The 60,948-nt window shown below is 35.1% G+C and overlaps 3 protein-coding genes and 2 pseudogenes across 3 annotated transcripts; 3 read left to right on the top strand and 2 right to left on the bottom strand.

Moving 5' to 3' along the window:
- Positions 1 to 15,328: 15,328 nt before the first annotated feature.
- LOC145564846 (uncharacterized) lies at positions 15,329 to 15,676 on the bottom strand. Its single transcript, XM_081625023.1, has one exon. It carries the CDS (start codon positions 15,674 to 15,676, stop codon positions 15,329 to 15,331), a length of 348 nt encoding a protein of 115 aa, XP_081481149.1.
- A 23,287-nt stretch (positions 15,677 to 38,963) lies between these two features.
- On the top strand, positions 38,964 to 39,514 carry LOC145564847 (UDP-glycosyltransferase 86A2 pseudogene; annotated as a pseudogene).
- A 3,267-nt stretch (positions 39,515 to 42,781) lies between these two features.
- Positions 42,782 to 44,220, top strand: LOC145563604 (peroxidase 57-like). The gene is made up of 3 exons (XM_081624051.1): positions 42,782 to 43,234; positions 43,360 to 43,539; positions 43,654 to 44,220. Exons 1-3 carry the CDS (start codon positions 42,782 to 42,784, stop codon positions 44,218 to 44,220), a joined length of 1,200 nt encoding a protein of 399 aa, XP_081480177.1.
- Positions 44,221 to 46,255: 2,035 nt separating this feature from the next.
- LOC145564848 (peroxidase 28-like) lies at positions 46,256 to 57,943 on the top strand (annotated as a pseudogene).
- LOC145563605 (uncharacterized) lies at positions 47,815 to 50,376 on the bottom strand. The gene is made up of 2 exons (XM_081624052.1): positions 49,954 to 50,376; positions 47,815 to 49,074 (listed from the first exon to the last, which is right to left on the bottom strand). The coding sequence occupies exons 1-2, from the start codon at positions 50,295 to 50,297 to the stop codon at positions 48,891 to 48,893; spliced, it is 528 nt and encodes a 175-aa protein (XP_081480178.1). The 5' UTR covers positions 50,298 to 50,376; the 3' UTR covers positions 47,815 to 48,890.
- Positions 57,944 to 60,948: the final 3,005 nt, after the last annotated feature.

The raw sequence follows: 60,948 nt of genomic DNA on the forward strand, positions 1-60,948 counted from the left end.
ATTTTTATAAGAAATGAACACCCCTTTTTTTTTAAAAAAAAAAAGGAAAATTTTTTCAAAAATGACTTGGACCCTACTTACGCAGATTCCTCGTGTGTTGAACACACCATTGGTTCTCGGCTTATAAAAACCTAAAACTTGAATAAGGATTATTCACCCAAACTTCTTCTCTCTCTAAAATCTCAAGTGTTTTCTTTTGAGATTTTTCTCACTTTTCTCAAATTTGAGTTATGGATCCTAATGCCTCACGCGTTAGAGATTTAATTTACTACTTCTCTGACACTTCGCGCTCTTCCCTCCAAGAATTACGAGAGAGAGAACGCAACGAGATTTCTTAGTTCAATACGAGCAGAAGATCATCCATCTCAATTTTCTAGGGAGAACCTTTTTCTCCCTTATGATCAAAATTCTACAGCTATCCCACCTTCAATTCCTCTAGTGAAACTTGCACTAGTGACTAGTCCACCCCAGGTATTCGAGATAAATAGCTCTCCAGAGTCAATCTTCTTATTTGTGGTAGATATAATGGTGCTAGCCTTGTCTCTGTTCCTACGTTTCTCTAGAGACTCGGTTTACCCTATCATAGCTACTATAAGTCAACAAAACCTCCCTTTTGCTAGCCAACTCGTAGAGTCCGAACCTACAATAACATTTCCCTTTTAATCTTCCTCTGTACTCGTCTCTCAAGTTATTGTTTTGGGATGCTCGTGGGTATTGTACGAGTCAAATATTAAATAATATCTCCATATTACATAAAACCTATCTCCCTACTTGTTTGGTTCTACTCATCTCTAATTTGTCAATTGGGAAGGAGGTCTCTAAAAATATAGACATAACAAAGTCTTGTATTCTTTCAGGGCATAATTCCCTCCCATCAACTCTATTCCTATGGAGTGACACATGTTTATTTTCACTCACTCAATTTTCTGAAGGATCAATAGCTATATCGGCTTATAATACCCCTTGCATTATTTATTCTGGGACTTCCTCACGCCAAGGGAGAGGCTTGCCTCAAAGCTCAGTCAATCATCCTTGGTTGGGTATATCAGATTTCTTAACCTATAATCATTTAACAATGATGATGGGTGGTTCTTCAAACTATCGAGAATCTAAGGAGAATTTTCTTCAGAAACTACCTTTGCATCATAGGCGTTACATATCTCTTCTCCCTGAGACTTTATGGTCAATAGGTCAAAGGAGTCTCTTCATAATAATAGATAGATTAACTAGGGCATTATCAACTACTTCTTGGTCACAGGGAGATCCCCTTACTCTGTCTCTAGCCGCTTTATCAGATGGCTCAGATGGATGTAGAGGTGGGTGTACATTGCGAGAGCCTGGGCATGTTTGGAAGTTTGGTTTTGGTTTAAGACTCAGAGGGCCCAGTTTTTCCTTTTTCTCGCTTTGCTTACTCCAAAATGGATTGCAAAAGGCTCGCTCTCTAGAGGTGAAATAATTAGAAGTAATGATGGATGTTAACCGCTTCATCTCATCTCATCTCTGACTAGGCTTAATGTCTACCCAGCAAATGCTGAGCAAAAGTTGTGTGACATACTACTCCTAATGTGCTCTCGTGGTTGGGAAGTTAGTATTCGACATTCCCCTCAAGAAATTCTTTGAGGAGTCTGCCTTATGGTTGATCATTGCCAAGGGTTTACTTGGGGTCAAACAGAGGTATTTGAAGCTCCACCATCTCTTGAGATTCAGTTAGGGCCTTTTTGATCTTTGTATTATGTTTTTTCTTTTAACTCACTATTATGCTTGTATCATTATATAAATATGAATTAATGTTCTTTTCCGTCTATTTTCCACCTCATGGTGAAGGAAAGTATAAAATAATAAATAAATAAGTGAAACCTGCAACAATAACAAACTATTAGTGGCCGGGCCCGAAGGCTGCCTACGTATTCCTGAGTGCGGAAATGTGTTGAGTGTAATGTGATTCAGGAAATCAGGCCTATCGTAGTTCGATATAAAAAGGAAACCAAATTTTTTATTTTTGCGACTACACTCAAAGCGAGTTGCCTACGTACCCTATTACAAGATTTTTTATTTTTTTCATTTTTTCATTTTTTTTAGGGATCAAGTCGCTCTTACTTCACATAAAAAAAAACTTTTACAAAGAAAAATTTAATGAAAATGTAACTAAGGTCACTACTATGCATCTATTTCCCCGGTCAAAAGTCACTTCTCCCAAGCAGCTTTCCGTTTGGCAACATAGAAAGGGTTATCTTCTTTGTTCAAGATCCATGATGCCCATGCTTTACATATTACCATGCACGACTCCATTGTAAAAAGGTCGATGTTGTTAAGGAAGATGTAAGGTTCCATGATTTCTTGAAAAGATGCCCCACTTTATTTGCAGATGTTTCAACCCCCTCACACGGAACTGCTATATCTTTGTCGTAAAGCCAATTAAACCTCCTTCGGATATCATCAGTCTTTGCCTTATTGGGCATCCAATTTGGCTTGTCTCGTTCATCCTCCGGAATAGGAAAATATATTGTTCTTTTTGCAAATGGTGGGTGCCTAATTTCAACAACTTCATCATTTTCTATGTAATGACCCATTGTGCTTATGGTGTTTATCCAACCGCCATATTGCGATAAGCTTTCACCTTCATAGGCTCCCCTACTATAGTCACCACATATAGTGATGATGCCCCATGATGCTCTCATTCTTAGCTTTTGATGTAAGCTAGATGAGACTACTTTACACCTGTGCAGCTAAGGTCTCCCTAGTAAAAAGTTGCATGAGAGTCGAAAATCCACTACCATAAACTCTATGTTGAACAGAACATTCTCATGTACCAAAGGTAAGACTATAGACCCCGTCACTTCCCTTGGCAATTGGTCAAAACCTCTGAGAAGAATGGAGCGGTAAGTGATATGTAAATCATTGTACCCTAGCTCGTACAAGTATTCTTAGGAATAGAGATTAACATCAGATCCGATGTCAACCAATATGTGATTAGTATAACTTGAACCGTGTCGAAGAGTGATATGCAGTGGTTCATTATGATAGTGATTAGGGGGTAAATCGCTATCTATAAAGGTGAGCCCTGGATCGAACATCGTGATGTTCGATGTTTTTCCCTTTTCATGAGGAAAAGTGAAAAGCGTCTAAGGTTTTAAATACATTGATTCATGGATAGGTACATCATACAGTAATTCGGGGCTAGTTTGACGAGAATGTGGGATAGTGTTTTCTTGGCGAGAGACCTTGGATCGTTCTATAGTGGAAACCTTTGGATGCGAGCTTTTATCATTTTGAGATTTAGGCCGTAAGGTTAAAATCTTAGAGCCATCATGGAAGGTTAAAGATTCACGATGCTGTGCCGGCGTCTTTTGGGATTGAACTAACATGAGGGGATGAAATTGGTAAATCTAAGGCTGACCAAGTTTGATATCATAGGGAACTGGTATATCACAAATTATGAAACTTGTGGTGAAACTTACACCTTTGTATTTAACAATAGCATCAATTTTACCACATACATTTTCATATACATAGTTGTTACAAAAATCATCTATTGTTACAGGTCTAAGTTCTTCCTCCTCGAATTCCCAATCAATAAATGTATGGTACGGGGACATATTAATGGAAGACTCTTCATCAATGTGAACATGAAGATACTTGATGTTATGACATATCATTGCATGATCTAGTGAGTCATTTAAAAAACCCTTTCTAATCAAATCGTCTTTGACCTAGTGAGGATCAAGTTTGAAGATTTCACTCAAATCTCTAAAAGGGGTTGAGGCATTTATGATTTGAGATAATCACTAAAAGCCTCACGATACATTGAGGAATTTGATAGTAAGTCCCATAATGATCTTTCATAATTCTCCTTCTTCGGTCTCGAAGTTGAACCTTCCCCTAAACTCACCATATTTCACACCGTGGTTGCCATGTTCGGTAAGATTGCATCCCCATGAATGGTTATCACACCGCCCGGGGTTGAAAATCTGACTTTCTGATGAAGTGCAGAGGCAATTGCCCCTATGTGTTGTAACCATGATTTTCCCAAGGTAAAGATGAGGCTTTCCGGGTCATCGATTACTTGGAACTCTACATTACAAACCCAATCATGATATCCTAATGATAGGGTGATTTCTCCAATTGCCCGCATAAGAGTGCGATCGCTTGTTCTAACCACCTTTTTTGAGGGTCTTAAAGGAGCTTCTTCACACCCTAATTTCTTGAGAATGGTTTTGCTGCAGATGTTGAATGCAGACTCACTGTTTACCGAAATTCCTGAGACTTTGTGACAATTCGATACCAAGGTAATGGATAAGGGCCGGTCATTACTGTAGTCATTCGACAAATTTGCATCGGTAAATCTTAGTGTAGGTGGAGTCCACGATCTTGGAATTGGAATTTTCCCATCATCAATCAGTTGTTGGACTGCATGTCTTAGATCACTACAAACATTTGTATAGTGCCCGTAGTCATGACAATAGTTACAATACTTTCCCATGTCAGCCCCAGGAGATGGCATAGTGTAGTTATTGTCTTTTAACTTGAGGAAACTCTGTAACTTCAGCCGATGATATATAGCACTTAGTGATTCACACCTCCTAGAGTAAATCTGGAGGATAGAACCCCAACGGCCTCCTCCGCTACACATTTATGCTCCTGTATCCATATCTCGATCTCTAAACAACGAGTGAACTGCAATTTTTAAGAACATGGTTAAGCAAACTTTCAAGGTGTGGAGGGGTGTAAGACTTTTTTTTTTAAAAAATAAAAGAACATTAACTCATATATTAATTCGTCAATAGTGATTAAACCATTCTTTAAGTTAAAAAGGTTTCTTAAAGTGCCCCACATATGGTGTTTGTTAGTCTTAGAAAGTTAAACTCTCTTGAGGTCACATGAGGGAAGGTCTAAGGATAACTCTCAGTTTGTTATCGGGTCCATAAATAAGCTTTCTAAAAAAAACAGTTTTATCTTTTTTTTTTAAAAGAAACGAGTGTCAAATAGTGTTTTGAATAGTCTCAAATAGTGTTTGAATAGTGTCATGCAATATGTGATGCGTATGAAATCCAGCTGTCCCAATTAGCATCAGATAAATATTGATACAATTGATCCAAATTGAAATTTATTAGATACAATATTAACCGTGGGGGAAAAAAAGGTAACATTATTTTACTATTGACAATTTTTTATCAAAATTGACGAAAGAATACACAAACTAGACTAATATGAGCAAGACATAAAAAATAATAAAAAAAAAAGAAAAAACAAAAAAAATATACAATGAATATCACTAACTTTGATCCGTCTAGTTAGTTCTGAATGATAAAAGAAAGAAAAAGACAAATGAATACAAGTTCCTTAACATGTCTCCACTCAACAGTATGATGTCGTGGGGTTAATGCCATCGATTGGTATTCAAGATCCGAAATGTACGCTACCGCATACAGTATAACATAACCAAAAGCGAAATAATTGCTCCACTACATTTACTGAAATACAAATTGTATTATTTCATTGTACGCGTAACATTCTTACCATCAAGTTCCCACTGTCCTGCAATCGCTCACATCCATATAACTATTATGCTAGATAAATATTGATACAATTGGCCCGAATTGAAATTAATCGGATCCAATATAAATTGAGGGAAAAAAAAGAAAAAAAAAGTATTATCTTAGTTCACGGCTTATAATGGTAAAATGTGTTCATTCAAGGAGGTCCCTTTAGTGCTATGACGTGTAGTACCTTTTTAGGTGTAGTAATCTTTATTGCAAGAAAGGGAATGTTTGTCATTTCCTTACCTTGGTCAGGCGTGGGTCTTTGGAGTAGTGGACTTTATAGGTAAATTGGCCATATAATGGAGTGTTGCACAAATCCCAAAAATCACTAGATAAAGTATTCTAACACTCTAAGTGAACATACCAATATACTTACTATATTCTAAAGGGTTAAACAATGCTTGACATATTCCCCTGGCGAGACAAAAAATATTGTACTTTATACTATACAATTATTATACATATACGTATAAAAATACGATATAAAATACCCACTTTTACTATATAAAAAGAAAATTACCCTTATCCAAAATCTCCACTCACCACTTATTTCTTATCTTCTTCCATCTCCCTCCTTACCTAAAAAAACCAAACAAAAACCACCATTAATTTCGGCCTCCATGTTTCAAGATAACCAGGAAAATCAGCCTGTCTTCACCTTTGAGGAAGATATGAGAATGATACGAGTGTAATTCATGTACATTGTGGGGCTAGTGGTCCTCCTAATGACTGCATTAATTTACTTGCTAATCCACAAGTAAAGCCCAAAAATTACTTCGGTGGAGCAGGGTAATAATGCATGAGTTGTTAGCTGTACTTCAATATTTTGTAATTTAGTAGTTTAGAAGTACAAATTGTAACATGTATTTTGGAAATTATGAATGAAAATCATTTTTAATACTCATTTTCTTCGTTTTAAATAATAAAAAAAATGTCATTAAGTTTATAAAAATATTTAGCAAAATAATAGTAATTATTTGCAAAAACAATAACTATAATAATAATAGATAATAATAGTGATAATTACAAAAGTAGGATCAAAATTTGGTGTCTACAGTCGTTGCAGTAGAACTATTCTATTGCCAAGACATTAGATAGACCGTTGCATTAGCCTATTTTATGTCGTTGCATTTGATAAAAAATGTAGTAGTGTTAACCTCATCATTTTTTTCAAACAAATACTCATCTAAATCAGACTCACCCTACAAATCATCTTCTAACACAAAATATCCATCTTTAGCATCATCTTCATCAATTTCTACACCGTACAATAACTCATCTATGGGAATGGGACTATTAGGTCTGTCTTCCTCCCAATCATAGTCCACTGGCACTTTAGATCTAATGAATTCAGAATCAGGTTCAAAAGTGTTTGCTGTTTGAATTGGGGTTGCTTTTGTTTGACTAGGGTTTTCTGGAAAAGAAAGGGGTTTTCTGGGATGGAAGTACTAGATCTAGGAGGTGGTTAAAGTTGTTTGTTTGTTGTTGGAGTGGGGACTAGTGCAGCTACTGCTTTGCCTTTAGACTTGTCCAACAAAGGCATCTTCTCTGGTACTGCACTAGATTCCTGGCTCAATTTGCCAGCTCTCCTGGGTGTCAATTTTTTGGGCCTAGTAGGCTCCTGTATTGTGCCAACAATGGATAAAGTGGGCTGGGTTGTGGTATTGGATCAAGTTTGGGATTGTTTAACAAGGGCAACAATCCCAGACTCAGCATCATCATCAACTATATATAAGTCTACTGTCCTGTTCTCCACCATTACTCTACCCAATTCTCTTAATTCATCATCACTATATGCACTCTTTAACCCTTCCCCAAAGTCAAGTCTAGGAACCAAGTAATAAAGTTTGAAACTTTAAGAAAAATTACCACATTTAGCAACTAATTCCAACATATAAAACCAACACAACTCATCAACATCAACATCAAAAGTTCTATACTTCCCTCCCAAATAAACCCAGTAACCATTTTTGTCCTTTTTAAACTACCCACCATGATATATTTTCAAGCATACATGACCCATATTAACATGAAAAATCTAACAATAACTACTCAAATTACTGTTAATTATGTGAATCCAACCTTACTTTGTTTAATTGCTTAAATTTGCAAAATTAATAAAGTTATGGTTTGTCAGTTTACCTCTAACTAGCCCACTTCGAATTGCTCTGTCAAGGAAATCAATTATCTTCAAACATCAAAAATTTGCAACCTTCAACAATTCGTAAAAGATGGGATTTTTTTTGGAGGGGGAATTGTTGGTTTGTTTCATAAAAATGGCGAGGTCGAGTTTTTTGGGAAAATCCATTGGAGAAGAAACACTTTAGGGAGGGAAAGAGAATTGGTTAACCGGTGTAAAGAGTAACCTGTAAAATGGATCGTTTATGGAAGATAGGGGAAAAAGGTGGGATTGTTTCTGGAATCTCAAAGGTGGATTGTTTGTGGAAGACCGACTAAAGGTGGGATTATTAGTTTACAATTTTCCTTTAACAAATGAGCAAAAACATAGTTGCTCATTTGTCAAATGAGCAAACATTTCTTTAATCATTCATTAAATTAAAAAGCATTTCTTTGCTCATTTGTGAAATGAGCAATCAAGTATTTCATCACTTCACAAATGAGCAAATATTTCTTTACTCATTTGTCAAATGATCAAATAGCTCGTTGCTCATTTGTAAAATGAACAAATACTTCAAATAAATGCTAGGTATAAAAGTCACCATAATATAACCACCACAAAAGTCACCATAATATAACCACCACAATAGTCACCATAATCAAAAGTCACCACAAAAGATCCAGTTTTCGATTCAAATATAACCACCATTTTTACATCATTCAAAGACTAACAAAGATCTAGCCACCATTTATAAAATGAGCAAATAATTCTTTGCTCATTTATCAAATGAGCCATAACTCTTTCATTCTTTGTTCATTTATCGAATGAGCAAACAAAAATTCTTTGTTCATTCTTTGTGCTTGAAATTATATGAGCAAAACATTAGGTTGAAATAATTAATAATAACTATATAAACTTTGTTACAACTATACAAATGCTTGTCTCTACATTACACAAATAAACCTACGTGGGATTTGAACCCACATTTTTTGTGCATTTACACAATGCTCTACCAGTTGAGCTATATTTCGAACGTAGTTTTTCAATGATTATGACCTGTAAACAATCAGAAGTGTAAGGAGAAAGAAAATAAAAGAAGCAATAAATTGAAACTATAGAATCACATAAATCATTTTGACAAATGAGCAAATAATTATGTGCTCATTTGAAAAATGAGCAAATAAATATTTGTTCATTTGACAAATGAGAAAATAAATATATTTGCAACTATCAAAGCATGGAGGGTTCAATTCCCTAAAAAAATCTATAACGTAACGTTAATGAAAAGGAAATTTATGTTAGTCAGATAGATGAGAGGAACATGGCCTCTATGTTGACAAATGAGCAAATAATTATTTACTCATTTGACAAATTAGCAAGAATTATTGGCTCGTTTGACAAATGAGCAAAAAATTATTTGCTCATTTGATAAATGAGCATTAAATTGGTTTCTCATTTAACAAATGAGCAAAGAATTAATAAAAGTAACTTAGGGGCTTCTTTCCTAGCAGAACTGTTTTTTAAATCATTGTAAAGTAAAACTATATTCATTTGATGTTTGAACCAGCTTATGTGCCAATTTATATTCACAAAAGTAAATGTCTTAGGTTTGCTCCCAAACCATAAGGAGAGACTCGCTTTAGATACCCTAAACCAATGAGTACTACAGACTCCATACACTATTGTCATCACATTTAGTGGGAAGCCAGGAACAAAATATATGAATTCTTAAAGGTAACAACATTAAAGCATCAGAATAATTGAGCATATTGAATAAGACATTCATTTCGGAATAAATAGATTAATAGCTTCTTTCAGGTTAAAGGAATAGGTGATATTCACTTAAGAATTTTAAACTCTCATAATGTCAGCTGAATCTAGACTATTGTCCAAAGCTACAATATGTAATTCAGATCAAGAGTAGCAACTTATGCAAATTATGATTACCCCACATACTAAATGATATGTATTCAGTTAATTAGAATTCAAACATATGTAATATCATATCAGAGACTTTTATCAAACACTCGGTGTGCACATTACATTCCCATAATTAGAACTAAATTATTACTATCTTAAAACACAAAACATTTACACTACATTATTTAACAAGTAACTAGCAAACATCAAAACATTACATATCCAAAAAATAAACACAATTACATGAAATAATTGAGCAAAAACGGACTTAAATGTCTAGAAAAACACAAAATCAGAAATATATCATCAAAATTATCAACACAAACTCAAAATTCATAAAATTTGATGATGAAATTGAAAAAATCGAACACAAAGTGATAAACTAATTAAGCCGAAAAAATCGAGCACAAATTGAACAAATTAAGCCAAAAAAACCAAACACAAATTGAAAAAATTAATCCAAGAAAATTGAACACAAATTGAGAAAAAAATTAAGCTGAAAAAATTGAAAAAAAAAAACTGAACATTAAACATTGAAAAAATCTATTAATGTAGAAGAATTTGATGATAAAATTGATAAACTTACCATATTTTGATGTTGAATTCCGCTCAAATACACTAGGAAGAGAGAGAAAGGGAGAGGGAGAGAGAGAGAGAAATAAGTAGCTGAAAATTTTAAGTGTAAACTATGAAATTTACAAATATGCCATTATTAAAAAGTGAAAATGGATAGTTAGATCTAAGCAAGTCAATGGTATAGATTTGTTCTTATATATTAGAGTGTTCTCGCATAAGGGATGTGTTCTCACATGATCCCATTTTTGTGAGGCATGTGTTCTCACATGGTATAGATTTGTTCTTATATATTCGTTAAATAATATCTTTTCCTGAGTTTTTATAGCGCCACGGAAGATTTTAATTTTTAAAAAATTATTAAAGCACCACATAGGATTTTTTTTTAAAATGCTACAATCGGATTATGCCACGTAAGATTAGTTTTTTTTAAAGCTCTGCATATAATTATAATTAAAAAAAAAAAAGCATCGTGTAGGATTAATATCTTGAAGATGCTACAATAGGATTATGACACGTAAGAATAGTTATTTTAAAGCGCTACTTAGGATTATAATAAAAAAATACAAAATTATCAGAGCGACACATAAGATTATTATTTTAAAAAATTATCATGAATAAAATTAAATGATTTATTTGGGTGATTAATAGAACTAATATTATGATGTATCACACGGGCTTCATTTAGTCTAGTATATATATAACAATCTAAATGAAGCATTATTTTTCTGGAGCATTCGGCATGCCACATAAGCAAAGATATTATTTTAACCAATGAAAATAGATATTCAAATTTTATTTTAGAATAAAAAAAATCAATTTCCACATAAGCAAAATTAATTAACGAATAAAATTTGAGAGTGTAATTTTGCTTGCCGCATAGGTTAAAAATACGAATAGGGATTTATAATTTAAATATCTTAAATACTATTTTAAAAAAACTTATCTTTTTACAATACAAAAATTTATCCTAATATCTGACAAATGATATAACATATACAAGGAATTATTTTGACAAATGAAAAAAAAAATTAATTTTGATTTTAGAATTATAAAAATCAATCACTATATAAGCAAAATTAAAAAAATAAGATTTGAGAGTTTAATTTTATGTGCTAGGTAAAAAATTACAAATAGTGAATTATCATTAATTTTTTTTTATATAACACGAATAATGAACTAGGATTTAAATTATACAAACAAAAATAAAAAAAATCGTCTATTAACATTATATCTGATGTATCTTATTCTAATATATAACGAATAAGATACCACAATTATAATTTATAGTAATTAAATATAAATTCACTTTTCACGTACATTGCATCAATAAATAAGGTCACATTTTAAATAACATAAAATTAATAAAAAAAAAAAAAGTATCCTAAACAAACAACAGAAAATTAATCAAAAAATTATATGGTCTAAATTAGAAAATTATTTTTTCATATGATTTATGTATTAAAAAAAAAACCGTCCATGCGCTTTCGTCTAGTATGAATTATAGGAAGTAAATAAGTAATAGGAAAATTAGTGGCGATTTGATAATAGAGGGATTATATATAAGTACATTGTTCTTTCTTTCAAAAAAAATAAAAATAAAAATATAAGTACATTGTTCCCATGTATATTTCTGGAAAGATCAACTATTTAACTTAGCTTTTTTTTTTTTTTTCTGACAAGAGCTTATGTAAAAAAGAAGCTAATAGACAAAGTTAAAAGAGGATAAACTAGAGTTCGCTGTCATAGCCAGAACGTGAGCCCTCTCCACTACTACCCGATCCACCTTGAGGACGGCACACCACTCAAAACTGTTACTTAAGTGGCGAATACGAGCAAGTGTCCAACGAATAGAGATATCCGAGTCCTGGTCACCCCGAAGGCAACGAACAACTATAGTAGAGTCTGTATAAATTGTAACTGCACGAAGCAACCTTGTGACTGCCCATTGTAGCCCTTCCAGATAGGCATTCAATTTCACATGCAGAGCAAATTGAGCTAGCCCAGAAGAAGCCCCCCTAGCCAGCCCTGCTCCCCGTACTCCCCAAACTCTGGATACTAACCCATCCCAGATCTGTGTGTACGTTTATTCCACGAGCCATTAACCAAAATTACCGTTTGCCGCAATAAACTTCCAGAATCTAAGTCCTGTAAAACAGCACGTAAAAACCCCGGAGGGTACTCACTTACCAGTTCAGGAGGGTGTAAAGCGCAAAGACTCCCTGACTTCTTAGTAGCAAAAATATCCCGTTGGCGAAGACCTTCTGATATAATCGCCGGTGTCGAAAAAGGATCAGCCCCCGCCGAGTTGAAAACCCTATGTGATATCCACAACCCCCAAAGAGTTGTGTTGAAAAAGGTCGTTCTACAACCATCAAAACCATCCTGGCTTAGAAATAGCCAGATATAGTACAGAATCCAATCATTGAAGGATTGGCCTGCGTTAGCTTCTAAGTGGATACCTAAAATCCCACCCCTCCATGCATCTCGTGCAGAACTGCAAAACCCAAACAAGTGCTGTAAGTCTTCCACCTGAGTCCAACAGAGATCACAGTGTATACTTACAGCCAGTCCACGTCTTCCCAAATTAGTCTTTGTAGCGATTCCATTCCGAAGTAGCTTCCACATAAACAGTTTCCACTTGGGCATTACGTTGAGGGACCAGAAAATCTTGTACAAACCTGAAATGTCTTTTGAGGAATCTATGAGACCGGTTTGTTTGAGGAAAATGTACCCTGTCTTAACAGTAAAATGACCCGACTTATGGTAACGCCAGTACAAATAATCCTCCGAGTCGCCACCAGACAACTCCATACTTGCAATGACTGAGGCATCAAAGTGAACAAAAGCAGTGTTCTAACGGGCAAGGTTCCACTCAGAACCAAACGGGCAAATAAAGTGACTTGCCTTCCAGTCTTTAGCCTGGCACAAAGTTATCATAGAATTATATTCTGGCACTCTACCAACTGTAGGGAATATTTCAAGCATTACCCCAAACTTGAACCCCACTTTGATCATACACTTAAGCATGGTGGCGTCCAAAGGGAAGGAAGCTAGAACAAAAGAGTCGCCAACAAGTTTTAGGAACTTGTAAACCATTCACAGGGTGAAGGTTACACCCCTTAACGATCCCTGAGATCGTCAACTCCAATAGGTCAGGAACCAAGATTGGAAGTTCGGGGATGAAGGTACAAATCCAACCCAAAAGAGATTGAACCTGCCCTAAAAATAGGCCTCTACTTTATTCTTCTCGTATTCATGTGCGCTTTCAGACTAACATGCAATCAACAGATTAACCCTAAACCTGTTTAGTCTATGTTGGTTGAATATTAATGCACAAACAAACTATTATTGGCGATCAATTGAATTATAATCATATTAGCCTAAACAAGATTATTAATTATCTTATTAAGCGTGATTACAAGTACAAATTTCCTTTAAACATGCATAAAAGGTGTGATCAAGCAATAACAATAAATATATCAAGCAACATAATAACAATCATAAATCATAATAATTATAAAAATAATCATGTTAAAGCATAATATTAGCAAGATCCTAGGCATGATACTAACAAGATTAATAACAAACCCTAGCATGTCACTAAACATCAAAGATCAAAGCTTTAGCCCTAACATGATACTAACATGATATTAGGAAAGAAAATAGGAAGCATCCTAGAAATCATAATTGATATAAGCAAATTACCCTAAATATCATACTAAGGAAAGCATCCTAACATGATACTAGGAACCAACAAAACAATCTAAGCATGATTTCTATATCAAAAGATCAATGAAACAATTACATTACTTACTTCGATGCCTCGTATCTCTTTCTAATAACAAAATACACACGTTAGTAACTTCAAGGAAAAGTATTAAACACAAACAATCAAATTAAATAATTGAAATAGAGATTTGGGACCAAACCCTCAGAAATATCAGAGTTCGAAAAGGAATAAAACACGACGCTGTCGCCGCAATAGCCTCTGTCGCCGCGCGACAGAGCCTATCGCCGAGCGACAGGTGTCTCTCCGCGCAACAGGCCTATCGCCTGCGCTGCAGGTAGTTTTTCTACATGTTTTCCTATTTCTGATAAAATTAAGCGCACGAGGGGTAAAACTGTAATTTTATTTAATATACTTCTTTTATTCCAAATAAAACTCATAAAACTCAATTATCAATGCTAATCACATTAGGATTTAAAAGAACCTTCTAGAAGATTCTAGAAGACTATAGTCAATCCTAATTGCATTAGGAATCATAAATCATAATGGGCCCTCCTCTACATCATTGGGCCGCATATAAAGGTCAAACCGGGCCCAGTTTAGTATTTTGGTCATAACTTCCTCATTATTCATCGGAATTGGGCTTATAATATATCGTTGGAAAGGTCTTTTCAAGCCCCATCCAACTACACTATTATTGGACCCATATCATGGACCAAAATAAACTGGAATGCACGTTTTTCATAAATAGGGTAAGAAAAGAAATATTTTCAAAAACAGAAAGAAGAGATATTTTAATAAAAACATCCTCATCACTAGAATTTTCACACTTTCGCTTCGTTCGATAATCAAATGACGTGAAAGGTATTCATCACTGGGTTTGGTTTTTGAAGAGAGTCCACCTTATTCGCAATACCACTCGGCAACTCAAAGTAGCTGAGAACATGAGAGGCAATTGCAATGAGCACAGAGTTGATTAAAATCAATTTTTGTGGCTGAGAAAGACTGATCGCATTCCAACTCGTCAACCTTTTACCAATGTTATTGACCATGAACTAAAAGGAGGAAGATTTGCGGGCACCAAGTCAAAAGGGACTCCAAGGTGTGACGTAAACTGGTCAACCTTGGCCATGCCCAAAATACCTTTGAACAAGGTTTGCAAGGGGAGCGGGGTATTAGGGCTAACTTTAAAGTATGACTTGGAAAGATTAATTTGTTGGCCCGAAATGTTGCTGAACTTGTGAATAACTGCTGCAATGGCATGGGTACTGTGAACGTTGGATTTGTAGAACAATAAGGCGTCGTCAGCAAACCTTGTTGAGAAATAGATGGGCCTCTAAGTCCTAGCTTTATACCATCGAAAAGCCGCATGTCACAATCCTACTGTAACATCCTTGACAGAACATCCATAAAAAAAAGGAAGAGGTAAGGGGATAACAGGTCACCCTAACGTAACCCACAGCTAGGTCTAAACTGTTCACTCATCTCCCCATCCAGTAAAACTTTGTAAGACACCGTCGAGATGCACTGAGCGATCATCTGTAACCAAGTGGAAGGAAAACCGTACCATTGTAGAACTCGATTCAGAAACACCCAATTAACCTTGTCATACGCCTTGCTCATGTCGATCTTGACCGCTGCCAAGTAGTCATACCCTGTAGTCCTCTTGTTTATTTTGTCCAAAACTTCATGGCTTAGAAGAATATTGTCTGTCATTTGTCTCCCAGAAATAAAAGCATGCTGTAACAAAGAGATTAGATCTGGCAAAGCTCTCTTCATAGATTTACCATACATTTTGAGATGCACTTGTAAACCGTGTTACACAGACTAATAAGGTGAAAATGCGCTGTTGTTTCCGGGACATCAATATTCGGGATCATAACCAGGATGGAATGATTCCATTCCTTTAGCAAGTAACCGATGGAAAAAAAGCTCTGGATAGCTAGAACCACCTCACTTCCCACCTTATCCCAGTGCTTTTTGAAGAAGAAGCTGTGAAACCATCAGGGCTAGGGCTTTTATCTCCATTGAGCTAAACATAGTCATTCGTACCTCCTCAGCTGTAACTGGTTTAGATAAAAGCGCCAGCTGGCGACTATTCAAGGTTGGGATATTAAGTTCCCGTAATAGCATGTTCGTTGCAGCATTTGTATCTAAATCCTGCATAGGGCATAACACCATTTTCATCAAGTCCACAACCAAGTCCCTGACTTGATCTTTATCCTCTAGCCACATACCCGCATCATTCTGAAGAGTATGAATCAAATTCTTCTTCTACCGTATTTTCACCCTTGAGTACAAAAGGGAGGTAGGGAGATCTCCCGATGCAACCCAATTTTCTTTCATTTGTTGTTGCCAAAATGCGACACTTAAGGATGCAGAAGTCATAATCGTGTCCATATTTGTGACTAAGATTGAGCAGTTGGTAGGTCCTCTGCTGACCTGCCCTGCGTAGCCATCTTTGTTGTCAACAATTTACAGTTAACCCCCAGAGCTTAGTGTTTTGTAAACACTAGTGACGTATTTGGTTCCTAGTTGTGACCTGTTTTCTAGAGACATAGAACATCGGAGAGCCCACAACAGGTGTATTCCACGTCTGTGAGACAATGGAGCTAATCACTACAAAATCCAGGCACCAATTATCTACCTGATAAGGTCTATTGCTTTGTTTCCGAATGACTTCATTAGTAAAAATAATGGCTGCATGATCAGAGGCTACCACTGGTTGGTTAATAATCCTGCTTTTTAGAAAATGAAAAAACCAATCATTTGACATATAACCCCTATCCAGGCGTTTCGAAACCAGGCCATTGCTAAGTTGTTTATTCGTCCAAGAAAACCTAGGACCGGAAAAAGGGACATCTAAAAGTTGATTGCCAACTTCCAGTTTGTGAATACCTCACTGCCTCTAATGTGCATGGTCCCTCCCATAATATCCTCAAGCAATTCAACCTGATTAAAGTCTCCTTAAATGATGCTATTCGGGAATTGTTGAATTTGCCTAACTTAGCTTTATATTCCATTTATTTCCTATCTCGTTTCTTTTATTTAAGCTTCACCTTGCACACAGGCAATAATGCAAAATTGCACAATTCTAATAGAACGCGTCGCCGCTTACTAATGAAAAGACAAACGGTGAAAAACAAAGGACAAATAAAAGAGCAATATCATCCTAAATTAAACAAACAAGATATTTTGTACCGTGTGCTCTAAGTTCATCTTAAGATATGCATGGACCTACAAAGCACGTATTTTCACATTTTATTTTTATTGTCCTTTTGTGCTTATGTTTTTGTACTAAAATTTACTATTTTCACTAAATTTGTAGGAATATAAGTAATTATATTACCTTTGATAATTACCCTTCATAAATAATCATTTGACCAAACTGTACATTTCACCAACCCTATATAAAACCATGTCATTAACAAAGTATTGGCCTAAAGAGTAGGAGATGGCTCAAGTGGCTAGAGCTTTCATCCTAATTATTCGAGAAGATTTTAGGATCGATTTTCATCATCTTATCTTAGATTCGCTAAACAGCTAAAACTAAAAAATTATTGGTTTATTGATAAGGAAATAAATTATTTACTTAGACATTTATTGGCCTGGGGGTTTATTTCTATTATTAGAAACTATTTAAATTAAAGGTGGAAATCCTCTTATCTTTAATTTCATCCTTACTTTTATTTATAAGTGTCTAATTCACTAATTCAAGTTTGATTAACAAGTGAGAGGTTCCTAACTAGTTGATATTTCTTCTTACTTACCAAACAATATATGTACACATATAAAAATTCTTCAACGGCCATAAAAGTGAAAATTCCAACACAAGCTAATAAGTTACACATCCCCCTTCATAATAGCAAATTATGGAAGCTCAAATCTCAAATAAAAAATTTCATCATGCAATAGTTTTTCCCTTACCACTTCAAGGCCACTTAAATCCAGTAGTTAACTTCTCCCTTAAACTTGCTTCATCAAAAAACTTCACCATAAATTTCTTAACTTTTGAATTCCTCCACCAAATCACACAAGCCCACCCGGGCAAGGGTGATGATTTTGTAGGTTGGTGTTTGCATGGTGGTATGTTTGATTTAGTGGATAAGGAAATTGAGAACTTGTTGATGATAGTAGTAATGAACCCAATAAGCAGCAACTCAAGCACAAGTCAGAAATAGCTTAATGATCACCAGAGCACAGGGTGTCAGCTACTACTAGACCTTTCTGGATGTTTCTAGAGGAAGTTTGTTATTTCCTCTTCCTAGTTATTTGCTGATGTGGCATAGGTTGTTACAATCTGTAACAAACTTAGATTCTTTCTTTATTTTTAGACAGTCTCCCTATATATATTAATTAGTCTACCCCTTGTATTTTATTCATTCAATTTTCTTAAGATCAATAAAATTGCTCTGAAAGTTTACTTAACTTTGCTTATTCCTCAAGCTTTCTTTGAGTATTTCAATGGATTCTCTGATTTTTTCATGGTATCAAAGTCAGGTTATGCTATTAACTCTCTCAGCTAAGAATAAGCTTAGCTTTGTCAATGGAGCTTATGCTAGACCTGCTGATACTTAGAGTAGTGAGTTTATGGCTTGGGAGAGATGCAATGACCTTGTGTTTTCATGGATTTTGTTTAACCTAGAGGAGAGTATAGATAGCAGTGTGATGTTCATGAAGTCTTCCTAAGAAATTTGGTTAGATCTTGAGGAAAGATATGGTTATACTTCACTTGCTTAGATCTTCTCACTTGAGCAAAAACTGGCTGAAATAAGTCATGGTTCTCAGTCCATTGCTGAATTATTTACTAGAATCAAATCTATTTTGGATGCAATTCATGAGGCACAACCCTTACCCTATAACAATTGTACCTGCAATCTCACTAAGAGAGTATTTGAGTTGCATCAATAGAAGATGGTTATCCAATTTATGATGAAGTTGTCTGATCAATATGCTGCAATTAGAGGAAATTTGCTCATGATGCAGAACTTGCCTAAGGTTACAGAAGCTTACAGGATGTTTGCTCAGGAAGAGAAACACAAAGAGATTTCTAGAGTGAATGTTAAGCATGACTCACTAGCATTTGTAGCTGAAAAGAGATTCCACAATGATCCGGGGAAGTAAAGATAAAGATCTCAAGGTGGAGGCAATTTTCAAAGATTGAACAATTTTCTACAGACTAATAGCAGCACTAACAACTTCAGAGGCCAAAATACCGGAGCTAGGGTTCTTAAACCTGGTTCAAAATACTATTGCACATATTGCAAAGTACCAAGACATAGTATAGACAGATGTTTTGAGCAACATGGCTATCCAACCGGCTTCAAAGGATTCAAAGACAAGAAGGTTGCTGCATTTTCTTGTTCTGAGTTGATGACATGGAGATTGATGATAATGATTCAAGAACTGTTATTGGAGCACAATACAACCAATCCATCAGTTATTTGAGTGCTCAGAAGCAGAATTCTGATGTTGTTGGTACTAGTGCTGCTACTCCTATACATGCTATGATGGCAGGTACAGGTTCTTACTACTTACTTTCTTGTTCTAGAACTACATGGTTGCTATAAAGTGGTGCATCTGATCATTTTTTGCTCTGACAATCATTTTATCTCTGAATATAAAACCGTTCATCATTTTTGTCTTTACATCACAATACCTGACGGTAGCAAAATACAAGTTAAGCATATTGGAAGTGTGCAGTTGAATGACCAGATTACTTTACATAATGTGCTTCATATTCTAGATTTTAAGTATAACTTAATTTCTATGCATAAGCTGTGTAAAGATATGAATTATGAACTGCATTTTACTCATGACAAATTCTTTGTTCATTCTAAGAAAGGGAAGTCGATTCCTCTTGGTAGTTTGAAGGCTGGTCTGTATAATGTTGAAGATTAAAAGACTAGTGATCAGTGTCTAGGACAAGTCAATAAACATCATTGCAATGCTGTTTTTTTAGCTGCAGTTGATGATGCTAAGTGTAGGGAATATTTCAAGCATCCCACACTTGAGCCCCACTGTGATCATACACTTAAGCATGGTGGCGTCCAAAGGGAAGGAAACTAGAGTAAAAGAGTCGCCAACAAGTTTTAGGAACATGTAAACCGTTCACAGGGTTAAGGTTACACCCCTTAACGATCCAGGAGATCATTAACTCCAATAGGTCTGGAACCATGACTGGAAGTTCGGGGATGAAGGTACAAATCCAACCTAAAAGAGATTGAACCTACCCTAAATAGGCCTCTACTTTATTCTTCTCATATTCACGTGCGCTTTCTGACTAACATACAATCAATAGATTAACCCTAAACTTGTTTATCTATGTTGGTTGAATATTAATGCACAAATAAAACTATTATTAGCGATCACTTGAATTATAATCATATTAGCCTAAACAAGATTATTATTTATCTTATTAAGCGTGATTACAAGTACAAATTCCCTTTAAACATGCATAAAAGGTGTGATCAAGCAATAAAAATAACAATAATATAATATCAAGCAACATAATAATGACAAAAATCATCATCATCATATTAATAATCTCAATCTCAATAAAGCATAATAATAATAGCAAGATTAATAACAAACCCTAGCATGTCACTAAGCATCAAAGATCAATTAGCCCTAATGTGACACTAACATGCTATTAGGAAAGAAATAGGAAGCATCATAATAATATCAGAAATATTAGTTAACCCTAAGCATGATACTAGGAATCATAAAGACATCCTAACATGATACTAGGAATTAACAAAATAATCTAAGCATGATTTCTATATCTATAAAGCCATTAAAGCAATTACTTACTTCGATGCCTCGTACCTCTTTCTAATAAAAAAATACACACGTTAGTAATTTCAAGGAAAATAATAAAACAAACAATTAATTTAAATAATTGAAATAGGAATTTGGGACTAAACCCTCAGAAATTATCAACCTTTCACGTCTAGGGCGAAGGCAACTACGAACTTGGCTAGGTGTATCTAGAACTAATGTATGAGGAATTTTGTATTTTGAAAAGGGGTAGGACGAGTATCACGCCTACTCCCAACAGTGGAGGAGGAGGGCTCAGCTTCAGCACGGCTGGATCCTGCACGGTCAGCAGCTGTCACAGTGCCAAAGACAGCCCGCAGTTTAGCTGGAGCTAGACGCACCTCATTCTTCAAAGAACCAGCATATACCTCCAGAGTATCAAAAAGCTCTGGGGGATTGTCGGGAGTAGCAATTAAGGGGCCTTCCAATTATCAGCCAACCCAAGAATACGCCTGTCCAGTTTATCATAACCTGAAAATGGGAGACAAAGAGGCAAAACAACATAAGGGCCAAGGCAAAAAGGGAAAAGAAGAAGGAAGAGAAAGAAAAGCAAAACTTACCAGCCTCATGCGTGTAGCATAAACGCATGGCAGAGAGCTGCTCGTTGCCCACGATATATATATAGAGTTGGGCAGCCAGATCTTAGGAAATTTCGAATCACCTATCCCCGCTCCCTGCAGAGCGTCAAAAGCTTCCGTCTCACGAGCAGGCTCAGAAGGGGAGACAGTAACCCCAGCCATGTTGGTGCGAATTTCCCGAAAATTGCGCGGCACAGCAAAAGTAGAGGGTACCTTCACCCAAAAGAAATTACCAGTCCAATCCCGGAAGCGACCAAGCTTTGGGGCCATCCTTGGGAGCTACATTGTACCACCTAGACTCAGTCCTAGAAGCAGACCTTTTCAGGCTCATTAAAGACTTAAATAGGTGCAGGGACTCAAGATACCTTCGAAACCGCAGAAACCATAGCAGACATATCAAAGTATGAAGAGAGGTTGGATGTAGCAAAGATATACAAATGTTGAAGGCACGGAACACCTTCTCCAAAGTGGGTTCAACGGGAAACCTCAGACCCAAGTCCAGCTGAGAAGAAAACACTGCAATATGACCAGCAGGGGGAACAGACAGCTTCGCACCGTCAGCAAGCAGAACCAGCTCATAGCCCTCACCAAAACCATAAAACTTGTGCCCTACAGAAGCAAGGTTCAACCTCTTGGCATCCTTACGCCAACTGGAGTCCAGCACACAGTTCTTTGGTTTATAACACTTGTCATCCAAAAAGAACTCAGTTTTTCCTTCCTCTGTAGGCTCCACGACATAAGTGGGCTGACAGTCATAAAAAGAGCGGTCACCTGGAGATTCAGTCATCCTGCTCGAGTTGACGGCTGGAGAGGGAGATGGTGATAAAGTCTCAGCACTGCCATCTCGCACTACATAATGGTCAAACCGATTCACATTAGCCATGTCATCAAGCCAAGCAAAACTATTTAAAGGCTGGACATGGGGAATGGGACTAACAAGGGACACATCAGGGGGATTAGCCTTAACTGCATCGGCTAACTGCTTATGGTGCATTGCGCGCATCCTCAAATGGGTGAGATGGGACAAAGGAATCCCATCCAAAACAAGCACCCGCTCACAGTAAGGGTCAAAGAAATCAGGGCGAGGCTTGCGCTGAAAAGGGTGAAAAGCACTGCCCTCAGCAAGACGACTACTGCCTGACCCAGATGTGGCAGTAAAAGTCGCAGCAGTACCCGTCCTGCTCGCAGCGAGGGGACAATCAAATGGCATAACCATTTATATAGGAGTGGGGAAAGAAGAAGGATAAATAGGAGGAGTGTGCGCAGGGCGCTCACCTGAAGGAGATGATCGAGAAGGAGAATCCGACTCAGTGGCCACTTGAGGATCACTTATGTTCTGACTATCAGAAGCGTCAAACATTATGAAATCACAAAGACAAAAAGCCCACAGAGAGGAGGAAGAAGAAAATGGGGCACCGAAAATTGAAAATCAGTTTATAGGGACAAGAACAATGGAGGAATAAAAAGAAAGAATCAAGAGTGCAATTACAACAACAAAAAGGGGTAAAATCGGACAATGATAATTAAAACGAGTCGAAAGACACAATTTTGTGAAGGAAAATACAAAAAGAAGCAAAATTGGGTAAGTACATACAACAAAAGGTACAGAGTTAGTACCTTTAGAGCAAAAGTTGCAGAAGCAATAGAGAACAACAACAATGGTGATCCAAGAAATCGAACAGGGACTGAAATTCCAAACTGTAACCAAAAAAGAAAGGTAATTCAGTAAAGGAAAAAGGGCAAAGAAGAGAAAAGCGAACAAGGCAAGAAAATGAAGCAAGAACAAATGTAAACAAGGCAAGAACTTACCGCAACAATGGAGTGGAAACGCGCGTCTGAAGATGGACACAAAAAAGTGAGAAATTTGAAATGAAAAGAAGGAAGACGGGGAAGATGAAAAAAATGAAGAAGGTAAAAAGAAATGGAAAAGGGAGACAATGAATTTAATACGGAGTAAATGGGCTATTGGGCATGAATTAAAGCCAAACCGCCATGTCACTTCAGTAAAATCGAAACTAAAGTCTTGGATGATCGACACGTGTCCCACTCATGCAAACACTGTTCCCGCCAAAAAAAATAATAATAATAAATATATCAAGGGAAAGACTTCCGCGGGAGTGATCGAAATTCCTCTCCGCAAGATCGTCATTTCTCACACTTTAGCGGGAGTGATCGAAATTCCTCTCCGCATGATCGTCATTCCTTAGACATCAGCGGGAGTGATCAAAATCTCTCCCTGTAGTCTTAGCAGGCCACGACCAGACGTGCGCCCAGCAGGTAGAAACAGAGCCATCATAAAAACCCAGTAGTACGATAGTGTAGGGAATATTTCAAGCCATCCCACAAACTTGAGCCCCACTGTGATCATACACTTAAGCATGGTGGCGTCCAAAGGGAAGGAAGCTAGAGCAAAAGAGTCGCCAACAAGTTTTAGGAACTTGTAAACCGTTCACAGGGAGAAAGTAACACCCCTTAACGATCATGAGATCGTCAACTCCAATAGGTCTGGAACCATGACTGGAAGTTCGGGGATGAAGGTACAAATCCAACCTAAAAGAGATTGAACCTGCCCTAATAATAGGCCTCTACTTCATTCTTCTCGTATTTATGTGCGCTTTCTGACTAACATACAACCAATAGGTTAACCCTAAACCTGTTTATCTATGTTGATTGAATTTAATGCACAAACAAAACTATTATTGGCGATCACTTGAATTATAATCATATTAGCCCTAAACAAGATTATTAATTATCTTATTAAGCGTGATTACAAGTACAAATTCCCTTTAAACATGCATAAAATGCGTGATCAAGTAATAACAATGAATAAGCATCAAGCAACATGATAATCATAATAATTATAATCATAATCATAATGACAATCATAATTAAAATAATCATGTTAAAGCATAATATTATTAATATTAGCAAGATCCTAGGCATGATACTAACAAGATTAATAACAAACCCTAGCATGTCACTAAACAATAAAAATCAAAGCTTTAGCCCTAACATGATACTAACATGATATTGATATGATATTAGAAAGTATAGGAAGCACCCTAAATATGATACTAGAAAGCAACAATAACATCCTAACATGATGCTAGGAATTAATAAATAACAAACATGCTTTCTACAAGAATAGAGCAATAAGACTACATACTTTAATGCCTCGTACCTCTTTCTAATAACAAAATACACACATTAGTAACTTCAAGGAAAATATAAAATCAAACAATTAAATTAAATAATTGAAATAGAGATTTGGGACCAAACCCTTGGAAATTATAACCTTTCACGTCTAGGGCGAAAGCAACTTTGAACTTGGCTAGGTGTGTCTAGATCCAATGAATGAGGAATTGTGTTTAAGGGAAGGTTTAAAAAGAATAGAAAGAAGGAAAGCTTCTAGCTTTAGAGAGAAAAATTCTTAATAAGAATTGATGATTGTAGATGAGAATTGATGATTGTAGATGATAGATTGAAAGCGGAGGTTTAAGGATGCTATTTATAACGAAAATCAGCCCGGATGTGATAAAAAAGAATCAGAGTTCGAAAAGGAATAAAACACGACACTGTCGCCGCAATAGCCTCTGTCGCCGCGCGACAGCCTATGGTGCGGCGCTGCAGGCAGTTTTTCCACACGTTTTCCTATTTCTGATAAAATTAAGCGCATGAGGGGTAAAATTGTAATTTTATTTAAAACACTTCTTTTATTCCAAATAAAACTCATAAAACTCAATTATCAATGCTAATGACATTAGGATTCAAAAGAACCTTCTAGAAGATCTAGAAGACTATAATCAATCCTAATTGCATTAGGAATTATAAATCATAATGGGCCCTCCTCTAGATCATTGGGCCGCATATAAAGGTCAAACTGGGCCCAATTTAGTATTTTGGCCATAACTTCCTCATTATTCATCGGAATTGGGCTTATAATATATCGTTGGAAAGGTCTTTTTAAGCCCCATCCAAGTACACTATTATTGGACCCATATCGTGGACCAAACTAAACTGGAATGCACGTTTTTCATAAATAGCGTAAGAAAAGAAATATTTTCAAAAACAGAAAGAAGAGATATTTTAATAAAAACATTCTCATCACTAGAATTTTCACACTTTCGCTTCGTTCAATAATCAAATGACGTGAATGGTATTCATTACTGGGTTTGGTTTTTGGGGAGACACAACTGGGTGTCTACAGAAGCCCCCACTTTGACTGAGTTTAGAGAAACGCAAGTTTCGAAAACGAAAGTCAAAGTAGCGATAGGGACGGAGAATGATTCAGAACGTTCTGCGAACCTAAATCATTCTTGTAACACCGATACCTGCAAACTAGTGTTAGTTAAAATAGATAAAAGAGTTAAGAGTATCTTGCACCGTCGAGCACACGTCTCTGAAGGTAACCGATTTGTTGTGACGATCTTCCTCAAGCTAGGGGATACCGCCTGAAAACTGCTACGCTTGTAATTGCCTCCAATTTCAGCTGTGATAGTTTTCTGCAAGCCAGAGAACACTATCGAAGACTGCTTCGCTTGAAACGATCTTCATTGCTTTTGACAACCTTCCACATCCTAGGGAACGCCGTTTATCAATGCTGCTACATCTCGAGCTTTTTTCTTGAATCATGGTGATAACCTTCCCAATCATAGAGAATGTTGTTGAAGACCGCCCATCTCGTGCTATCTTCTCAAATCTTAATGACAACCTCCACAATCTTAGCGAATGCTGTCGAAGATCGCCCATCTCGTGCTATCTTCTCAAATCTTGGTAACAACCTCCACAATCTTAGCGAATACTGTCGAAGACCGCCCATCTCGTGCTATCTTCTCAAATCTTGGTGACAACCTCCACAATCTTAGCGAATGTTGTCGAAGACCGCCCATCTCGTGCTATCTTCTCAAATCTTGGTGACAACCTCCACAATCTTAGCGAATGCTGTCGAAGACCGCCCATCTCGTGCTATCTTCTCAAATCTGGGTGACAACCTCCACAATCTTAGCAAATGCTGTTAAAGATAACTTCGCTTGAAGTCATCCTCAGTTGTTACAATAATGTTCCAAAGAAAATTACCGAAGACCAACGCTTGTCGATCTTAAAGCTCGCTTGAACTTTGCTGTTGCAAAAAAAATTTTTTTGCTGTAATTACCGCGGTGCCAATACGTCGGCGCATTTTTGCTGTTTGTGAACCATTATGTCGGTGCCTTCTGTTGCTTGTGAACCATTATGTCGGTGCCTTTGCGATGAGCCAATGTTTAGGCGCTTTAAACTAAGTGAGACGATATTTCATCAGGTCGATCACCTATTGTGATTGTAATCGAGCCGATTACTTAATCATGTCAAATTGCTTATAGGGGCTAACTAGCGTACCAAGGAACCCGAAATTGCTGCATAAGGTCCACATAGTCACTTATGAGGGCCATGTATCCTGTCGCCGCACTGACGCACACTGGAAATTACTGTCGCTGTAATTCTGCTCTGTCGCCGGTCGACAGATGTTGTCGCCAGGCGACATCCTTCTCGTCTGGCACTGGAGACGAGTCTTCCTTATTTTTCTCTTGCTGCTGCTGTTCGTTGCTCGGTTTCGCTCCGAACTTTGAACTTAGTCGTTTCCTTTCAACCAAATCCGCTCAAATCTTTTGTAAATTAAAGCTCTTCATCTCTAATTTACTGATCTATGTAACTCCTCTCATCTTGGAAGAATCCCATGTGTTATATTCGCGGTTTTTCGAAAAAATCTGGGAATGTTCTTGCTTTTTGGGATGCACCTGCATTTATATTTTGGACTATAGGACTTTGTTTATCTTTCTTTAGGATTGACCTAAGACTTAGTGTTGCTTGACTCATTGACTTGAGGTTGGCTCAATGTGACTGACTGACTTGAGGTTGACCCAAGGTGAGTTGACACGTGTGACTCATGACTCGTGTGTGCATTGTATTGTGATGTGCTTGACTCAAAATGAGAAAAAGCAAAAATTCAAAAATTTTCCGTCATTTTTGTGGAGGGTACCGACTTTCTCCCGAAAAAGAAAGGCACGAAAAGGAAGAAGTTTTTGATGGTGCTTGTTGAATGAGCTTAGTCAAATGTTGTTTGATACTATCTCTCAAGGTGCACGGATTAATTCATCCTAGGCTATCTCAATTGTTGACTCAATGATGAAAGTATTTGGGTAAATTAGGAACGGAGGCTAAGCACTTCATACTTTTTGATGCAATGATGAGTGATGAGTGATTTTGTTATGACAAAGTATGCTTCAATGTTGTGTTAAGATTTCATGACAAAGGGTTCCTAAGGGAAGGACTATTTGGTCATGTATCTTTGATGTGTGTGAAAGTGACACTACAGTTAGGCTGCAAAGGCTAAGTGTATGAAAAAGTATTTTGAGAAGAGTCAAATGATGGTGACTCTTAGGCTAGGTAAGCTAATAATGTAGGGATCAAGCCCCCAAGTCTAGCTCTAAATGAATAGGGATGAGCATAGGAGATCCTTTGATATGATCATGGTGTGAGTGTGTGAATGTAAATATGAATGCATGTTTATTACGGTCGCACCTCGATGTGAGGTTTCCTAGGTATCCGTTAGGAATCAGGCCGAACGTAGCTCTAGCCGAACCTCGCACAAGTATGTGTATTCCTCAAAGAGGACTTTTGAGGGTTGTAACGTGGTTAGGCTAAAGGTTATAGAAGAAAGGGATAACGGCTCAAGACCCTAGATAAGCCCCCAAGGTGTGCAACCTTGCATTTAGATCCTTGTATTTTTATGCTTGAGTTTTCTCATTTTTGAATTCTCTTTTATATTTTTGCTCTCTCTTTCTTTTTTTTTTTTTTTTTTTTTGCTTTTGCATTTTTTTATTTTGAACCCTTTTTTATAAGTGTGGGCAATCCCGATCATGCGGTCTATCACTCACTTGGCATTAATGTTTCTCAAGCACAGTACCGAGCACTCGATAAGAGACAAAATCTGAGACGTGTTCAAATCAAAGACATTGGAACACTTGCCCTTTTGTACACACTAGTGGAAAAAAGGCCATCCGTAACGGGCAAAAAAGGCTCATCCGTAACGGGCAGCGTCCATTACGTATGCGGCCGTTACGGATGGTCATTATTATTCGTAACGGGCGTTTCAAATGTCCGTTACAAATAATGGGTTATTCGTAACGGGCGTTTCAGGTGCCCATTACGAATAAGGCCTTTTTTGTACTAAAATAAGTCCTTATTCGTAACGGACACCTGAAACGCCCGTTACGAATAACCCATTATTCGTAACGGACACCTCAAATGCCTGTTACGAATAAGGTTTTATAGATATAATTAAATACTTATTTGTAACGGGCAACAAAAATCCCCGTTACGAATAAGTGGTTATTTGTAACTGACAACTCTCCTGCCCGTTACAAATAGTCATTAAATTAAACTTTTTTTTTTATTAAATTTCGGCAGCATGTATTTACATATAATTAATATATATTAATTAAAACATGTTACAATAAACCTGTTCCTGTAAATAAACAGTTATGCCGAACAAAATTTCGTAAAAATTAATACGACATAATATAAAAATTTAAGTAGTAAAACATTACAAATAAAAAATTGTATAAATTTATCCAACACATACAACAACACTAATAATATTACTTTGTTCAACCTAAGCTAATAGTTATGCATTCAATAAATATTTAGTTCTAAAGTATTGCGCCCATTGTTCTCGAACCACATTCAACTCGTCAACATCATACGGGGCTTTCCTTGGACAAAAATCCTATAAAAAAATTAAAAAAAAAAACATATGAATGAGGTTACAAAATAAAAATTATCCATAATAAAAACAGTCATTAGAATAAATGTGATGGTCCAAATTATAGAAGTAAAACTCAAAATATAGAAATAAAAAACATAACATCTATAATTAACTTATATTTTGGTTTCTATTAATTGAAATCAATGAAAAGTGACCATTTACTCACTTTTGGGAGCGTATAGAGCCAAAAAGGCTTCAAAATTGCCTAAGGGACTTCTATCTTTCCCATCTTTCATGTATTAGTCCAAATTATAGAAATAAAACACATAACATCCATAATTAATTTATATTTTGGTTTCTATGAATTGAAATCAATGAAAAGTGACCATTTACTCACTTTTGGGAGCGTATATAGCCAAAAAGGCTTCAAAATTGCCTAAGGGACTTCTATCTTTCCCATCTTTCATGTATTAGTCCAAAATATAGAAATAAAACACATAACATCTATAATTAACTTATATTTTGGTTTCTATGAATTGAAATCAATGAAAAGTGACCATTTACTCACTTTTGGGAGCGTGTAGAGCCAAAAAGGCTTCAAAATTGCCTAAGGGACTTCTATCTTTCCCATCTTTCATGTATTAGTCCAACTTATAGAAATAAAACACATAACATCCATAATTAACTTATATTTTGGTTTCTATGAATTGAAATCAATGAAAAGTGACCATTTACTCACTTTTGGGAGCGTATATAGCCAAAAAGGCTTAAAAATTGACTAAGGGACTTCTATCTTTCCCATCTTTCATGTATTAGTCCAAATTATAGAAATAAAACACATAACATCTATAGTTAACTTATATTTTGGTTTCTATGAATTGAAATCAATGAAAAGTGACCATTTACTCACTTTTGGGAGCGTATAGAGCCAAAAAGGCTTCAAAATTGCCTAAGGGACTTCTATCTTTCCCATCTTTCATGTATTAGTCCAAAATATAGAAATAAAACACATAACATCTATAATTAACTTATATTTTGGTTTCTATTAATTGAAATCAATGAAAAGTGACCATTTACTCACTTTTGGGAGCGTATAGAGCCAAAAAGGCTTCAAAATTGCCTAAGGGACTTCTATCTTTCCCATCTTTCATGTATTAGTCCAAATTATAGAAATAAACACATAACATCCATAATTAATTTATATTTTGGTTTCTATGAATTGAAATCAATGAAAAGTGACCATTTACTCACTTTTGGGAGCGTATAGAGCCAAAAAGGCTTTAAAATTGCCTAAGGGACTTCTATCTTTCCCATCTTTCATGTATTAGTCCAAATTATAGAAATAAAACACATAACATCCATAATTAACTTATATTTTGGTTTCTATGAATTGAAATCAATGAAAAGTGACCATTTACTCACTTTTGGGAGCGTATAGTGCCAAAAAGGCTTCAAAATTGCATAAGGGACTTCTGTCTTTCCCAACTTTCATGTATTGGTCCAAATTAACACAATAAAATACATAACATTCTTAATTTGAGGCAACACTCCAAAGACTACCTGAGATATCATCCATATGATAACTGAAAGCTTTTCTTAATGTAGGCAACACACTCACAAGAACATCTGGTTTACGCCTTAAAACCATAGCCAAAACCGCAAATAAAGCAACCTGTCACATATAGCAACATCCATAAGACAACAACAAAATGACTTAATATATTTCAGGAATCTGAAACTTTCATAGGATACTTTGAGAGTGGAGAGTAATATGACCAATTATTGTAAAAGACTTATGAGCAAGAAAGTGAAAGGAGTGTTAGGCTGGTAGCACAGTCAGTGTTCTCATTAACTCCAATGACATAGTAATTCTGACAAAACTCGATACTTCCTTCCATAGTCTATGGTGTGACAAACATCTAATAACCTAACATTTATGACGATTTAATAATGAAAAAATCGCAAATATTTTGCAACTAAACACAGCAGAACCAGGATTCTAGCGTCGATCTAAACCGAAAACATCAAAAATTGAAGAACAACATAGAAATCAATCCAAAAACATATATAAAGAAATCACACACCAGATCTAATTTCCAATCAAACTGAACAAATTCATCAAATCAAAACAAAAGATAAAAAAACGAAGCTATGATAAGTTGATAGATCTACATAAGAGAAAGATAGCATGAACATTGTAAAAAAGCAATGGAAAGGGAAGAATGATAAGCAATGGAACGGGAAGATTGATCAACAGAAAATTCATGGGTACTGCAAAATTGATTAATATAACCAACATTTTCAATCATTTCTCAAAATAACCATCATTTAACCAAATTTACCCAGAAAAAATGGTGGGTAATACAAAAATGAATGAATTTAAACATTATCTTCAATCCTTTATCAAAATACCAATAACATAACCAAATTCAACCAGGAAAACATGTACATTGCATAAATTAATAAAATTAAATACATTTACAGTCATTTTCATAAACACCCACAATGAAAAAAAAAAAAAAAAAAAAAAAAACTAACATCTTGAGAGGAGATCTTGAGCCAAGTAGGTGGTGTGCGCTTGTAGGGGAGAGCAGAGGAAGAAATACCCTTTGAATTAAACAAAAACAAAAAAAATTGACAGAAAATTAAACAAGAGAAAAAACCAACTTTGAATTGGCAGAAAATTAAACATAAATCAAAAGAAAGAAACTCTCAATGCAATCTACTAATTAAACAAAAAAAACAAGCTACAAATCAATTCAGTTACTCATACCAAATTGTCAGATTTAAGCCGCAATGAGGACCGAGCTGCTTCAATGGAGAGAGATTGGAGAGGACCGAGCTGCTTCAATGGAGTTAAGGGAGCTGAGGACCGAGCTGCTCCTGAAACATTAATGTCAATTCACTCCCATTTCCCAGAAAAATCAAAAAATCAAATTAAACAAGTAAAATCAATCAATTAATTTGGAAAAAAAAATAAAAATTAAACCTATAATTAATTAATTGCAATTAAGCAAATTGAAACAAGGGTTGCGAAATTGGGGCTTATAGGAAGATTTGATGGGAATTTCTTGAGCAGGAAGCTAAGGGCGAGCTTGAGCTGCTTCAATGGAGAGAGCTTGAGCTGCTGCAATGAAGAGAGCTTGGGAGTGAGAAAAGAAGTCGCGAGAAAGCGCAGCTGAGGACCATCGGAGTTTGAGGACCACTAAGCTTGAGGACCACCGGAGTTTGAGGACCACCGAGCTGCTTCAAGAGAGCTTGAGCTGATAACCGAGCTACTTCAATGGAGTTGAGGGAACTGAGGACAACGACCGAGCTGCTTCAATATTAGAGAGAGAAAGGGGAAATAATATTTTGAGAGAGAGAGTGAAAAAGGGGAAATTAAAAGTTAGGGTTTACTTTGAAACCTATTCGTAACGGGCAAGACTTGTTGGTTACGACTAGTTGGTTATTCGTAACGGGCAAGATTTGTTGGTTACGACTAGTTGGTTATTCGTAACGGCCGGAATAATGCCCGTTACAAATAACTACTTATTCGTAACGGACACCAATCTGCCCGTTACAAATATATCTTTTCCTGCTCAAGTCACATATTTTTTGTAACGGACATTGAATTTGCCCGTTACAAATGATGTAATTGTAACGGGAAATCATATGCCCGTTACGAGTAGCTTGTTACAAATAAGGTTTCTTCCACTAGTGACACTTTTATTGTTTTTGCTATTTTATTTATTTTGATCTTTTGAAATCACTCAAGCCTTTTTTAAAATTGCATAAATTGCACACTGTCCCATCCCAAGGCTAGGTAGATGTGGGTTGAAGAAAGAAAGGTCTATCGTTAGACGAGGCTCAAAGTGGTTTATCAAAAAAAAGGATTGTATATTTGAAAGGTGAAAGGTGATATGATGTGGCTACAAGGGGTGCCTCAAACATTGATATACCTTGTACTCAGTTCGACGATTTTTTTTTTAGAATGCAATGCAATGCAATGATCATATGAAAGAAGAAGAAATGCTCATTTTATTTAAAAAGTGAAAAAAGAAAAGTCTTACAAAGTAAATCTAAGGAGAATAGAAAGTGTCTATGATAGACTTATTGGGGAAGGGAAGAATGAAAAAGAAACAGAAAAAAGGTCATGAAATCTTGTGTTGAAGCTCGGCTTGTGTCATCACTCGCTCTTCTTGCTAGCTAGAGGTATAGGAAGCTTGCTATTATCGATCAAATGTTGGATAGCCTCTTTTAACTTCCAACAGCTCTCAGTAGTATGACCCCTACCTTGATGGTACTTGCAATGTGAATCTGGGTTCCAACTAGGCAATCTCTTCTCAGGCGCGGGATCTTGAATAGGTCCAATGGGAGTAATGAGTCCCTTGGCATGGAGTCGATCGAAAGCAGTATCATAGCTCATCCCAATGGGGGTGAATTCTTTCCTCTGTTGTTTCTTAGATCCTTGGTTATCCATGGCTAAGACTTCACTGAGATCAAAGGTACTAACATCTTTACTAGAGTAGGAATTTTTGGAAGAAGAAGGATTGTCGTTCTTCTTTCCTTTCCAGCCACTGTGGTTACTATTGTTAGCAGCTTTTTGCTTTGCGAGGTTATCTTCGATCTCGATGCCTATGTCATAGATGGCCTTGAAAGTATTCAAGTTGTGTTGATATTTTAAGTGCTTTGAATACTTTTCTTGTAAATTTTTGATGAACATCCTCACAGATTCTTTTTCAGTAGGGGCTTCGATCATGTTAGCGGAAGTTTCCCTCCACTTGTTGAAGAAGAAGGTGAATCCTTCGTTTTCTTTTTGTTTCAGCATCTCAAGTTGTCTATGGTCGGTTTCAATTTGAATATTACACTTATATCTATCAATGAAAGCATTTTTTATTCCATCCCAGGTAGAGGTCTTCTCTTTATCAAGGGAGAAGAACCAATGTTAACAAATGGTTTCAAGAGATAGCGAGAACAAAGAGTGAAAAATATTCTTATCAATCTCTTTAATGTTCATTACAGTTTCAAAGGCCCTTAAATGAAAGTAAGGATTGTTAGTTGGCTTAAACTTAGGGATGTCATTGGCATTGAACTTCTGCGGAAGAAGCTCCTTGTCCACTGAGACCCCTTGTGAGCTAATGCCCTGTAATCTATAGTCATTGGATATTTTGCTCAAGCATTCTTGCATGAGCTCCATTTGTTGTTGTTTCACAGGGTCATTGATTTGAAGGTTTAAAGCCTTCAACACCTCAGTCACATTAGCCATTTGCTTCTTAAGCTCCATTATCTTCTTAGCTTTTCTTTTTCGACCGACTGGTTTATCAAAAAGTTGAACTTGAACGATGGTATTGTCCTTGATTAATCGCCCTTCTCTCCTTGACCAAGTACTGTGGAAAGGGAAATTAGGGATAAGTTTTTTTATTATTTATTTTGACTCAGGCTCTATTCAACATGGAAGAGAATGTGGAGGATAATGGGAATAGATTGGACCCCCCACTCGAATGACGGAAAACGACTCATGCATGAACATAAGACATGGTCATGGTGACTTATACAAAGTGTGTGCTAAAACTAGTGGGTGTAGGTGATATGCTTTGACTATTGTGTATGACCATGAGCCTAAGTGCTTATACTCGATTAAGGACTAAACAAGGGTACTGTTATTAACAAAATAATCGAACTGATTAGCAAACTGTTTAATTAGACTCGTCGTGATGACTCGAGCAAAATCCTGAATTGTCGTCAAAGCAACAGGACTGTCGCCGCTCACTGCAGTGCAGCGCTAGACGACAGGGTTGTCGCTCGGCGTTGCATAGCAGTGTGTGGCACTGCAGCCCACATTTCTGCGCCATTACTGGAGCATTAATCTGGGACTGCTTTCAGTATTTTTACTCTACGGGACAGGCCTAAAGTCGTACTAAGTCAATTCTGATTAATTTATTCAACGTTGATTACCCAAATTAATTAATTAATTAGGCAAAGTCTTTTTAGTAATTAATTAGTTTATTTAAGGCTTAAACACAAGTCAAACAAATAGTTAGGAAAAACATATAGAGTATGCACAATAAATAATGCACAAATAGTCAAGTAGGCACAATATGATGCAATGATTTTGCAACCTAACCATGGCTCTAGTTCTCTAAAGTTCGGGATATGGGTTAGTCAAAGAGGGTCCATGGTTATGAGTCCGAATGCACCGCGCGGAAGCCTTACCTTTGGAAGGGTTGGCGCGAGTGGATGGGACCCCGCAAGTTAAACTCGCTTCCATGGTTTGGTGAATTCAACATTCTCGGATGTACCCTTTGTTGCTCAGAGCGTTCAATCAAGTAGATGGAGCATGAATTCCCAGAGGGTTATGTCCATATGTAGAACACATATGGGTTTCAGAAAAGTGAGAAAAACTCAATCAGGAAGTAAAATCAAGCTAGTAGTGCTAGAACTAGTCGAAATTAGAACTCATATTTCTAGCTCGGTATTGGAAGAACGCAGCGCTAGCCAACAGAGATTGTCGCCGCGATATAGCCCTGTCGCCTGGTGACAGAATTGTCGCTCGGCGACAGAGCCATATCTTCGGTGACATGCTCTGTTTTCTAGACGCCGGTTCCTACATGCCTCAGCAACTTTCTGTGTTCGTAAAATTTTCCAGTTTTTCGCAGCATTATTTCGGTTCTAGTTGTGAAAGATATTCCTCAAATTTCCTACGTGTAAAAAATCCTATGTTTTTGACTCATTACGGATGGTCTTTCCAATGAGAACCTTTTTTTATGCATATGACAATAATGTTAATCAAAATTACGCATATGAAATACTTAGAACTTTTCGAGTCTCATCCACTCATTCTAAATCATTGGCAAAATAAATTTTAGGAATTAAAATAGAAATCCTCCCTAGTGGAGTCGCCAAAAACTGTAGGGAATATTTCAAGCCATCCCACAAACTTGAGCCCCACTGTGATCATACACTTAAGCATGGTGGCGTCCAAAGGGAAGGAAGCTACAAGTTTTAGGAACTTGTAAACCATTCACAAGGTGAAAGTTACACCCCTTAACGATCCATGAGATCGTCAACTCCAATAGGTCTGGAACCATGACTGGAAGTTCGGGGATGAAGGTACAAATCTAACCTAAAAGAGATTGAACCTGCCCTAATAATAGGCCTCTACTTCATTCTTCTCGTATTTATGTGCGCTTTCTGACTAACATACAACCAATAGGTTAACCCTAAACCTGTTTATTTATGTTGATTGAATTTAATGCACAAACAAAACTATTATTGGCGATCACTTGAATTATAGTCATATTATCCCTAAACAAGATTATTAATTATCTTATTAAGCGTGATTACAAGTACAAATTCCCTTTAAACATGCATAAAAGGCGTGATCAAGCAATAACAATGAATAAGCATCAAGCACATGATAATCATAATAATTATAATCATAATCATAATAACAATCATAATTAAAATAATCATGTTAAAGCATAATATTATTAATATTAGCAAGATCCTAGGCATGATACTAACAAGATTAATAACAAACCCTAGCATGTCACTAAACAATAAAAATTAAAGCTTTAGCCCTAACATGATACTAACATGATATTGATATGATATTAGAAAGCATAGGAAGCACCCTAAATATGATACTAGAAAGCAACAATAACATCCTAACATGATGCTAGGAATTAATAAATAACAAACATGCTTTCTACAAGAATAGAGCAATAAGACTACATACTTTGATTCCTCGTACCTCTTTCTAATAACAAAAAACACGCGTTAGTAACTTCAAGGAAAATATAAAATCAAACAATTAAATTAAATAATTGAAATAGAGATTTGAGACCAAACCCTCATAAATTATAACCTTTCACGTTTAGGGCGAAGGCAACTTCGAACTTGGCTAGGTGTGTCTAGATCCAATGAATGAGGAATTGTGTTTGAGGGAAGGTTTAAAAAGAATAGAAAGAAGGAAAGCTTCTAGATTTAGAGAGATAAATTCTTAATGAGAATTGATGATTGTAGATGAGAATTGATGATTGTAGATTGTAGATGATAGATTGAAAACAGAGGTTTAAGGACGCTATTTATAACGAAAATCAGCCCGGATATGATAAAAAAGAATCAGAGTTTGAGAAGGAATAAAACACGACGCTGTCGCCGAGCGACAGGCCTGTCGCCAGGCGACAGCCTGTGGTGTGGCGCTTCTGGCAGTTTTTCCACATGTTTTCCTATTTCTGATAAAATTAAGCGCACGAGGGGAAAACTGTACTTTTATTTAAAACACTTCTTTTATTCCAAATAAAACTCATAAAACTCAATTATCAATGCTAATCACATTAGGATTCAAAAGAACTTCTAGAAGATTCTAGAAGACTATAATTAATCCTAATTGCATTAGGAATCATAAATCGTAATGGCCCCTCCTCTAGATCATTAGGCCGCATATAAAGGTCAAACTGGGCCCAGTTTAGTATTTTGGCCATAACTTCTTCATTATTCATCGGAATGAGGCGATTGGATATGGTTTCATTCCCTTCTCCTTTTCTTCGCTTGGGGAATTAGAGAAGGAGGCTGTTGCGTTACTGAAGCGGATTCAGAGGTTCTCGACGACGCAAGACATTGGGGCTCGTGCTGCAGCTCATATCTTCACTAGGGTAGGATTTGCTATAGCTAGAGGAGTGGGGGCCCAGATTGTATCTCGGCTTCCCACTAATTTATTGTAGGTTGTATGACTTTTGTTTTTGATAATAATAATAATAATAATAATAATAATAATAATAATAATAATAATAATAATAATAATAATAATAATAATAATAAACAGAGGAGAGAGAAAATGAAAAGGAGAAAAACAGAGGAAAAGAAAATTATATTGAACAATTTGATGATAATTTGGATCAAAGTTATTATAAGAAAGAAAACAGAAGTGAGAGAATTTGGAAGAAGGAAACAAAAAATAAAAAAATAAAAATAAAAAAAAATTAAAAAAAAAATAAAGGAAACAAAAAACTGTATTGATTGATTTGAATTTGGACTGGTGTTACACCTATTATACATACATGAGGATGCATGTAAGAATATGCCATCATATTCATCTCCTTAAGAAACATGGCCACTTTGATTGCTCAGTATTTACTCTTTTATATATTTATTATCTATTTGATTTGATGTGAGGATTATTATGTTAGTGAGGAAACCTCTTATGGGATTTCATATCTCATGTATGGAGCAAAATTTTAAACGATGTTTGGATGATAATAACATAGACATTGTGGTAATTTTTCTAAATATCATAAGTTAACATAGGTAAAATTGTATTAGTAGTCTAGTCCATAAATTTTTTTTTATTATATTTTTTTTTATTAATTTTTTTTTCTTTTTTTTTTTTTTTTTTTTTTAAAAAAGATGACTTTAATTTTAATTATGAAAAATCTTTGATAAATAAAATAATTAACATGAACTTGTTTGTTTATCTTTGTATAGTTTCAAAATATTAACTTTTTTTTTATTTTTTAATATATAATGCATGATTTTAAGAAAATATACTGATAAACTCGAATATGTGTATTGAAATGTTGTGCAAAAATATGAGACAAATAAAAAGAAATGAAAAAATAGTAATAGATAATTTAACAATACAATGATGCATCACTAGAATATGAGTTGAACCTCTCAAATGCCATCTCTACTCTTAAATAATTACTTTGTATTGTAAATTTATCTTGTACAACAAAACACTACGTATAATGTAACAAACCCTTTATTTTTTTTTTATTTTTTTTCCTAATTTCAATTAATATACTTCGTACGTTGGATTGATAAATTTTACGATTTCCATATTGTACTAATGTTAAAAATTTGTCATATCAATTTTTGTCAATAGATATTCGGAAGGATCCAATTAATTACATACCAGGAGTAGACTCAATTGACTCACAAGACTTGATGTCATATCTCCATGACAAAGATATCTCAACAAATATTCATAGCTCAATTTTTCAATCATTCCAAGGAATTAGATGAGCAGATTATGTACACAATTGAAGAGCTTGAGTCAAACACCATTTCAGCCTTACAAGATATCATGCCCATTTTTGCAATTGGGCCAATTTTCCAATCCGAGTCACTAGAAAATATTGTGTCCACAAGTCTTTGGGCCGAGTCCAATTGCTTGGATTGGCTTGGTCGCAAGCTCAATTATTCGGTTTTGTATGTTTCATTTAGTAGCCTTGCTAATTTTACTCAAAATGATGTTGTGGAGATTGCTTATGGTCTTATAGCAACGTTGATTTCATTTGGGTGCTTTGCCCTCGTACCGTGCTTCATGAATCCGATCACTTGTTGCCTTTTGGGTTCGAGGACCTCGTTCGTGGTTGTGGAATGGTTGTTCCTTGGACTAATCAAATCACGGATTTGTCTCATCCTGCCATTGGTGGAATTTTGACACATTGTGGGTGGAACTCTGTATTAGAGATTATGTGGTATGAAGTTCCAATGTTGTGTTTCTGATGTTTTCTGATCAATTTCCTAATCGGAAGTTAGTGGTTGATGATTGAAATGTCGGAATTAATTTGTGCAAGGAAAAACCATTGAGGAAGGAGATAACGACACAAATCAAAAGTTTTATGATTCAACACAAAGGTGATGGTGATGAATTAAGGAAAAACATGAATGTGTTTAGGAAAATATTAGGGAATGCATTAGAAGATAGTGGATCTTCAAGTGAAAATTCAGATTTGTTTATTGGGACTTGGATCAGTGAAATGTATTCCATGTGAAAAAAGTCCTTTTAATACTTGCATTTCAATTTCACTAAAAGATTCGGGTTCATTATTTTATGTTTATTTAAAAAAATTAATAATAATTTTCTTCCAAACAAATTTTAATTATATATTGGTATAATATTTATGAGTTCCAAAACATTATTTAATTAAAAAATTTGGAGAAATGCTTGAGGAATAAAATCTTATTTACATCACTTTGTAATTGTATTTCAAAAAAAAAAAAAAAATCCCTAGTGATACTTTATCTTAAAAGCAATATAGCACCTATTATCACCTTTGCCCCCCCCAAAAAAAGTGACATTTCACCTCAACTCTTGTAGTCCGATCTCTAGATACAAATTTTAAGCTATTTTACATACGTACATTTATTCTGATCACTTTAAATTAAATCAATTAAATTCCACTATATATCTTCTTTTTTTATTCACTTTAAATCAAACATCACGCACTATCATGCTTTTTACATTCATCTTTAATCAATTACTCATACTATTACAATGTAGAAGTTCTACTCTGTATTATGTTTACCTTTCTAAAACTTCGCAAACTACAAATTATATGGAGTACTAAATTATTAGAAGACAGCGAGAGTAACAAAAAAAAAAAAAAAAAAAAAAAAAAAAACGAACAAACAAAAATTTTTGTTTTGTCTCGAGACTCGACCATTGTACATTACGAGAATATAAAGCCGTGAACATTTTATATTTGGGGTTGTCGTTATAAATAGGTGCCCGGTTTAATTTGCATTATCTAATTAATTATCTATAGATTATAGAACTCCGTATTACATTAGAGTATTTAGAGTACTTAGGCTTAATTAGTATTTGAAAATTTCATAAGAGTTGACTAATAATGTCTCCATGTGCATTAGTACGTACAAAATCCCAAATAACCTCTAAAATAACTAACAATATATGCCAGGTTCAAAGTAAACGAACAAGACTTCGCAAATCCAAAAACAATAGTATCCCAGATTCTGTTGTTTGACGTTAACGGTTAACAAATATTGTTTGTGAATAAAAAAATAGTCTTAATAATAATTTAAATTATGATAATAATACTCCCTCCGTTTCTAAATAATAGTCCCTTATCAGCAAATTTTAGTCCCAAAATGTTCACCGTATTTGATTTTTCCAACAACCATTAATATTAATTTTTTACCAAAATTCCCTCCAATTTACAACAATATTTGTGCAAATTTAAATTTCCCATGTAAATTTTGTTTTTCCATATACTTTTATTACTTTCTCTCTCTACTTTTTTGCATATCCAATGTCAATTTATTTTTTCAATGTACTTTTACTATTCTTATTTGTGTTTATTAATTCTCATAAAAAATGCCCATAAGGTACTATCAATAAGGGACGGAAGGAGTATTTATTATAGATACATGTATATTTGTCTTATTGTAAATATATCAATAAGGTGTACCAAACTAGCTAGGATGCAATGTATTACAGAGTACGTGATTATTATGGGGGTCTAATTGTCCCATGCATTGTTAATAGTCTTAATAATGGCATTAAACAAGAATTTGACCTTCTAATAATTTAATTAGTTGTAGTCTAACTAACAAATATATAACCGATTTTTTACACCTGCAGCAAATTTCCTTTAGAAAACGTACATTTTTTTTTTTTTTTTGGAAACAAATTTACGAAACGTTTAAAAAGCAAGTCAAACAATTATTTGAGTGAGGTATTACGGAGTAGTATATTACCTTAATACCTTATGCATGGTTATCTCATGGCAACCTGAAGGTATTATTCTTTATATTTTGGGTGAATTATATATATTTTGGGTATAATTTATCTAAACTTAGCTAAAGTTATTATATGAACTTATCCAAAAGTAACCCAACCGCAGAATGAACAAAAAAATTACCCAAAATTGGATGACTTGAATTGACTCGGCAAAATCAGATACATACTAATTAAATTTATTTGTTTCCCACACATCATTAAGTTATTTTTCAATCGAACCAAAATTGATCCAACTCATACCTGAATTTTTAAACCACGCCACATAATTATTAACTACTTCATGGCCCTTACATAAGAACACAAATCATCAACATGCACCTAAGCCAATAATTACTCATCAGCAACTCTAAGTAAGTCTGACCTTTAAGTACTTACTTGTAATTACAGATCCAAAATTAAGTGTATATATTTATTGATTTACACTAATCTTCAAAAAAAAAAAAAAAAAAAAAAAAGCACTTATCTAAACCTATCTTAAAAATTGCTTAACACAAATGACATATTCTTGAGGAAATCTTTTGCTTATTTGGTTTTATTTATTTATTTTTGTGCCAAGCCAATATCTTTTATGTGGCCAAACTCTCATATTTATGACAAAAACTAGTGTTTGCATCAATTACTCATCAAGAATTACTATTAATTTTTATCTTTAGCAACATGCATCCTTTTGATCTTCATTATTGAAATTTCATGGGACCCCAAAATAAATAATTGAGATGATAGCCAAGGAGATAATCAAGATTCATTTAATTTGATAATTATGCACAATATTCATACAATCACACATACATAGGTCAACGCATATTTTAATCCCATGCATATACACTAGTTTATATTCTTGTCAATTATTAAAAAATCCAAATGATTCTCTTCAAGACATTCACCTACAAGATTATATGTTGTCTGGAATAATCTGCAAATAATTATGTCAACACCTACGTACATTCCATGGCAATAATACGATCTTCTACGCACGATTTGCTACATAATTAATTTCTAACAACCAAGCTAAGTATTGGAAGTATTATGTGCATTGTATTAAAATAATTATTAACCAAATACTTATACATTTTGCATGTCTTTCCTTGCAATGTACGTAGTGTATATATATAGACATTCACGTAAGTGAGAAAAACAAACCAATTTGCTAATTACATTTGCACACATACATTAACAATTTCATTCATAATTCATAATCATTTGTGAGAAGCTAGAAAGAAAAACAAAAAATGAAGTTTTCGATTACTAGTATTTTGGTCAAAACATTGGCTCTATTGCTCATCTTGGCAATAAGTCATGTGGATCAATCTCATGGTTCTAGTTTGAAACATAGACGATCAAAACCAGGCTATGGTCGTAAATCCCATGGTTCAGTTAATGGAATAAAGGGCCATGGTTCCAATGGTCGACATATGGGTCATGGAAGAAACAAGCCCCCTAGGTTTAATCTTCCAATTATTTCAGGACCTCCTCTAGATCTAAGTCCTATTATTGTTCCTCCAAGTACTCCTACCCCTACTACACCTTCTGGTTTGCAGGTTGGCTTCTATAAAGGTTTGTGCCCTAACAAACTAGTGGATGTAGAGGCAGCACTCACAACCAAAGTACAAGAACATTTTCGAAAGGATTCATCCATTCTTCCTGCCCTGCTCCGTATGCAATTTCATGATTGTTTTGTACATGTAAGTCCTCGAACAACTTTCAAGCCATCTATATTGTAGCATCAATTTTATTGTCCATATGGTTGATAATGACATAATTAAATTGTTTAATCTAATTTTTTTTTTTTTTTGTATAATTTTTGCAGGGATGTGATGCATCAATTCTTATAAATGGACTCTCCTCTGAGAAGACAGCCAGACCCAACCTTAGTGTACGAGGATATGAATTGATTGATGCCTTGAAAGATATAGCGGAAACACAATGCCCGGGTGTTGTATCATGTGCTGACATCCTTGCTATTGCTACTAAGGAAGTTCTTAGGATGGTAAATTCTTACACTAAATGATTTTCCTTTTGATTTTCCAATACTTTGGAATTAATTGAAACATGCATCCCTTTTTTTTTTCTTTTAATTAATTTTATGTTTGTCCATTAATAGGGAGGTGGGCCAAACTACTCAGTACAAACAGGGCGAAGAGATGGACTAGTGTCAAGAGCCCAAGATGTGAATCTTCCAAGTCCTTTTTTGACAGTGAGTGAAACCGTTTCAGCATTCAATGCTAAGAAATTCACTACGGAAGAAATGGTTATTCTTTTAGGTTGCCACACAGTTGGTGTCTCAAGTTGTGGATTCTTCCAGGATAGACTATACCAAGGTACCAGCCAATTCGACCCAACTATGGATCCGACTCTTCGCAAACAACTTATGCCAACATGCCCCAAGGGCACAACAGCAAACAATTCCACATTTCTTGATCAAAATCCACAAAGCTCAAATATAATCGACAACTCTTTCTTTGTCCAAATCCTTGAGCAAAGAGGAATTCTCCCAATCGACCAAGCATTGGCTCGTGATCCTAAAACAGTTTCATTTGTTCAACAATTCGCGCAAAGTGCTTCCTTGTTCAACTCTAAATTGGCTAGTGCCATGGTGAAATTGCAGGCACTTGATGTTCTTACCGGTAGCCAAGGAGAGATTAGAAAAACTTGCAGTAGGTTCAACTAATCAAAGTTCTAAGCTGTAGGCTATTTTATGTTATTAGCCCAGCAATGGAATATGATTAGCTATATTTAAGCAATTGTATTTGTATTTATATGCATGTAATCATATGTTAACATCCCTGCCTTACGCTGGCTCAGTTTTTAATTTGTTGGTACCACAACTAATGTTCTTGGACACACTAATTTAAGTTAAAATCAGCTCGAATCATTAAATTATTAAGAGAAGTATTATATATGTTACTCGCAATTAAATAAAAGAATATAAACTAGTACATAGGATGGAGTATGATACGAGTAACAAGTACTTCCTCCGTTTCTTTATTTATTTGCAACACTTCCCTAATAATAAAAATGTCACAATACTTGTAACACATGCACTAAATTAGATTTTTTTTTTTGTACTACTGTATTACTTTTATTTTAATCTCATTGCCCACTAAATTATACTCCTTACCATCTTTCACCTTTATTTTAATTGTATTAAATCATATGAGTCTCACGTTTCTTAAATACCGTGAAAAAGTGTGTGTTATAAGTACAAAGAAATGGAGGAAGTATATATATGTAGTAATTTTTATCTGATAAAGCTCTAATAAATATGAATAGATCAAAAACCTGCCACCAAACGTAAATACGTAACATTATTATGACTTTCTTTGATGATTTTTACTTAAGAAAAATAGTATTTAGCTTATGCATTGGCTTATATTAAACTTAAAAAGCTGCAAATAAAAACATGGATAAAATATGAAAATATATTACTTCCTCCCTTGCACAAAAATTGTGTCATGTTGACTTTTCTCAAAATAATGATAATCGAACAAATTCATGGAAAACATACTTCTTGCTCCCTTGATTTTATTTGTTTACAAAGTAAAAGTAACTACAACTTCAATACTAGAACATTAAATTAAATCATAAGTGATTATCAGATACAATAATGTTCTTATGTAAAATTTGATACTCTAATTTTGAATAAACATTAACTACATAATGTTTAGTATTCTCTTTTAGAATTCTTCCTACTTTTTATCTTTTGTGAGATAAAATAATCAAAGGAAAATAAATACATAAATAAATGAATAAAACAAGAAAGGTCTAAGGGAATATATCTTATCAAAATGTTGTAAACGTACTTAACTATGATTGATTATATTAGCTAAATAAGCAATTTTAAAACTATTTTATATCAATTATGGTATCCATATTTGACACACAAATCACATGTATATACTACTCTGTACTATACCGTCTATACAGAGCTAATACAAGCCGAGAAAGATTTTATTAATATATCTAACATCTAAAGTAATTAAATTAATTTTCATATAAAATTGTAATGTCTACCAGTTTAGTTGGTCATTTTACGTACATCGCCAGTATCTGACTATCCGTTTGAGGCTCCGAGTTAAAAAAAAAAAAAAAAAAAAAAAAAAAAAAAAAAAAAAAAAATCCTAAAATAAAATTAATACCTAAACAATAGACATGGTACTTGTATAATGTACTTAGTATTTGCATAATGTACTTCATATATCGGAAATTTTCAAAAATAAAATGTGTAAAATCAAAATGACGCAATTTTCTAAGATGGAGGGAATACATGCATCCACAATTTTTAGACCACTTCCAACCAACATCCAAGTTGTATGGTAAACGCGTAATTTCTATCCTATTTCTTCTTTTGGCAAAAACTACAATACGAAGTATAATCATACGGATTATAACTTATAATCACAGAATAATTGTCTTAGCGGAATTCACCTATCAGAATATAATATAATATAAGTTATGGTCTGAAATAATCTGCATATTACTGCGTCAACACTGACGAACATTTCATGGCAACAATACAATCATCTTTACACGTTTTGCATGTCTTCCCCAACAATGTATTCCGTACATAGTATATATCTAGGTATTTGCCTAAATTAAATGAGAAAAACAAACCACTTTGCTAATTACATTTATTTGCATACATACTACACTAATAATTATAATTTCATTCATAATCTATCCATTGTAAGAAGCTAGGAAAAAAAATGAAGTTTTCGGTTACTAGTGTTGTAGTTAGAGCCCTAGTTCTAACAATACTTATATTGGCAATAAGCCATGTGGGTCTATCTCAAGATTCGAATTGGAATCAAGGACGATCAAAATCGAGCTATGGTCGTAAAGACTATGGGAATGGTAAGCCCCCTAGGAATAGCCCTACTCCAATCCCTTCAAGTCCTCTTCTAACTCCTCCCGTTGTTCCTCCAAGTGCTCCTACCCCAATTCCACCTTCTGGTTTGCAGGTCGGCTTCTATAAAGGTCTATGTCCCAACGGACTAGAGAATATTGAGGAAGTCCTCATAACCAAAGTACAAGATAAGTTCCAAAAGGATACATCTATTCTCCCTGCTCTCCGTCGCATGCAATTTCATGATTGTTTCGTACATGTAAGCTCTTTTTAGTTATATGGTCTATATGTTTATCACATATTTATAAATATGTTTCACCTAATTAATTTGTATCTATTTTACTTATTTATTTAATTCTTTATCTTTTAAGGGATGTGATGCATCAATTCTTATATATAGACTCTCCACTGAGAAAACGGCTGGTCCAAACCTTAGCGTAAGAGGGTATGAAGTGATTGACGCCTTGAAAGTTATAGCAGAAGCACAATTGTTAGTTTAGATGAACTACTACGAGAGGGGGGGTGAATAGTAGTAGCTTCCAATTAGGTAAACTTTTGCGGAATTTAAAGACAGAACATAAAAGGAACTTAAAGAACACAACAAGATTTTACGAGAAAACCTTCCAGGGCCTAACTAGAAGTAAAACCTCGACCCTTCTCGGGATTTGCAAAACAAACTCCACTATAATAGGAAACTCTCCTAGTACAACCTATTATTACAGACCTTTCACACAAGTTCCACCACGGACACTTGAATCCTGATAGGACCCTATCTTACCCAACCTAAGTCCCACTTAGATTCACTCAGCACTCCCGGAGTGCCTACAGTCAGCTTCCTACCTAAAGCTCACAAACTGTGCTCTCACAGCTACCACTCAAATTTTAGAGACTTTCAAACTCCTAAATACATACGAATTTTAGAGAATTCAAACTCCTAACTCAAACGTGAATTGTTCAGAACTCACAAACACCCCAAAACCAATTACAACACAAAGACTCACTCTAATACATAATGGAAAGCTACACATGAAACCTGAAATCAAAATGATAAAGCTTTAACCTTTTGGCAAACTTACCCTTAAGCACTAAGTGGTTTTCACACTAAAAACTCTCACCTTACTTCGTCGTATCACTTCTATATTTATAGAAGCTCCTCAGCTAACAAAGTAAGGTTTCCAGAAAATGATAGGTTAAACAGAAATTTATTCTTATCATTTAAAACTGAAACTGACTTAATCTCGATTTTAAGAAAACCTTTTTCTGTGAAATTCGTTTTATTAAAAGATAAAGTTTTATGAAAAAGATAAAACCAATTAAACCAGATTTTAAAATATAAAATCAAATAAAATACTTTTTCATAAATCTAAACTTATCTGTTACGAATTACTTAGTTTGCCAAGGTTTATCCGATTTCTAATAAGTTCCATGTATAACTACCAGATATATATTTACATCAACCTAGAAAACAAACTTATCTTTAATACAATCCTAAGTTATGAAGTCCATCTTTTTCGGTTGATATCTCGAGCTCTGCACTGGTCCTTGATTGTTGAGGTCGTGCTCCAGCATTACACCGGAACGAGGTCATTACAACCCATTGATAAGTTCCTGTTAGGGAACTCCTTGTAGTCCTATCAGGTGAATTTAGAGAACTACTTTCCGGAACTCTTCTTCTGACTTTACTTGTTATCATGGATCTTCTAAAGTTCCTCTGTTTCAATTCCTACTTCAACTCCTAGAATTTACTTGACCTGAAAACATCACAACACTAGAAAATCCTTATTAGATTGAAGTTTGCTCAATTATAGACATCATCATCAAAACCTCAAAACAATTTCCCCCTTTTTGATGATGACAAACTGAGCAAACTTCTGGGATAACAGAGCAAAGCAAAAGGTTAGTTTTTTTCATTTTCCAATTTTTTTTTATTTTTTATTTTTATAGACTAAGGAAAAGATTAAACAAACTCATATTGAAAGAAGACAAAAACAAAAACAGAAATAAACATAAGGAAAACAAACACAAACAAAAAAGAAATGGAGAAGAGAACAACCTTGTTACTTACTCAACTGGAACTAGAACAACTTTCGCTTCCAAGTTTGCTCCTGCTTTTCCCCCTTTTGGCATTATCAATAACTTGACTTTTCAAAGGTTTATTCATCTAACCACAACCCCACAAGCAATTCATCGAATGTGTAAACTGGAAGCAGCGCTGACTAATTCTATTAAGCCAGTACTTTCACACAAATCAACCTGTATTTTCTCAACAAGCAATGCATTCACATATAGACAAAGTTCCAGGATATATAGACATAACAAAACCAACCATCCAGAATAGTTTAAAGTTATTACAAACTAAGTTCCAAATACTCAAACCAAACTTAGGTAAAAAACATCTAAGGAAAACATAACATTGTTCCATAAAAACCAACACATAAAATATGAAATAGGCTAGGAGGTAGGCTGGGGATAGGCTGCAAGGTTTGATGACTTGATCAGTTGTCAAGGGCTTTGAGAATCTGCTCAAGCTCTGCCTTGTTCTCTGCTTGTGCCTTTTTCAGTTTGGCTTCCAAGCTTGAGATAGCTTTTTGAAAGTCCTTCCCTTGAGTTTGAATGCTTTTTTCCAATGTTTTCATCTTCCCTGCCATGTCCAGAAGCTTTCCTTCTACCTGCATGAATCTGTTAGATAAATCAGTGAGTAATTCTTCGGCTCCCTCCTCCCCTTCACTTAACTCCAAAGGATCAGTGATACTTGTTTTAGCCTCAGTTCCAACAGAGAGCCTTCTACTCTTCCTGACAGGCCCTCTTAGTTAGGAATCCTCCTCCTTTTTCTTTGCAGCTTCATATTTCACACACTTCCCCCTTACCACTACAAGACGTATCCCCCTCAATGTGGCTTCATTTATCACATTCTCTTCTTTCTCCCTCATACGACCATAAAAATCCACAAGTTTGACACCTAGATCTTCAAACACTGAAGTGAGGATAGCAGCGTACCCCACTTTAATTTTCTTCTCTATACAGTGTTTTAAGTGTTGCATCATAAGCGCTGGAAAATTAATTTTAATTCTTTTTGACATGCAGAAAATTAAGGCCATATCCAAATAGCACAATTCATTTTTCTTCTGTGTCCTAGGAACTAAGGAATTTTTCACCAAGTTAAACAGTAATTTGTGCAGAGGAGAAAGATCATTGTGATTTATAACACTTACATCCTTTTTACCACCTAGATAGTTGATAATCTCAGTTTTCATATGCCCTACCACCTTCACAGTTACAGCCCCCTTCATATACGCTTCAAATCCATCATATGGAACTTGAAGCAGGGTTCCTAGTCTAGCAGCATCAAACTCAATATCAATTCCATTAATTTTACTATACCACACTCCATCTTCAAATTCACATTCCTTACAGAATTCATCCATAGTCAATGGATACAGAAAATTATTTGCTTTGACAGAAAACATAAAGTCCTACCCTTGGAACTTAATCAGATCTAGAAATTCAAAATTCACTATTCTACACCAAGCATCATCAATTCTATAGCCTACAACATACCTTTCTGCTTGCTTTCTTAGAGCTTTGTCATCTTCTTCCCCTTCAAAATCTTCCTTCGACTCTTCAATTCCTTCCTCCTTGGAAGTTGCATCGATCTCTGCAATTTGCTCCTCTAGTGACTTCTCAGTCTTTTCTGCCTTCCTTTTCTTCCATTGAGCAACTCGATCGAGGATATTTGGTAAGCTTACGGTTGAAGAAGTTGCGGTTTCTTCAAGTGCTTTTGGTTTTGTATTTTCTGAGGGGGTATGAAGTAACATTTCGTGAATTTCTATGTTGACTGGTTGTGGGCTAGGTGATTTGGTGGGTGACTGTTCATCTTGGGTCTTAGGGTTTTTGTCGGCCATGGTTGATGATGGTTTAGCTGTAGAAAATTTTGTGGTTGAGAGAGTTTGAGGGTTTTAATTTAATTTAACTATGAGATAGTGGAGTGGTTGGGTGAGTATTTATAAGGGAGGTAAATATATGAGGCGGTGTGTTGAAGGTGAAGGGTTAGTTTTAGGAACAATGTATTTATCTAATTTTGAAATAGTTATCTGGATGGATTTCTAATTCAAAGTATATCTTTTCACACTTCAATTAATATAAGATTTTTCCAAAAGATAAATTTTGAATAAAAATAAATTTTTGAAAAACAAAAATTATCAGGAACTTGTCACATGCATGTCCACATTAACTTAAAAATTATGTACAGGCTAATAGGTGTTTATTGTACTGACTTCCAAGAAGTTACCAATGGTGACATTCCCGCTATGTTTATCACACCAAATTTGTGATAGACGATTTATTTCTTCTTATTAGTCTCGTAATTAACAATGCCATATTTGGGAAATTCAGTTACAATCAATTCAGCTTGATCATCCCAAGTTCCAGTCTCATTTTCTCAAAGCGTTCTCTGCTCAAAGGCTTAGTTAGAATATCACCAATTTGATTCTCAGTTGAACCAAATTCTAACTTAATATTGCCTTTTTCCACATTATCTTTTAAAAAATGATGTCTAATGTGGATATGCTTAACCTTAGATTGTTGCACTGGATCTTTTGATATATAGATAGCACTAGTATTATCACAATAAATTAGAACACATTCAAATTTTAAACCAAAGTCACGTATTTGTTGTTTTATCCACAGCATTTGTGAGCAACATGCAGCAGCAGCTACATGTTCAGCTTTTGTTGTGGACAAAGAAACCGTATTTTTCTTCTTGGAACCCCAAGAAACTAAACATGGACCAAGGAATTGAGTCATACCTGACGTGCTTTTTCTATTAACTAAATCACCTTCATAGTCTGCATTAGTGTATCCTACGAAGTCAATTGACTCATTTCTAGGATAGTACAGGCATAAGTCCTCAGTTCCTTTCAGATACCTCAGTATCCTTTTGACTGCTTTAAGATGAGATTCCTTTGGATTGGCTTGGAACCTTGCACATAGTCCTACACTAAACGATATGTCAGGTCTAGCTACTAGCAGTTAAATATAGTAAGGAACCTATCATACCTCGATACATCTTCTGATCTACGCAAGTTCCAACTGAGTCTTCATCCAGCCTGATGTTAGTACCCATAGGTGTTCTCATCACCTTGGAACTTTCCATCTGATATTTCTTCACGAGTTCCTTCACATATTTTTGCTAGTGAATCATTATCCCTCTCTCGGTTTGCTTAATTTGCGGACCAAGAAAGAAATTCAGCTCACCCATCATGCTCATTTCAAACTCTCCACTCATAAGGTCAGCAAAATACTTACACAAAGTTTCGTTAGTTGAACCAACAATAATATCATCAACATAAATTTGAACAACTAGAATGTCAATTCCTTTAGATTTCAAAAACAATGTTTTGTCTATTTTACCACGTTTAAAATCATTATCTAACAGGAACTTAGAAAATCTCTCGTACCATGCTCTTGGTGCTTGTTTCAGCCCATAAATTATCAAGTTTATAAACATGATCCGAGAATGCTGGATTTTCAAATCCAGGGGGTTGTTCCACATAGACGTCTTCTTGTAAGAGTCCATTCAAGAATGCACATTTGACGTCCATTTGGAACAACTTAAAACCCATGAAAGCTGGAAAAGCAATAAGTATATGTATAGCTTCTAACCTGGCAACTGGTGCAAACGTCTCATCAAAGTCTATGCCTTCTTGTTGATTGTACCCCTTGATAAAAAACCTAGCTTTGTTTCTAACAATGATTCCATATTCATCAAGCTTGTTCCTATATACCCATTTTAGACCTATGACTTTCTGATCTGGTCTAGGAACTAGGTGCCAGACTTTGTTTCTCTCGAATTCACTCAATTCAGCTTGCATTGCCATTATCCAGTCTGCTTCTTGCAAGGCTTCTTCATAGTTCTTTGGTTCCATTGTAGAGAGGAATGAGAAGAATGCACAGAAGTTTCTCAGTTGGGAACGAGTCTGAGTTCCTTTAGTTATATCACTCATGATCATGTCCACTGGGTGAGATTTTTTATGTTTCCAACGTTTAGGGGTAAAGTCTTTTATTGGATACAATTTCTTAGGTTCAGTGTTGTTGTCTTCTGCCTCCTGATTCAGTGGTTTTGGATCCTCAGGTTTTGGATTCTCAGGCTCTAGATGTTCCTCATGAGGAACTTCTCTTTCAGCTGCCATTGGTTTTTAGCTACAGGATTTTTGTTTTAATTTGCTGCTTCATGGATGTTGATGATTCTTCATCTGGGTCATATCTTCTCACTTACCCTATCTTAAAATCATCATCATCCTGCACATCAATCACATAATCAGTTTCATCAAAAATTATATGTACAGATTCACCAACACACATCGTCCTTTTATTATAAACTCTATAAGCTTTACTATTTAAGGCATATCCTAAGAAAACTGCCTCATCACTTCTTTCATCAAATTTTCCCAAGTTCCTCTTTCCATTGTTGTGTACACAGCACCTGCAACCAAATGATCTAAAGTATGAAATATTTGGTTTTCTTCCTTTCATCATCTCATAAGTGTCTTATTGGTTATTGCTCGAATAGAGACCCTATTTAATATATAACATGCTGTGTTTACTACTTCAGCCCAGAAGTTCCTAAGCAGTCCACTGGAAATCAGCATAGTTCTTTCCATATCTTCTAGGCTCCTATTTTTCCGTTTAACCACTCCATTTTGTTGTGGAGTTCTGGGGGCTGAGAAGTTATGATCCATTCCATATTCCTTGCAGAACTCATCAAACTTGGAGTTCTCGAACTCAGTTCCATGATATGATCTCAGATGAACTAGTTAGCAACCTGTTCTTCTATGTTCTTTCTTGACAAAAGCAACAAACTCATCAAACGTTTCATCTTTGCTTACAAGAAAGAAAACCCAGGTGAATCTAGAAAAATCATCTACAATAACCATTACATACCTTTTGCCACTTCTGCTTTGTATCCTCATAGGACCACACAAATCCATGTGTATAAGTTCCAATGGTTTTGTGGTACTTATCATATTCTTAGATTTAAAAGATATTCGAGTATGCTTACCTTTAACACATGCACTACAGACTTTATCTTTTGGAACTTGATGGATGGAAGTCCTTCCACAAGTCCTTTTGATCTAAGTTTATCAAGTAAAGAGAAACTAGCATGGCCAAAGCATTTGTGCCATAATAGGGGATCATCCTCAATGACACTAAGACAGGTGAAGCTATTGCTTGGAACTTCATTGAGATCCACAACATATGTGTTCCCTTTTCGAGTTCCTTCAAGTATAATTCTATTAGTGTCATTGTTGATGATTCTACATAGATTAGAAGTAAAGCTAATTGAGTTATCTTTATCACAGAATTGAGAAATGCTTAACAAATAGTGTTTAAGACCCTCGACTAAAAAAACATTTTCTATAGCATGGGAACTTGACCTTCCTATTTTTCCAATAGCAATAATTTCACCTTTCTTATTATCTCCAAAGGTCACAGTTCCTCCGTAGTAGGCATCTAGTGAGAGAAATTTCGATTTGTCTCCAGTCATATGCTTAGAACAACCACTGTCGAGGTACCAAGTGTTGTTCCCCCTCACTGGAACCTGCATGAAAACTAAGCGTTAGTTTCTGGAACCCAGGTTTCCTTGGGTTCCATTGTTTTGGAGGAAGAGTCAGATTTCTTCATCCAAACCTGTTCAGCATGGTCAGTATTCTTAAGAGTATCTTTAATTCTTATAGGACATGCAGCTCGAAGATGTCCTGTAAGACCATATAAGTGACATAATTTTTTACTGGGCAGATCTACATATTTCTTGTCTTTTCTAAACTTCTTTTTATATCCTAGTCCTTCCTTATGTTTGTTCAGAGCATTAGCTATCCAGGATGGAATTCCTTCATTGATAACTTCCTTACCTTTCCTAGTTCTTGCAAGTTCCTCCTCTAAAGTTTGATTTTTCATTTTTACTTCTTCCAAGTCTGATTTCAGTTTCTCAAAATTTGGAAGTTGGTTTGTGTGAGGAACTTCTGAATCAGGAGAGTCAATTCCAAGGCTCTACATTTAACATAATGTTATCATGTTTTAGTTTTTCAACTTGTTCTTTTAGAAGGACATTTTTATCATATAAATCGAAAAATCTAGTCTGAACATCAGTTTTCATATTATCAACCCATTCACTATGGTCTTTGTGGATTTTTAAAGCTTGATCAGTTTGGAACTTCGATCTATTTAGTTCAATACAGTCATTTTGAAGTTCCAGAATAATGTCCATAAGATTTCCTTTATTCAAATTTTTAAGTTGTCTATAATCATACCATACCTCATATTCAAGTTCCTTCAGATGAGCTTCATTGTTAGTTTTAGCCATTAAACATAAGTTGGCTGTTTCTTCCACAGGTTCTCCTTCTTCTTCATCTTCTGAATCAGAATTTCCCCTTGCAGCCATCATGGCTTTTCTAACATCTTACTTGGAGAACGATGGCTTATAGAACTTGTTTTGCTCCTTCCCTTTGTATTTGGGTTTCTCGTCCTCCTTAGGCTGAGGACAGTCTCTGATAAGATGTTCCTTGGAACCACATCTGTAACAGTTGATTTCCTTGGAACTTGATTGTCCTTTGTCTGCTCCTGTCTCCTCTCTTACCCAGCATCCTCCTGAACTTTCGGACAAGCATGGTTGTTTCAACATCATTGTCTTCTAAGTCGCTTGATTCATAAGCCTTTAGAGCAAGGCTTTTACTCTTGGAACTTTCAGTATTTGCTCCAAGATGAAGTTCATGAGTGAGCAGGGATCCATTGAGTTGTTCAAGGTTGAACTTAGTGAAGTCCTTGGATTCCTGTAGAGCAGTCACCTTGGATCTCCACCTCTCATCTTGAGGAAGACTTCTGAGTACTTTTCTTACCTGTTCATCAATGGGTATGGACCTGCCTAAAGATTCTAACTCATTGGCAATGTTAGTAAATCTTGTGAACATATCCTGAATGGGTTCCTTGTGTAGCATTTCAAATCTTTCATATTTTGACATCAGTAAGTCAATTTTGGAACATTTAACTTCATTCGTTCCTTCATGTGTTATTAATCTGCTTTACAGACTTACAACCCATAATTCTGTTGTGCTGATGAGGCCCTAGTCCACAATGCAAGATTTTCACTGCTTGAGCATTTAGCTCAAATTTTTCATAATCTTCTTTTTCAAATTCAGACTGTGGTTTAGGAATTACCTCTTTGTTTTCATGGGTTTTTGTTACCTCAAAGTCACCAAATTCAATGACTCTCCAAACTTGGTAGTTATCAACTTTGATGAAGATTTCCATTCTATTCTTCCAGTAAGAATAGAGCTTTCCATTGAACATTGGTTGTCTTTGGGTCGACTACCCTTCTTTAAGTTTCTCGTGGGCATTCATCTCTCCAGGAACTTACTCTACAAGGTTGCTTGTATTACCGTGAGAACCTGCTCTGATACCAATTGTTAGTTTAGATAAACTACTACGAAAGGGGGGTGAATAGTAGTAGGTTCCAATTAGGTAAACTTTTGCGAAATTTAAAGACAGAACATAAAACAAACTTAAAGAACAAAGCAAGATTTTACGAGAAAACCTTCCAGGGCCTAACTAGAAGTAAAACCTCGACCCTTCTCGGGATTTGCAAAACAAACTCCACTATAATAGGCAACTCTCTTAGTACAACCTATTATTACAGACCTTTCACACAAGTTCCACCACGGACACTTGCTACCTGATAGGACCCTATGTTACCCAACCTAAGTCCCACTTAGGTTCACTCAGCACTCCCGAAGTGCCTACACTGAGCTTCCTACCTGAATCTCACTCACTATGCTCTCACAGCTACCACTTGAACTTTTGAGACTTTCAAACTCCTAAACACATACGAATTTTAGAGAATTCAAACTCCTAACTCAAACATGAATCGTCAAGAATTCACAAACACCCCAAAACCAATTACAACACAAAGACTCACTCTAATACATAATGGAAAGCTACACATGAAACCTGAAATCAAAATGGTAAAGCTTTAACCTTTTGGCAAACTTACCCTTAAGCACTAAGTGGTTTTCACACTTAAAACTCTCACCTTACTTCGTCGTATCACTTCTATATTTATAGAAGTTCCTCAGCTAACAAAGTAAGGTTTCCAGAAAATGATAAGTTAAACAGAAATTTATTCTTATCATTTAAAACTGAAACTGACTTAATCTCGATTTTAAGAAAACCTTTTTCTGTGAAATTCGTTTTATTAAAAGATAAAGTTTTATCAAAAAGATAAAACCAATTAAACCAGATTTTAAAAGATAAAATCAAATAAAATACTTTTTCATAAATCTAAACTTATCTTTTACGAATTACTTAGTTTGCCAAGGTTTATCCGATTTCTAATAAGTTCCATGTATAACTACCAGATATATATTTACATCAACCTAGAAAACAAACTTATCTTTAATACAATCCTAAGTTATGAAGTCCATCTGTTTCGGTTGATATCTCGAGCTCTGCACTGGTCCTTGATTGTTGAGGTCGTGCTCCAGCATTACACCGGAACCAGGTCGTTACAACCCATTGATAAGTTCCTATTAGGGAACTCCTTGTAGTCCCATCAGGTGAATTTAGAGAACTAGTTTCTGGAACTCTTCTTCTGACTTTACTTGTTATCATGGAACTTTAGTCTAAAGTTCCTCTGTTTCAGTTCCTACTTCAACTCTCAGAATTTACTTGACCAGCGAACATCACAACACTAGAAAATCCTTATTAGATGGAACTTTGCTCAATTATAGACATCATCATCCAAACCTCATAAGGGTCAACAAATGTCCCGGTGTTGTTTCATGTGCTGACATTATTGCTATTGCTACTAAGGAAGTTCTAAGATTGGTAAATTCATGGCTTTTATGGTTTTAGCTAGTATTTACTTTGTTTTCTCATCAAACTTATTTATGTGATTGATTTATATATACTTAATGGTCTATAATATCAACAATAGGGAGGTGGACCAAATTATCCCGTACAAACAGGGCGAAGAGATGGTCTAGTGTCAAGAGCCCAAGATGTAAATCTTCCAAGTCCATTTTTTACAGTAAGTGAAACCATTTCGGCATTTGGTGATAAAAATTTTACACCCGAGGAAATGTTTATTCTTTTAGGTTTTCATACAGTAGGCGTCTCAAGTTGTGCATTCTTCCAAGATAGACTTTACCAAGGTACTAGCCAATTTGACCCACTGATGGACCTAGATCTTTGACAGCAACTAATGCCAAACCCTAAGGGCAAAACATCGAACAATTCCACATTTCTTGATCAAAATCCACAAAGCTCAAATATAGTTGACAACTCTTTCTTTGATCAAATCCTTGAGCAAAGAGGAATTCTCCCAATTGACCAAGCATTGGCTCGTGACCCAAAAACGACACTCTTTGTTCAACAATTCGCGCAAAGTGCTTCCTTATTCAATTCTAAATTGGCAAGTGCCATGGTGAAAATGCAGGCACTTGATGTCCTTACTGGTAGCCAAGGAGAAATTAGAAAAACTTGCATTAGTTTCAACTAATTGAAGTTCATCTGATACAAAATTTGAAATATGAAGGATATATATTTTCAAGTCTTGCCAAGGATTGAGAACTCTCGGCTTTTTTATGTTACATTCAAGCATTATATTTGCTTTATAATATAAGCGTATATCCTACATTCATTTCCTTGCCCTATGAGGTTTTGATTGTTCAATTATTCATGTTTATTTAATTATTCACTTTTTTTTTTTGTTCCCTACTAATTTCTATGTTTTTTGATACTGTCATTCTCTAGCTAGCTTGAATTATTCAAAATAATTTATATAATTTGATCGCATTTAAGCATATATATGTAAATTGGAATCAAGAATTCCTTCTATCTATATATCAAGCAAATAAAGCATACAATAAATTAAAAAATGAAAAAGGCAAATATGTTTAATTAAATTACCATAAAAAAAAACCATATAAGAAGCAATCATGATTGATGATCCTCTGAGTTTTCTACTCAAACAAATTAAGAATATTGTTATTTTGACATGAAGAAAAATGATTTCATCGATGAAAGACAGTCAAATGGCTCTTACAAACAATTTCTAAGAAATTTTAAATAGCAATACAAGTTTAGGCACTAATTATATCACATTTCCAATTAATATTCGCACAACTTCATCTGAAGCAAAACAATATGTCAGTTAGCACTAATTCGGCTTGCAATCCACTAATAAACAAATGTTTGGGTGAAATATTTATTCATGTGGTCCACTAGCTAGTTACTTATGGTGATTATGAAACCCTAGGTTTTTAACCCTTGTTAGTCGAACCATGTAACAAAATAAACCACAATAGAAAAAAAATCATTTCAACGATGAGATTTATTTATTAAAAGTAAATAAAATGGTTTAAGGGATTACCATCGATAACAATACCCGTGGAAACCCCCTACAAATATTCATAATTAAGACCAAAAATACAAGAGATGAAAGAAAGGAAAGAAAAGGGAGAAGAGTAAAAAAAAAAAAATAGCTATGAAGGCTAGGAAAATCCTCCCAAAAGAGAAATCCAAGAGGGAAACGAAAAACTCTCATAAGGGAGACTCAAATAAATTAAGAAATCTAGTTATAAACGTACTATATATTTCACAAAAGGCCCATACAAATTTAAATATTAAATAATACTTCTTTCGTTTCTATTTAGTTGACGCGTTTGATTTAGGCACATATATTAAGGAGAAGAGAGAGAGTGAGAGAGAATGATAAAGCAAGTGGGGTAGCTAGTAAATGCAAGGTACAAAACTTACTCCAAAAGGAAACGTGTCAACTAAAAAAACGGAGGTAAGTAGTTGACTTGTACAAGGAGAAGTGTTGGTTACTTGGTACAAGATTAATAAAAATGTACAATCAATATTCAATTTATGAAAAGCGGGAATCAATCGATGAGACTATGAGAGTATTTGGAAAGGGAAGTGTTTAAGCAATTCTAGGGAAATTGTAATAGTGGTTAAGGGTAAACTTATTGTAAAAGGGGAGGGAGTCTGATAGAGTATATAACAAATTCCGGGCTTCAACTATTAACTTAAGTTTTTGATTGAGTTGGTCCTTAAACATGGTATTAGAGACAATGTGACACAAAGATCACGAGTTCAAATCTCATCTACCTACCCCGAACTTTTAGTTGAGTTGGTCCATAAATATGGTCAAGGGTTAAAGAAACTCTATTTAATGCAATGAGTGATTAGCAAAACTTGCAAGGTTCTCTAAACTAACGAGTTTACAAATATGGTGGTGGTAGAATGCTCTTTATAATCTCAGTATTAGCTTATGCAAACGAATTAACATATCTTGTAACATTCTTCTTAGCCAAAGGTTAAACAATGAGGGGCATTATGCATGACATTTAAGGGACCTATTATCAAACGATGTTCACTTAAATGATAACTCATACTTTACCAACCTAATTCCGATTCTCATTGACAAATGACAATTAAGCCATAGATTCAATTTCTCAAGCAATATGCACAAATCAAATAAAATAAGGAGTAAGAAAATCCCAAATGTACATATGCAAAATTAATCACGTGGCGTACATACTATATATTTATCTTAATATTTACTTAAATGCAACCCTTAAACGACTACGGCAAGTACTAAATCACAAAAAGATAGAGAAATATTCTTGCTAGCTAGGTGTTTCAACCACCTAAAGTAAATAAAATTAATATCTACATGTCTATGTGCATCCATATCTAATTGAACATATCATTTGAATTGAATAATATTATGACATTCTGATAACTTTGGTAGTCAATTATGAAAAATAATTGAATGAATTGGACAAGGTCAACTAAGTGGTTTCCCCAAATCCCCCCTTACAAAGTCAACATGTTATTCTAATCACCGAACCCATGCAGGTTCAAATTAAACGAACCAGAATTTGCAAATATTTTCTTCATATGAAAAATGATATCAGGTTCGATGTTAAGCGGTTGACGAACATGAGTTGAAATTACATATATTAAAAAGTCAACATGTTATTCCCATGGCATGATCCTAATTAACTATAATCTGGCTCTAGAACTAATTCTAGTTTAATACTCCGTATTTTTTATTAAATAATACTACCTACATTTGTCAAAATATTATCAATAGTAGCTTATTAAAAAATGTGAGAGACTTAAGATGAATTGTTGGAGTAGTTGTAATTATCAATAGTAACTTATTAAATAATAGTGAGAGAGTTAAGATGAATTATCAAAAGTTCTATAATTTTCATTTTATGTTTGCTTATCATTTTTGGAGGATATGATTTTAATTGCATTGAAAGAAATAAATAATTCTTCAATACTCAAAAAACATTTGAAACTAAAACCTTTGTCATTACAAAATTAAAGTGGAAGCAAGCAATATTAAAGGCAAAACTATACAATGCGAACAATAACAAATTTACAAGGATCATGTGCAACTTCTAATATTAGGCGCTTAGTACATTTATTCAATCGATATATACTGTTTCATTTGGATTAAGTTGATTTTTGGAAGGGTTAATT

The sequence above is a fragment of the Chenopodium album genome, chromosome 10 (genome assembly GCF_948465745.1).
Source record: "Chenopodium album chromosome 10, dcCheAlbu1.1, whole genome shotgun sequence".
Lineage (NCBI taxonomy): Eukaryota > Viridiplantae > Streptophyta > Magnoliopsida > Caryophyllales > Amaranthaceae > Chenopodium > Chenopodium album.

Coding starts and splice junctions, on each gene's coding strand:
- LOC145564846 (XM_081625023.1), bottom strand. CDS start 15,676: ATGTATGGTAAATCTATGAAGAGAGCTTTGCCAGATCTAATCTCTTTG.
- LOC145563604 (XM_081624051.1), top strand. CDS start 42,782: ATGAAGTTTTCGATTACTAGTATTTTGGTCAAAACATTGGCTCTATTG. Junction 43,235..43,359: donor TTCATGATTGTTTTGTACAT/GTAAGTCCTCGA, acceptor TAATTTTTGCAG/GGATGTGATGCATCAATTCT. Junction 43,540..43,653: donor CTAAGGAAGTTCTTAGGATG/GTAAATTCTTAC, acceptor GTCCATTAATAG/GGAGGTGGGCCAAACTACTC.
- LOC145563605 (XM_081624052.1), bottom strand. CDS start 50,297: ATGGCCGACAAAAACCCTAAGACCCAAGATGAACAGTCACCCACCAAA. Junction 49,075..49,953: donor CTAAGAAAGCAAGCAGAAAG/GTATGTTGTAGG, acceptor TTTATCTAACAG/ATTCATGCAGGTAGAAGGAA.